This window comes from Sesamum indicum, linkage group LG6, assembly GCF_026168435.1.
Source record: "Sesamum indicum cultivar Baizhima isolate 11 linkage group LG6, ASM2616843v1, whole genome shotgun sequence".
Taxonomy (NCBI): Eukaryota; Viridiplantae; Streptophyta; class Magnoliopsida; order Lamiales; family Pedaliaceae; genus Sesamum; species Sesamum indicum.
The window spans coordinates 73,224-133,043 of record NC_142662.1 but is presented as its reverse complement, the minus strand read 5'-3'; the positions used below and the strand labels follow the sequence as shown (position 1 = coordinate 133,043).

The 59,820-nt window shown below is 38.0% G+C and overlaps 2 protein-coding genes across 51 annotated transcripts; one reads left to right on the top strand and one right to left on the bottom strand.

The window, feature by feature from the left end:
• Positions 1-22,774: 22,774 nt before the first annotated feature.
• LOC105165803 (histone-lysine N-methyltransferase ATXR7) lies at positions 22,775-39,520 on the bottom strand. Of its 50 annotated transcripts, none has more exons than XM_088880979.1 (24): positions 38,955-39,520; positions 38,744-38,860; positions 37,030-37,353; positions 36,611-36,955; positions 36,221-36,529; positions 35,479-36,072; positions 35,012-35,387; positions 34,757-34,924; positions 34,209-34,627; positions 34,013-34,135; positions 33,588-33,668; positions 33,096-33,149; positions 32,848-32,999; positions 31,549-31,591; positions 31,406-31,462; positions 30,489-30,860; positions 29,791-29,851; positions 25,598-26,024; positions 24,973-25,503; positions 24,814-24,876; positions 23,722-23,764; positions 23,584-23,640; positions 23,004-23,043; positions 22,775-22,924 (listed from the first exon to the last, which is right to left on the bottom strand). In XM_088880979.1, the coding sequence occupies exons 1-14, from the start codon at positions 39,351-39,353 to the stop codon at positions 31,570-31,572; spliced, it is 3,483 nt and encodes a 1,160-aa protein (XP_088737105.1). In that variant the 5' UTR covers positions 39,354-39,520; the 3' UTR covers positions 22,775-22,924; positions 23,004-23,043; positions 23,584-23,640; positions 23,722-23,764; positions 24,814-24,876; positions 24,973-25,503; positions 25,598-26,024; positions 29,791-29,851; positions 30,489-30,860; positions 31,406-31,462; positions 31,549-31,569. The 50 variants fall into 50 exon arrangements, with proteins under 50 accessions (XP_088737105.1, XP_088737078.1, XP_088737090.1 ...); XM_088880952.1 differs by having other exon boundaries at positions 22,775-23,043; positions 24,973-25,108; positions 25,387-25,503; XM_088880964.1 differs by having other exon boundaries at positions 22,775-23,043; positions 25,027-25,108; positions 25,387-25,503.
• A 7,093-nt stretch (positions 39,521-46,613) lies between these two features.
• On the top strand, positions 46,614-47,204 carry LOC148787618 (uncharacterized). Its single transcript, XM_088882174.1, has one exon. It carries the CDS (start codon positions 46,614-46,616, stop codon positions 47,202-47,204), a length of 591 nt encoding a protein of 196 aa, XP_088738300.1.
• The last annotated feature ends 12,616 nt before the right edge of the window (positions 47,205-59,820 follow it).

The window sequence follows — 59,820 nt, the reverse complement described above, 5'->3', positions numbered from 1 at the left end:
AGCAAGGACGACCAGAGAAGCCAGCTGATAGCAAACATTGAGCCGGAGGAAGAAATAACATTTGGGAACAAGGATAGGGCTAACAAAGTAGGATCACAGAATGACCCAATGGTGGTCAAGTTAGACATTGCAAACTTCGCTGTGCATAAGGTACTGGTTGACAACGGAAGCTCGGCGGATATCATTTTGAAAGATGTATTGGAGAAAATGGGACTGGAGAACGCCAGATTAGAACTGGTGCGGACTCCTTTGGTCGGGTTCGGGGGTAGCGAGATCGCACCCTTAGGTACCCTTGATTTGCCTGTTTCGATGGGAGATGAACCGCGAAGGAAAACCTTGATGGTCAAATTCCTAGTAGTGGATACCCCATTTGCATACAATGTGATCCTAGGAAGGCCGGCACTAAACTCCTTTCGAGCAGTAGTTTCCACTTATCATCTGAAGATGAAATTCCCGACCAATGCAGGAGTGGGAGAAGTAAGGTGGGAAGAGGCAAGAAACGGTTATAATCTGTCCCTGAAAAAGGGCGAAAATGCTAACAAGAGGAAGAGATTAGAGGTTGTTGAAGAAAGCAATGGGGTACCTGACGAACAGATTCAGAGAATATAGCCGATTGAAGGTTCGAGATTAGAGGTTGTTGAAGAAAGCAATGGGGTACCTGACGAACAGATTCAGAGAATATAGCCGATTGAAGGTCACAAAATAGTGGAATTAATACCAGGTGACTCATCCAAAACCACCTGAATTGGGTCACAGCTGGGCGAGCAGTTGGAAACCATGATGGTATCGTTGCTAAGAAAAATGCCGATGTCTTCGCATGGAGCTCGTCTGATTTTGTGGGTGTGGCGCCGGAAGTGATTGTTCACCGGCTAAATGTAAACCCTACCATGCGACCTGTGCAACAGAAAAAGAGAAATTTCACGGATTTAAACAAGGCGTGTCCAAAGGATCCATACCCACTTCCTCGAATTGACGCATTGGTGGACTCCACAGCAGGATATGAGTTATTCTCCATGATGGACGCTTATCAGGGCTACCATCAGATTTTCATGGCAGAAGAGGATCAGAGTAAGACTTCATTTGTGACTGAAAGGGGAATATATTGCTATAAGGTGATGCCCTTTGGGCTGAAGAATGCGGGGGCTACATACCAGCGGCTAGTGAATAAGATGTTTGAAGATCAGATTGGGAGAACCATGGAGGTTTATGTTGACGATATGCTGGTGAAGAGCTCAAGGTCGCAAGATCATATAGTTTACCTTGAACAAACTTTTGCGACGCTCAGGGAATTCAGAATGAAGTTGAATCCGATGAAATGCACCTTTGGAGTGACAGGGGAAAAATTTCTGGGGTACCTAGTCAGCGAACGTGGAATTGAGATGAACCCTGAGAAGATAGAGGCAATACTGAAGCTAAAGTCGCCAACCACCGTTAAAGAAGTCCAGAAACTTACTGGTAAGCTCGCATCCCTCAGTCGTTTTATTTCAAAATCCTCAGATAAAAATCTACCTCTTTAAAGTGTTGAGGAAAACCAAGAATTATGAGTGGACTGACGAGTGTGAGCGAGCATTTCAAGACCTAAAAACATACTTGCGTTCACCACCGCTGCTCACGAATCCAAAAGGAAATTAGGTGCTGTGTGTGTATCTGGCTGTTTTTGACAATGCAGTTAGTTCAGCCTTGGTCAGAGAAGAAGATGGGGTGCAGAGTCCGACATACTATGTGAGCAAGATGTTGCAAGGAGCGGAGAAAAGGTATGCACAGATTGAGAGGTTAGCACTTGCGCTTATTGTAACAGCCCGTAAACTGCGACCTTACTTCCAAGGTCATCGCATAGTCGTCCTAACCAATCATCCACTCCGTAATGTATTGGCGCGACCAGAGGCCTCGGGTAGGCTTGTGAAGTGGGCAGTAGAACTGGGAGAATTTGATATTGAATACCAAGCTCGTATGGCATTGAAAGGACAAGTGTTGGCAGATTTCATGGTCGAGCTCGTCGGCGAGCCTGAGACCGAGCCCGAGCTGGATAAATGGATGTTGCATGTGGACGGATCCTCTAATGCAGGAAATGGAGGAATTGGGATATTGATACAGGGTTCGAAAAACATGGAGATCGAGATCGCAACACGACTATCTTTTCCGGTCACTAATAATGAAGCTGAATATGAAGCTCTTATCATGGGTTTGGAGCTGTCGCTAGAAGCGGGTGCGAAAGATTTGGAAGTGTTCACAGATTCGCAACTTGTTGCTTTACAGATAGAGGGCACTTACGAGACCAAAGAAGAGAGCATGATATTATACCACACCAAAGCGAAATCCATAATGTCCAAATTTAACAAGTGCCAGGTGCATCAAATTCCACGGCATGAAAATGACAGAGCCGGTTCATTATAAAAGTTTGGGGCTACTCTGTCAGGAATTAGAGATCGCAAGATTACTGTGATGATCAAAGAAACATCCGCGATCACTGAGAGTGTTGAGGTTAATGCAGTAAATGAAAAGCCGTCATGGAAGGATGAGATCGTCCGATATTTGAAAGAAGGAAGTTTACCTGATGACCCCATTGGTGCGCGAAGACTGAAGGCAAGAGCAACTCGTTTTACGTTGGTTGACGAACAATTATACAAAAGAACCATAGAGGGACCTTTATTGAAATGTCTTGATCCGGAGAAATCTGAATACGTTATGAGGGAAATTCATGAAGGGAGTTGTGGAAATCACTCTAGGGGAAGATCGTTAGCACAAAAAGTTATCAGACAAGGATATCTTTGGCCAACCCTAGTGAAAGACACGAAAGAGTTAGTCTAGAAGTGCGAGGCCTGTCAAAAATTTGCAGTACAGATTCACGCACCTGTGACCAAGATGGAACAAGTTAAGATTGCTTGTCCCTTTGATCAATGGGGGATAGACATCTTAGGGCCTTTCCCCACCGCGCGATATCAGAAAAAATTCATTGTGGTAGCCGTGGAGTATTTCTCCAAATGGGTAGAAGCAGAGGCTGTGGCTAAGGTGACAGAGGGGAACATGATCGAGTTTATATGGAAGAACATCATATGTCGATTCAGGGTCCCTAGAATTTTAATTTCAGATAATGGCACTCAATTTCAAGGGAAAAAGATTACGAGTTGGTGTAAAGAGCTAAAAATTCAGCAGAATTTTACGGTAGTGGGACACCCGCAGTCGAATGGACAGGTCGAGTTCGCTAACAGGACCATCCTTCAGCATTTGAAGACGAGACTAAATTCCAAAAGATCATGGTTAGATGAATTACCTGGGGTTTTGTGGGCATACCGGACTACTCCTAGATCCTCAACAAGTGAAACTCCTTTTTGCCTTGTATTTGGTACTGAAGCTCTTATTCCTGCAGAGATAGGCGAAGAATCACATCGGGTGACTATGTACAATCCAGCAACCAATCACGAGGAGCGCTTGTTGGACTTGGAAGTGGTCGAGGAAAAAAGAGAGGTCGCGTACGTGAAAATGCTACATCATAAAGGCTTGATGATGAAGAGTTACAACAAAAGATTGAGGCCCAGACAATTCCAAGTTCGAGATCTTGTTCTGAAGAAGGTAGAGGTGTCGAAGCATGTGGGAAAGCTGGACCCAGACTGGGAAGGACCCTACAAAGTTACAGAGATCAAACGAAGAGGCACCTATCGCCTCCAAGATATGGAGGGTCGAGATCTACCCAGACCGTGGAATATCCAAAACTTAAAGAAATTTTACGCGTAATTTTGAACCTGAGAAAGGTCATGTATCCACGTGAATAGAGACTTTTGTACCTGAGAAAGGTCTAGTTCAAGGTCGATGAAAGGTCATGTACATTGTATCTGAAAAAGATCGCTTGCATATATAAATATCATGTTCTTTTTTGCGCAACTTATCTTGTTAAGCATTTAGTTTATTTGTTTATCTGCAAAAGATCACAAGATCTGAAAAAGATAATTGGATCTGGAAAAGATCGTAGAATCTGCAAAAGATCACAAGATCTGAAAAAGATCATTCGATCTGAAAAAGATTGTAGAATTTGCAAAAGATCACAGGATCTGAAAAGATCATTCGATTTGGGAAAGATCGTAGGACCCGAAAATGATCACTCGATCTAAAAAAAGAAATGCGACCTACGGAAGTACTTGGAAGTTGCAGTAGATCTAAAAAAGATCACATGATCATCTGAGCATTAGATCCTCATGATTTGAAAAACGTCGCACTGGTGTCTAACCCAAACATTCAAGAACACAATTCGCACATTCATTGTATAAATAGAGAAGCTATCATGCATTGAATCGTTGAAATCGATAAACATGGCAAAAATTCCAAAAAATCATTACAAAATATATGATCGATATGCATGAGCAGTCAAAATATGATTGTTTCTCTAACTCTGGGTCTATACAAAAAATTCTCTAAAGTATTTGTAGGAATGTTGGTCATTAAGGTCAGATGGTCAAGCTCATTCATCCATGACCTCCACATCATCCATTAAGCTCACAAACTCAGTTCTTTCAATCTGAGGAGGTGGCTCTACAGGGTATGGCTGGAAGTTCTCATCTACAAAGGGGTTGGCTTGAGCCTTGCACTTGTTGAAGCCCTGCACCATGTACACACTCGCCGTAATCTCGACCGCAGTATCGAAGACCGGAGTCTTCAAAAAATCCCGTGCTCCTTTCAATCGGAGGTCGCGAGATCGAGCAGCGAACTCAGGGGAGTTTAAGAACTCCTCTCGGCCCTCTATACGACCCTGAATGAGACCAGCTTCTTGGCCAGTAGAAAAACCCGACCTTTGGCCCTCTTCACGCGCCCTAGCGACCTCAACACCATGGGAATCCACGATCTCCCTCAGTCGAGCGACCTCCACCTCGAGACCTGTCTTCACCTCGCCAAGGCGCTGGCGTTCCTCTCCCCATTCCTTCTCTTTCGCACGGATGTCATTTCGAAGCTCGCGATATTTTTCCTGAGCCTCTTGGCGACGCTTGCGAACGACGGTGCATTTGAGTGACAGCGATCGCATGAAGGATCCGGCCTGCATAGATGGTACATCGGGTCAGAAGAGTAAAGAGGTTAATGTAAATACGAAGATCGAAGCAATTACCTGTGCCAGGGCGTAGGCACCAAACTGCTCCAATCGAGGGTAGGGGTAGGAGAGAAGTGCAGTCTGGTTGCGGGGCAAGTTGGTGTGCCTATAGATCTCGTAAGATTCCTGCCCGGCCTCGCTGTTCAGGATGGTGTTGTGGTCGGAGACCCTCCAGTTGGGTGCAAGTCGGGCCCTAGTCAGTTCGGCCAACTTTTGAGACTCCGTGCGATGATTGGCCAGGGCAAACAACTCCCACTCTTCGACCTCCTTTAAACATTTCAAATTTTCATCCTCAGCAGCTCGAGCAGCAGCAGCTTCCTCTTCAGATCGCCTGTGAAAGTGCGACCTCCCATGCTTGGACTTAGGAGGCGATCTGTGCTCACGCTTCCGAGGGCGGCTAGGACCAGCAGCTTCGGCCTCAACTTGCGAGCCAACCATCTCGGTGCTGGGGGAAGTACCTCGAACTGGGTGAGGAGGAAGGTCGTGAGGATGGACATCCTCGCTCCCAATGTCAATTGGGGTGTCCGGCCTTTACATCTCAGCTGTTGGAGTGGCCGAAGTATCTGGATCGGGTCGCTGAGGAGTGGTGCGACGTGGAGCCCGATCATGTGTAGGAGTGGACTGTTGAGTTTGTTCACAAGCGGCTCGCTCCTAGCGAGCTTGAGCACGCTGAGTCCAACGGCCTAACATAACTTTGGTTTCTGCAAATTTGCGACCTCAAAAAGTTAGCAGAGGAAGAAAAAAGAAAACTAGTAGAGAGGATAGTGAATCACCTAATGACCCGGTGATGGGTACAGAAACACGAGATAGGCGCGCGAGACAGAAAATCTCTTCAATCAGCAACTTTTTTGGAAAAAATGGATTAGAAGCGAGACTATTAATCAAATCCCCATCTAGACCCTCTTCTTCAGTAACTGGTTCGGGTTTCTCTACAGACCATTTGAGAGTGAAAGGCCATTTTTGACCAGGTGGAGGTAGCACGAAGATGAAGCGATCCTTCCAAGGACCAATGTTGGACTTAAGAGGCTCTAAATATCTACATTGTCTACGGACGGTGAGGTAGAAAAAGCCCCTATTGGCCGACCTAGTGGAAGTAGTAAAAGAATAGAGCAACCAGAAGTTATCAAAATTGGGGTCGAGGTCGAAAGCTCGCATTATTATGACAAAAAGTATAATGTGGCTAATGGAATTGGGGGACAACTGCATGGATTTAACCTTAATCCCCTAAGTATGCGAGCTACAGGGGGAGCTACAGGCAATCGTAGACCGGCCTCAAAATGGCCAATCGATAAAGTACAGAAACCTTTAGGAGGTGTATGCATGCGATCAAAAGAACGGGGGATCAAGACCTCGAAATCATGCGGGATGAAGTATTTTTCCTTTATTTGGGAAATAGATTGTTTCACTTTACTCACAATACCAATCCAGGGGTTGTTATCTAATGCTTGTTGGAATCTGATGTGCCTAGGGGTCCCGTCATCAGATGAGTTATTGGAGGGATTCGATCTAGACCTCGACCTAGACCTAGATCTGGACCTAGACCTGACCACTGAAGGTCCCTCTGGGTGTTCCTCATGCAAGGGGGAAGTCGCAGAAATAGAAAAGGAAATGCTCGAATTAATGGAAGACATGGTACCTTGTTAAAGATCGAGGAGGCAGGTCCCTGGGAATCTGGCAACGATCTCGAGGGCGAAGTAGTGGAGCAGGCGGATTTTGAAAAGGGGGGTATGTATAGGCCACTGTATGAAAAGACGCACCCTTCTAGGATGAGCGAATGTATGGCGCGTGGCGCTTCGAGGATCGAGCCGACCGATGGATTGCCGACGCGTGGCGTTTCATTAATGCGACGATTGGAGTTAGTGTAGCAAGACCCTTCGGTTACTGATCTTGGATGACGGTACATATGCAAGGCCTCAACCCTCGGTTATCAAATAGCATTAAACACGTGACCCTGCGAGAATTTCTTTCGACCCAAATTGGAAAAGATATACTTCTCCCTAATGTAATAAATTACATTTGGAAGAAGTGGGGGAATTATGATGAGAATGTCACAAGGAGAGGGAGATTAAAATGTGGTGTTGCAGGTTGGTCGCATATAAGATCGCAGGTCGAGGGGTATACAGAACATAAACAAGGTCGCAGAGTGAGGTCACGAGGTCGCATGTGACACACTGTAACTTGATGACGTCTCAAATCGGGCCTAGGGGACCCAGATCCGACCCGCAATACTCATCGGACAGGTGTCCACTGAAGAAGCAGCTTAGTCACTGCATGGGTGAGCATGGAGCTGACACCTGTCCCACAAGTGGGTCCCATCCTCCATTGTCTATAAATACTCCAAGTCCCCACTGAGAGAAGGTACATTGTGTCTCCACACTTATATTTTAGATCGCCGAATTTTACCTTCGATCTAAGCATCTGACTTAGGCATCGGAGTATCGTCGTTGGGACGATCCCGACTAGCCTTGTGTTTTATTTCCAGATAACAGATCCAAATCGGTGACGTGGGAGGTCAAGATCATTGATCAAGGTCAAATGTGATCGAGGCAGATCAAATTGATAACAAGAACCTCCAAAACAAGAAAGAGCAAAGCAAGACCAAAAATTGTGGAACCATAAAATCGAAAGACAGACATTGGGCTAATTTTGAAAAATTGAAACGGGGTTGAGACACTTCAATTAATTGAAACCAACCAAGAATGAATTTTGAGCCAAGATCGTCGAAGAGCCGAAATACTTCTTTGAGGTAGTGAGTTGCCAAGAACAATAAGGGTTGTGTAGGGAAATTATATACTCTTGAGTGGTGATCACAGTAAGACAAAAAGTGGTTAGTAAGCAAGTGAGGCGAAACTTGCTCGTTAAGAGAGAGGAGAATGAGATCTAGGTTGTGTAAGTTGAAAGATGAAGGGAGTAGAGACGAGATAAATGCTTGAAAACCCCAGTTTGTTGGACGATAAATACTGGGGATGTGCAAAATGGCTCCAAACCGGACAAAAGGTGGGTGTCTCCTCCATGTCCCACTTCATATCCTGCAAAAAAGCAGCAACAGCAGCTGCAGCAAAAAAACTGAAGCAGCAGCAGTCGCAGCAGAACAAAAGCTGATCAACTGTGTGGCTCTCCTTCGTGTTGTTTTTAAAGACTGAATATTCCCCTGCTGCTTGTATTTTTTGATCTTCGGTTGTGGACTCGCATCCGTGATCAACTTGAGGATTTGACAAAAGGTTGGTGTCTCCTCCATGTTCCACTTCATCTCCTTGAAACCATTTTGAGTTTATGAGTTTTCCTCCATTTCTGCTGCAGTGACAGTAGCATAAAATGCTGGAACAGCAGCAAAATGGGTGCAGGATCAGCAGGAACAGCAGCAACGGCAACAGCGAAGAAGCAGCGACAGCAGGTTTAGACCTGCAGCAGCAGCAGTAACAGATTTGCAGCAGCAGAGCAGCAGGAACAGCAGCAACAGCGCCAGTGAAACAGACAGCAGAATGGCAGTAACAACAGCAACAGCAGCAGTGAAACAAGTAGCAGCAGCAGGAACAGACTGGCAGAAGCAGCAGCAAAGAAGCAGGGACAGACTTGCAGCAGCAGCAGCAAAGAGACAGGAACAGACTTGCAGCAGCAGCGAAGGAACAGTGATCTGCAGCAACGAGGAAACGCTAGCAGAGCAGAGAACAACTGCAGCAAATGGAGCTTTGCAGCGGTAAATAACGGCAGCTGCAGCAGAGTACTGCAAGAGGGAAGGACAGCAGCAGCAAAGGGGAAATAACAGCAAGAAAATCAAGTTTGCAGCAGATAAAAACAACACAAAACTTCGAGCACAGAGGACTTCCTGGAAATTCTTTAGGATTCACTTGGTTCGGATGTAGGGAATTCCCTGTCGGTCATATTCAATGATCCCCACGAGTTGTCCTTGAAGCTCCTCTCCTCTCAAGAGTGTAGAGCTATTTGTAGCATGCGAGGTTAGTAAGATAGTCAGCTGCTTTGTTTCCCTCTCGGTAAATATACGTGATTTTGTACTCCACTCTTTTGAGCATCAAGTTAATGTGTGTGTGAGCATGTGCTTTAGGAGCCAATGAGCTTTCTCTTATTGCTGAACGAGATGGATAATGCAACTCACGCCAACCTCAATCCAGATCCATGGAATGTTTTCAGTTCGACAGAGTTGGAGGGCTTTAAACAGAGCGAAAACCTCCGCAAATGTATTATTGGTTTCTTCAAGAGCTTCATAAAATGCAAAAAAAAAACTGCTCCCTCATCTCTGGCAATTCCTCCTACTCTAGCACGTCCTGAGTCTCCTTTAGAGGCCCCATCCATGTTACTTTTAATCCACCCTGCTTCCGGTTTGCTCCACTTAACAATCTTGATTTTAGGCTTGTAACTCAGTCCAATCTCGAGTCCCATGGATTTCGCTACGTACCGGTCCCCTTTCCCATTGATGCATTTGGTCGTTTTGCTTTTGAAAATGGTGACAATGTGTTGATAGACCTTCCATTTGATGCGTCCCGAGTTGAAATTTTTATTTCGGTGCTTCACATCATTACTTTCAAGCCTACCAAACCACAAGATGAGCATGGGAACAATCATTCTGATGTGGTTTTACCCCAAAGCTGATATCCTCCAGTAGTTCAAAAAAAGCACAATATTATCAGTATTAGGAAGGTCCAGGTTAAATCTCCTAGTAAAATGCTCCCCCACACGCTTAATACCTGGGCCTTCGATAAACCTGTGTTGGAGACTTTCGACGTGATTACAACAAGAGCACTTAGAGGCCAACTGGATTCCTTTTTTCTGGAGTTTCTCATCAACTGGAAGTTTGTTGTTCATAAGTCTCCACATGAAGATAGACATTGTTGGGGTAACAAACGGACACCAAATTTCCTTAGCGAGCTGTTGTATTGTTCTCGTTTGTCTCAGTGAGTTCCACGTGGCTTTCATACTGAAGTTCCCATCTCCACTCAGCTTCCACAGAGGTGTATCACTAGTGTCGACGTCAAATGGTATCCGGCAAATTTGATGAACCAGGTCTGCTGTAAGCACTTCTCTCAGGTTTGCGACGCTCCAAAAATTATTTTCCCAGTAGTTAATGACCGGAGTTGTATTCCACTCAAAGTCCGGTATTATCTCAAAGAGGGGTTTTTCGCCAATCCAGTTATCGAACCAGAATGAGATTTGTCCTCTTCCAAGACTCCAGAAGATCTGACTGTCCACTTCTTTTCTGTGTCGACACATTAGTTTGGTGAGGCAATGTAAGAGAGCTTCGTTGAGACTGGATGACTCCCTTTATAATACTTTTCCAAAAGGAAATGAGAACAAAGTAAGCTCTGGTTCCTAAATCTCCACCACAGCTTGAATTGAAATGTTTGGACCACATCTTGGATTCTTCTAACCCCAAAACCCCCTTCTTCCGTCGAATAGCAGAGAGCTTCCCATGAAGACCAGTTCAATTTTCTCTGCTCACCAGTATTGCCCCAAAGGAACTTGTTGAAAATTCTTTAAATACATTTCATAACATACTTAGGAGGTTTCAAGACTTGTAGCAGGTAAGTCGGCATGGCAATGAGGATGTTTTTGATGAGTTGTAACCGTCCTCCATAGAACAGGAGTGCTTTTTCCCATTATGTGATCTTATTTTGGATTTTCTGAATGAGGTCATCAAAGAGGAGTCCCTTCTTGTTCCCTTTGAATAGAGGTGCTCCCAAGTATGTGATAGGGAAATATTTCAGCTTGAATCCAGTGACCTGTTGAATGCAGTGAATTCTCAGGTTGGAGGTCATTTTATCAACTGTGAAGGAGCTTTTCTCCTTGTTGATGCGCTGCCCAGAAATGAGCTTGTAGTGTCTAAGAAATTCCATAAGAGTCTGGATATTTTTGCGAGTCCCTTTCGAGAAGATAATGATATTGTCTACGAATGCCAGGTCGGAGATGTTCTTGCTACTCCTTGCAAAGAAATTCATACGGGGATGCTGTTGAAAAAGGCAATCAAGTCCTCTATATAAGCATTCTGCTACAATAACAAAGAGCGTTGGGGATAAGGGATCCCCTTGCCTAAGACCTCGCGTCGACTTGAAAAATCCCATCCCTTCACTGTTGATCAAAATACTGAACTAGCAGTTTTCGATGAGCTTCTTGATCATGTTAATCCAGTGCATTGGAAAACCCACTCTACTATGTATGTGGTAGAGAAATGTCCAATTGACACGGTTATATGCTTTTTCCATGTCAAGCTTGAAGATGGTGTTGCTAAGATTGCCATTTTTTCCCAGTGGGAGAGTTCTTGAACAAGAAGGATGTTCTCTGATATCATGTGCCCCTGGACAAAACCACTTTTGGAAGGGGAGATGATTTTCGGAAGCAGTTTGGCCATTTAATTGTTGATGATTTTGGATAGGATTTTTTCCGTGACATTACAAAGGCTAATGGGCCTGAAATCTTTCCAAGTGGATAGAGCCTCAATCTTTGGAATGAGAACGATGGTAGTCGTTGTGAACTTTTTCAGAGGAGTAGATCTGAGAGGAAATTCAAAATAGCATCGTAGAGATCTTCACCAATAATTTCCCAACAACATTAAAAAAAGTGTGCCGAGAAACTGTTAGGGCCCACCGTACTATCTGGGCACATATCAAAGACAATTGTTTCACTTCTTCAAATGTGGGGGTAGCATTCAGATGTTGCTAATCCTCCTCCGGAGAATGTTAGGGACCTAATGAAGGTCGTCAACACTCACCATGTCATCCATTGTGAAGGCCTGCTTGAAGTAGTTAACATCCGAATTTTTGATATCTTCCGTTTTAGTGAGTGTGGCTCCATTATGTTGGATTTTGTAGATCCTTGATTGTTTCCTCTTTTTCTTCGTTAGCGAATGGAAGTACTTTGTGTTTTTTTCTCCCTCCTCAAGCCACTTACAAACCACCTTCTGTTTCCAGTAGCTTTCTTCAACTAATAAAGCAAATGTTAGCTTTGTTGTTGCTTTGTTCATTGCAATGAGGTTCTCATCTGAAGGGTTTCCATTGTAGGCTTGTTCTGCTACCTTGACTCTTTGTTCAACATTCATGATATTTTGAAATATATTCCCAAAGACTTCGGTGTTCCACATTTTTAGAGCTGCTTTAATCCGGTGGAGCTTCTGTTGGAAAGCAAACATTCCTCGGCTATGGATAGGGTGCTGCCATGAAATAGTCACATATCGCTTCAAGTCAGGGTGCTTAGTCCACATGTTTTGGAAACGGAAGGGTGTCGGACCTGTTTTTATTTCTTGTTTGACCGAGAGTAAGAGCGGGCAATGATCCGAAACATGCCTAGTGAGGTGTTGGAATCGAGAAAGAGGGAATGCTTGAATCCATGTATGAAAGAATAAGAATTTATCCAGATGCTACCAAAGTCTGTTCCTAGACCAAGTAAATTTTGCTCCCTTAAATCCCACATCCTAAAGGCCACAGCATCATGTCTCCAAAGTCCTCCATCATTCTAATTTTTGGAGCAACACTTCTTTTCTTTCACAACAGTGCATAACAGTGTTGAAATCACCACCAAGGAGCCAAGGGTCTTCTCCTTGGTCGATATTTCTGAGTGTATCCCACAGTTCTCGTCTTTCTGCTCTGGTTTGTTTGGCATAGACCCAGGTGCACAATATTCCATTTGGCCAAAAGTCTGAAAAGATGCAAAGGTGCAGAAATTGCTCTTGCGAGATCAAGATATCGCAGTTAAGGTCTTCTTTCATGAAACACCAGATTCTGGAGTTGGAATTACTGATGACCTTATCAAATCCCAGTCTTCAACACAAATATTGTTCCTCCAATTTCACCTTTGGCTCAATAATCACAAGCATTTTCGGTTTATGCTTATGACAATTCCAATGGATATGTTTTTATTTATGGGCTTCTTCAATGCCCCGAATGTTCCAAAGGAGGATCTTCATATGAAACGGGGTGGGGAGTTGGTGGTACCACATGTTTTGATCTGCTTCTAGTCAGAATTCTAGTCACTTCATGCACTTTTGGTGTGTCAAAGTCGAAGCTGATGCCTGGCTAAAAATTCCTTTCACTGGATTTTGACCTTATGTGCTTTCCTCTCACCACACAATCTTCCATTGACAAAGATGGAGACGCAGGTCTGTATAAGTCCTTATCCTCACTGGAGTGGTCACTGTCAATATGCGCTAACTCCTCATTCTTTTCTTCAATGAGTTCGTTCTCAAAATCATAAAATATTCTTAGTGGTGAGAGAAGTTCGGTAGCAACTTGGTTAAAAGTACAGGTCTTCAATTGGTTTCTAGCAATTCTCTGGTCGTCGTCACCCTGTTGACAATCAGGCTGACTCTTTTCTAACATTTGCCCCACATTCTCCTCAACAATCATAGCAAAGGGGTTGGGAGAAAACGGAATAAGAGCAACACATCGGAGGGGAGCCTCCTTTGCTACCCCCTCACAATGCCCAATAGTACCATCATCTCTCCGTTCGTCAACATTAGAATTTAAATCATGCTCAGTACATAGATTTAATGCATTTCTATCATCAACAACAAGCATATTATCAATGATATCATTACCAGCAGTTAATGTCTCATCATTAGCAACAAGTAAATTAGTATCGTTGACAGCATAAGATTGGGGGTCAAAATTAGGTACCTAGATGCGTTCAGATTGCCGTTGCGCAGTATACGAACATTCACCTCTTTCAGTCCATTTACTACTCTTTTATGACTTTTCATTAAGCGCTTGTTTGGCAGGTGTGCTGCTAGTTTCTTTCCTTCTTTGGTCCTTGCCTTTCCTAGTCATTGTGGCAGTAGACTCCTTTCTCTCCTCATTTCGACGACGAGGTGGTGGTTTCGGGGCGTTTCCTTTGGAGTAGCACTCCAATTCCTGGTGGCCAACATGCTTACACAACGTGCAATATTTTGGTACTTGTTCGTATTCAACTTTCTGTACGATTGGAATATCATTGATCTGGATATCAAAATCCTGAGTGCGTGGTTTAAGCAGATCAATTTCTATGCAGACTCTAGCTTTTGAGAGCTTGGATTGGTTGAAAGTGAAATCATCAATTTGCATTGGTGTTCCAACCATACTAACAACCGCATAAAGAGCATCTTTGTGGAATAAGTGAGTTGGGAGTTCTGGGAAGCTAACCAAATGGGGACAACAGAGGACTCTTGTGCAGGTGTAAATGTAGGGGTCCATTTGAAAACCCTTATCGGATATCCTTGTATGTACCAAATTCTTCTCAACCAGAGGCGAGAAAAATCCATTTTATTCGACATGGATATGAGAACATGCTTAGCACTAATCATACTAACCATGAAAGCTCCTTGGATTCCAAGCCTAGCCACCAATTGATGGAGATTACAGTATTGCTATGCTCCATGTGAGAATTTACCAACAAGGGCAAATCAATAGGCTGCTGCAAGTGAAAGTGTTTCCGTATCAAAAAAGATGAGGGACTGTCGCCCATCATGTGTGGCCTCTTTTCCAATATCAGCCTAGTTTTGAATTGGCAAGGAAAAAATTTTGGGGGTCTGACGCATTAGAAGAATGGGGGCGGTGCAAGTATTTGACAGTGCTTCAACGAATGATTTGGGGGGGGGGGGATTCGCGTCTTCAGAACGCCTGAATACCGAGGACTTGTGGATATCCTTCTTGGGAAGATTAGGCTAGACTCCTCCCAAGCCTTTCCCTTCCCTTACTCAAGCTTCTAGTAAGTGCATATACCTTGAGCCTTCTTCTAGCACACTAAATCCTGCAAGTATCTATTTTAAATGAGTTATTCTATATCTTTTTTCCGTAATCAAAATGGAAACAAAATTTATCATATTTAGGCTGAGTAGGCCCATGTATAGTTGTTTTGAGCCTAGCTAGCAGGCATTTTCCTTCAGCACTCCAGTTCAGGTGAGCGATCCACTGAGGAGGGATCCTTCTGGGGGTTAACCCTGCCCCTCCTCGAATTGGGGGCACCTCCCCCTTAGCGGGTGCTTTAACAGCCACAGGGGCCACCACAGGTACATGCATTACAGCCATCAATTGCTCCTGCACCATCAAGGCGATCATCTGTTGTATGGTCTCTAGTAGTCCTAGAGACAATCTTCCCAAAGAGGTATCTAATGAGGTACTATTTCATGGGGGATCCACCAAGGGCTCAATGGGCTTGGAGGACCCTACTGTTGTTGGCTCCCACTGGGGGCCAAAGGCGCACCTACCACCACCTAGAGGACTTCCCATAGATAGCGCTACTTAATGCGTGCAAAAACTATGCGTATGAAATGATCCGTGGACTTGAATCATTTTGCCCAATTTTTTTCAAAAGCTTGAAGAAGGTAACTGCAAAGAAATGTTAACACTCTAACGCCCGAATCAGTACGCAACTTAGTCAAGAGAAAAATATGAAGACGAGATAACAAGCTCTAATTAGAGAGTGATTAAAATATGAATGTTTGCATATGTGTAAAAAAATATTACCCTCAGCTAGGGGAGCCAAACCTATTTTTGTAGCCGAAGCCTCCCCAACGAGTGATAGTCCTGTCCTAATTAAGAAAAAATAGGAACGTAAAATTCAAAGTTTAAAAAAGTTTAAATAAAATAATATACATATAAGATGAGAATTTGGCGTGTGGGCCATCACCTCCACAGCCTCACCTACATATGTATATATAATAAACTACTGCTATTTAACAATTGAAATAAGAAAAATACATAAACACATATTCGATAACCGAGAGGTTCGAATTTAAATTTAAATTTAATTTATTTTTAATTTTTATAATTATTTGCTTTAAGAATATTATAGTTGGATAATTAAAAATTTGTTAGATTTAATGATTACTATAATTGATTTACTCAATTTTATCTGGTCGATTAATCAAATACTTAATTATATGTACTGGTATTTAATTAAATTTTATGTTGGTGAGAAATTGAAAGAGAATTCATTGAAATGTTACAAAATTATATTTGAGAAATAATATAGTTATTAAAAAAATGTATATGAGATTACTCATAAATATTATTAAGAGTAATAGCTATAATAATATGAGGAGTTTCATTAAACAAATTCTTATGAGTTAGTTGATTATATAATATTTTATTCAAAATTTATGTTATTTACAATATATTGATTATATGTATTATAAGTTACTATACGACGCGATGATTAGAAGAGGATTGAGTTGCTTCTTCTATTAGCATAATTGTTTTCAAATTAAGATAAGTATAGCTAATTGGATATATATATATACTTTTGTTGTATAAGTGACCATTAATTGTTGGTGATTTGCTTGGATTACCTTGTTGTCCTATGAAAATATTGCTATGTGCTCCTCTGTGATTATAGAGTAAGAAAGACAAATGAATGATTATATGATGTTATATTTGACTATTGAGTGAAATTTAATGATGAAGTTATTGTTCGGGATATTGATTGTCGAATAAAATTGAATTATGAAGTTATTGATTGGGATATGGTAAATTGCGATAGGAAGATAACTTACCTAACTGGGGCATACTGCAATGGTATATGATGATATAATTAATGACGAGTTGTCTACTACCATTGATTATTCGAGATGACATGATATCATATGAGATATGTGTTGTGATATATTATTGATGATGTGACATGTTACACGAGTAGTATTTTGTGTAATATCATTCATGATGTGACATATCATACGAGTTGTATGCTGTGTGATATCGAAAAAGATGATGAGATATTGCAATTGAGATGATAATAGCTGGCAAAGACCTTCGGATGGTGCACTCCAACTTGAGTAAGCATGGCCCTAAGAAAATAAATGATGATTATGGATATATTGTATTGTAGACAGATGTATAATTGTGGTATTAGTTATTTCATGATTTTGTGGTGGTTGCATGTTGAAAATTTGGATTAGTATCATTGCATGAAATTGGTTTACTATGTATTTATGTATGTGTATATATATAAGCTAATTAGCTATACTTATTTAGTAGGCAGCTCATTCTTTCGCATGCATTTTCAGAGGCACTGACTAGTTGAATTACATCATAAGTGGATCATCGCTATTACTAGGTGGATCAGCAGTGATATCCTAAGTTGGAAGGCCTAGCTATATAACTGCATAGGTATTAGACTTTCGGTGGCTTTGTATTAAGTTTTATAATAATTAGAAACTTTACTTGTTCCTCGTTTTCTTATATTTATAAATGCTAAGGTTGAGGATCTTGATGATGTATGTCATACCATAATGTCTACATAATATATTGAGTAAAACATAATTTTTCTTAATTAGTTAAATGTGAATTTCTTATGAGATGGAATGTATTTATGGAGGGGGGGTGTTACAGTCAGACCTAGCTGGGGATGCTTCAAGGTGAAATAGGGTCCTACTGATCATATCTCGCTTTCCCAGGGGGTTGGCCACGTGTGCGTCCTCGTCATTTTTTGCCCGAGTAGTTCATCACCACTTGGCAAGCGACCTTCTGGCGAACAGGGTGGTATTGTGCCCTCTGACCCTTTGGGTTGCCAATCTCCTTAGGCTTCGCCCTTTTTGAGCGATAATTGAGGGAAGCTTCTTTGGGCCTTCTCTAGACCTCCTGTTTCATTAGGTTTCCTTAGGTTGTATTGGGCTCTTGTATGTGGGTCTCAAATTGGGCTAGCTACTTATGGTCATATTAGCAAGAAAGATCTAATGGCTATTAAAATAAATAGTGTATAATAGAGGGTGATACCCATAAAATGGGCTGACTCAAATAGGATCAAGCTATCTAAAAAGAATAAAAGTATCACAAGATTCCAAATAAATGCAAAGCCTAAAGTGCTCTCAGGAGGCCCAGTTCGGGTAAAGGCCTAAAATCCTCTCAAGAAGCCCATTACAAATAGAGCCCCCAGTGAATCCGACAAGAGGTGCACCCAAGAATTAAATTGGCCAAAAGAAGTCCACCAACACAAATCCGAGAGGTCCCCGATCTAAGAAACCTCACAAGCCTAGAAAGAAGTTTAAAGACTTGAAATCCCCTAAACGAAGTCAAAGCCCATCCAACGGAGCATCCACAGGTGGCCTAAGTGGTATACACATAGAATCTTTGGAGGCACATCTCACAGAATCAAATAAAGACCAGCAACCCCTTCGAGGACACGTGGCGCCTTAATCCAAAAGTAACCTTTAAACCTTGAAAGCTTGAAGTCCGAATGGGAGAAAACATTTGCTCGACCAGTTCCCAAAAAATTCGGGAAGGCATACTTATCTTTAGAAAATATCTTCATCTGCAGCGGACTCCAATTGCCCTTTGCGATCGAGAGTCTCCAACCACCAAAATATAACTCTCCACTGAATTCCGTGGATCCTCCAATAGCTGGGGACCCTCCTCGAATTCGTGAGAGATCAACCTTATAAAACCCGGGTAGTATACACAATTAACCAAATATTTGAGTTTATGCATCGTCTCCTCCCACAACATGTTAAATCACCATTAGCGACAGCATATTAAAATAAAACAATTGATTGTATTGATCTTTTCAACAGGATGATTATCGCAACAACAATAAGCACGCTCTTATTATAGAGGGGTGTTGTTATTGTCATCGTGCATATGTATTTTTTATGTATCACTACGCTGAGGAATAAACCCCACAAAATTCACCTAGGGCTGCGCCTGGGGCTGTATGACCCAAATCAAATGCCTATATTGTATCCTTTCAGGGTCAATTGTTTTGCCACAGTATGAAGACAAGTCAAAAGATTAAGCGATTTTTCCATTCTGTTGTTATGTTCACTAATTTACATAGTTGGACTTGGATAAAAAGAAATTAATTTGTGGTGAGTATGATATCCTTTTTTGTAGTACCACGTACCAACTACAACCACTGTACACAATCAACATAGCTACATATGCCTAGTACCGATAACGTAAATGTAAACTTGACTTTTCTGTTCCAAAAAATTATATATACAAACTTGACTTTACTACAAACACATTTAAATATGCATTTACAAATGGACATGCAGAATAACGTATAATAACATTTTAACATCCACCGATATCTGCAAATAATAAAAAATGTTATGAAATCTATGTTAAAAATGTGCTTTCATATATTTTTCCGATCAAGAAAGGTCAACTCATACACGCTGCACCCGTAGTTACACATGCATTCATATAATAGATCTAAGTATATGAATATGTACCTCTAGACATAAACTTATATTGACATACAATATCCAATATAAATGCACAAAGGCAGACCGGGTGTCAAGGGCCGCCTGCGCACTCGGCACCTTTGACGCGTATTTCGGCCACCCAACCGTTCTACATGGCCGACCAATCAACCTTCGCCGAAGATGCTAGACTTCCGCAGTTTTAGAGTTTTTGGCGTTGGTTTTTTACTTTGCTTTCTGTTGTTAGATTGCTCAGGGGACATTAGGCCTCCTGAAGTGCGTTTTTCAATCTTTTTAATGTTTACTGCTTTCAGTAGGATTTATTTTTTTAAGCCTATTATGGGGGGCGGGGGGGGGGGCAATGAGTTCAAGAAGCTTGGTTTAGTGACGTGTTAGAGTCCCCCTCAAGGCGATTCACTTGCTCTAGTATCGTTGTTCATTGTATTCGCACCTTTTAGTTTAATGCAATCCACTTTCTGAAATCCTGCGTTCAAACTATTGTCGTTGCTGTTGTTGTTTTTCGTATTGTGATTCCTTTTGGTGCGTTACATTAGTGCCGAGCGGGAGTGTGTGTGTTGCGATTGGAGGAAGTAGTCAGGCGGATTACTAGCCACACGGTGCTCCTTTCTGCCCATTGCGGAAGGCACTCGTGAGAGCTGGTATCAGAGCCTCGTGCCGAGATGGGACCCAGGCGGTTGCGGTGACCCAAACAAATCCTACTGCGAGAGCCTCAGGGCAAGACGCGGAGAGCCCGCGACATGCAGCATCGCCTAGCGAGCGAGCTGAGAAACCTAGAGGACGGACACCCCAATTGACTGAATTAGAGGAGAAGGTCTCTTTCCTGGAATCTGAGATCACGGTGCTGAATTCGGAGTTGGATGAATGTCGGCAGGTGATCCAAGAGATCGCTGGTGCCTTTGGAGGCGATGGTTTCGCTGATATGCGGCATGACATGGAACAGATGTCTATTCAGATAGGTCTGCTGCAACGTGCAGTGAGTAATGCCCCTGTTGTTGCGCATGACCCCGATGCTAGGCTTCATATTCCCGAACCAAAGGATATAGTATTATAGTATTATGATATTTCAATTTTAGGGTAAGGAAGGAAGCTTTTTCATTATAATCTGTAATGAATTCCAAGGAAGTAATTATTCCCCATGGTTAAATGAGAAATGAAAAGGAATAAACTGGACAGAATATAGTATTATGATATTTCAATTTTGGGGTAACGGAGGGAGCTTTTTTTATTATAATCTGTAATGAATTTCAAGGAAATAATTATTCCTCATGTTTAAATGAGAAATGAAAAGGAACAAACTACCCGTTAACGCCAAGCACTAGCCTTCCGAAACAAAAGGTAACTCTTTTTGAATGCTCATTATCTCGTATCAAACATGTGATTTGTATACTTGGAAGTTGCATGTGTATGTCTGGAACCTCATAGCTATATAAAACTTAACTAACACTGCTATTCCTATTTTGTCGGGTAACAAGTAATGAAAATGAAATGGCATCCCAGAGCGCATTGGAATGTACCACAGTACAACCACACCACATGACCTCTTAAGTCTCAAGGCAAGCAAGAGCACTTAGGTTTAGAGCTAGCTCGAGCACACAGTTTAACACCCATAGTGGTTGAGGTGGATGCTACAGTCGTTCTCCAACTCTTACAGTCTAGGGCATCTGGGATATGGGAGGTGCAGCATTTGATCATGCGCATTGTGCAGCTCCAGCAGGAATTAGGATCGAACGTACGACATATTTTTCGAGAGGCTAATGGAGCGGCTGATCATCTTGCGAAGGATGCCGCTTCTCGCCAGTTGACTCGAGTTATGTATCAGGAGGACATTACGGGAGTACTGCGAGGCATTATCCGACTTGATAAAATGGGCACTCCATACCTTCGCCGGTGAGCTTGAGATCGGGCATTGGGGAGAGATTGGTGAGGGCACTACGGAGTTGTACTAGTGGGCTGGGCATGTCTACAGGCCAAATTCTACTTACTTTCTAGGCTCAATAGAGTTGTGTTGTATATTTTTTAGTGTTAATCACTAATGTTGCACATAGATTAGAATTTTCTTTGACTGTAAAGGGAGTAAGTACTCCTTGTTTACCGCTTTTCAATTGTCACTCTATAATTTTTTCGAGTTAATAAACAGGTAGGGGTCCGCCAAACCCCCCGCCTAGGCACAGGCGGCTTTCCCCAAAAAAAAAAAAAAAAAAAAAAAAAAAAAAAAAAAAAGGCAAGCAAGAGCACTTGTAACCAGCTGCGACAGAAGAGTACCCCTTCACACTGGGCCAGGCCCGTCTTAACAGAGTAGCCCCTAATTAACCACCTAATCAATCCTGCGCTTTTCAAGTCTTATGGTGTACTCTGACTACGCTAACAAGATTTGTCTTCATAGAGTAGCCCCTAATTAGCCACCTAATCAGTTATGCGCTTTTCAACTCTCATGTACTCTCACAAGATTGTCTTAACGAAGCTGCCCCCTAATTAACCACCTAATCAGTTCTACGCTTCTCAAATCTCAAGACGTACTCTCGCAAGATCGTCTTAACAGAGTAGCCCCTAATTAACCACCTAATCAGTTCTGCGCTTTTCAACTCTCATGACATGCTCGGGCAAGATCCTTTCCCCTTTTCCTTAAAGGAAGTGACTATTTGTAACATTAATATTCAAAGCAACAAAAAATTTCCAGATGCTTCTGATATTCATTAGGGTCTGCCACTAAAAATTATTGGGCACTCGCTAAGTAGTAGATAAAGAAGTAGGAGACACATACCAGAAGCCTCGACATACAATCCACTAAGCATTTTACAGACTACTTGCTTCTCCTTGCGTAATATAAAATTGAAAAAGAAAAGAAAATAATTGGGACTTCCACCATCCATGTATTGTTGAAAAAAACTTGGTCATCACTCTTTAAGTTAATTCAGCAACCAATACGCTACGTACAAATTGCCAAACCCTACTATCAGCATTTGCAATGGAAATTGCGTGTACAAATTGCGAAACACTACTACCAGCATTTGCAATGGAAATTGCACTTAAAAGCTATGTAATTGTACCAATCATGTCACCGAGCAAGTGATCTATTGTAACAAATTGAGCATTTATCATCTCAGTCACTTTTGAGCACCCAAGCCCAAATCCTGGATGCAAAAATTTGAGATGCACAGGTTGCCGAACTCATGCAAATTAAATTGAACACAAATCCGTAGGACAATAAGGAGTCTCTTACAAAATAATCGTACCATTAAAGACTTAAAATCATGCTGGTATGATAAATGGAAGGCAGGAAACCGTAATTTTCACAACAGAGTGACAAGCCCAACTAGTAGATAACCCGGGATACTGGAATAGGTCAAGATCAACTTCAAGTTCCCAAGTAAGACACATATGAACAATCATCGCAATCTCAACACAAGAAGCAAATATAGCAAATAGGATTGATTCATTCTTAAGAATTCATACTACCCATTGTAAATTGTTTCAGCGAACCATACAATTTTGCAATCTTCCGTGAGAGCATGACTGTGTGCAACCACCCTGTGTGAGGATGTTCATTTATACCTACCAAATAACAAATCTTTTTTATATTATGAAATATTTGAAAATTGTCGGTATGTTTGTACATGGCATTGATTTCCAAACTATCCCTAAATTAATGAAGAAAAACAACTAACTTTCAGTTCTTAAAGAGGAGAAACTCATCTGCAACTGAGAGATATCTACAAAAATATGCACATTGGTTGGGTAAATGTCATCATCATTAACGATTGACATGAAAAGGACATCCTGCAATAATACCATGGAGTCAAGTCGCAGCATGCTGAAGCAGGTTAATAACCTGAAAGAGCATACACAGGGGATCAACAACTGGAGTCCATGCAAGATACCATTAATTTACTAGGAGATGCTACTGACAACAAATTTGCCAACTCAGGAACCCCGAGACACATGAGATAAATACATCTTTTGCTAGCGAAACGTAGTTTAACTGAACAAAGTGAAGTAGGTAAACCACAACACAGCATTTGTGCTCTGGAAGATAAATAGTTTTCTTGTTTGAAACCCCACAAAGCAACCACACAAATTCACAGTCAAGCATCACAATTTCCATCATATAACTTTCTGAGTAATGCGATCATGGCTGGAAAAGGAATCCTAGTACATCTTGCAGACAGTTTATCAACAACAAAAATGTCAATGTTTACATAATAGTTTACTGCTGTGACAAGGCATCACTGGTATTGGCATCATAAAACTATCAAAGGGGAGCAGACCAAAAGCTAAATGCTATTTTTGGTTCATTGCCTCGTCTGAAGAATTCACGTTAAAAGTGCATGAAGGCTAGCTGAGTGAAAACAGAAATGGAGAAAGGGATTACCTTGGAACGAACATGACCAAATGTCAACTCTAGAGATATTACCCAATTCATGGAGGCCTATCAAAACCAGGTAAAAAACGATGATCAACTCAAACATAAAAGTACCAAATGTGATTGAAAAGGAATACTAGAATAAACCTGTTATAAACTCCTCAACCTTCAGTTCAGTGACCTACGGCACCTAAAAGATAAGGCAATCAGCAGGCAGTTGATGAACGGAAGCCAAAAAGAATGAGAATAAAACTATTATAATACACGAAGAGCATACAAAGCAGCTGATCACATTGACTTCCGGACACAGCAACATTTAGTGTAGAGGAAGTATGTATTATGTTACCCTCAGAATGCACCAATGACTCTACTAAAGACAAAATTGAAATTGCATTATTTTCTAAAATCCAAACATGTTATAATTATGATGATTTTCACTACCCTATAAATTTATGCAGATGTGGCTTAAGGGGAAAAAAGACAGTAACACAATAGAGCAGGATCAGAAGATGAAGGTTTACATAAGAAAATACTTGAAGTCAACTAAGGATAGAGTTTAAACCAGTGTTTTAAAAGGCGGTATCGATGGCTAAGGTGTTTCATATGTCTCAGGGAAGAGCATATGCCTCGAGAAATCTGATTTTTTTTTAAAAAAAATATAAGGTATTCAATAACAAATTCTGGGCCTTCAAGAAACCTTTTCAATCACACAAATGCCCAATCAGTAAGGAGCTTTGGGGAAGTAATGGCATGGCCCTACAAAGCCAAGGGCGCAAGCGCCCTTGCATTGCCGCAAGGCATAACTACCGCTCAGCCTGTGTGTGCCCCAAAGGACAGTTCTTAAAGCACTAGCTAAAACTCTCACAACTGCAGGAGAATACTGGGAAAATATAAGCATGAAATGACATACAATTGTCGACTAAATCTTTGAGACTAAAGATGTTAAAAGTTACATTTAATAATATCCGGCGAGCATTGTATTTATTTCCTAAAACTGTAGTGGAAATTCAAGTCTCCGAATCCCATGACAATGCATGATTGCTTAACACTTTGACACAGCCCTCATAGAGCAGAACATAAACAAAAAGGTCAAGAGGGATCCACAGATCTCTTGAGCTTCTCATTCAAGAACTGGTCTCATCAACTTAAAGTTGTGCATAGAAAGTCACATATACAGCTTGAAGGAGATAACTCAAGTATAACAAATCACAGATGCAGACAAAAGCGAACCATCTTAACTTTTCTCCTTCTGTTTTACGGAAGCGTCAAAAATTACTAATAAAACATATCAGGCTGCAGATCCTGCATTATTTGAGAATGGATAAATAAATGAATCATTCGTTTGACCATTGAACTTGACAAAGGAACAAAAGGTGATAAAGGATAGGTGAATTCTACATAAACAAAAGAAATGCCATGTTCAAAACAGAAGACTTAATGCCTCCATGCAACCTCCGTCCATTCGACGCCTTCTGATATTTTTCTATTTAAGATGATCCCGAAGATGACACAGTCCGATCATCCACCAGTCTTCCTATTAAAGTGGAACATGTATCAATAGTGAAGTAACTCTTTAGAATCTTTAAGCAGCAAAAAGACAACCAACAAAAATTTCCCGGGTTCGACCGGACAGATAACTCCAAAAAAGCAAAGAAACAATTACTATAAATGTAGGGAACAGCAAATCTTCAGGAAACTATATGCATAGGGGAGCTAATTTTTTCTAACAGACTGAACGAGATGACAAAATCATTCATAATTACTTGCATAAAATAGATTTTATCCCAACTTGAAAATACTACAGTTAATCACCAATAGAAAATTACGGATATATCCACAGTAACACCATGAGTAAAGCTCAGTCAGAGAGTGTGGTCCATGCTTTCTTCCCTCCTCATCCTCAAACAGCCAGCAAGATTCATCTCCTGACTGTAATTTGGACGATATAACAAAATTACAACAAGTTGAATGTCATAGGAAACTTTTAAAATCATAAAATCATTGTCTAAGCAATCCTCCATACCAGTGGGAACTTTACATCTATATCGCTCTTCTCAAGGATTAGTTTCTGGTCATTGGAACTATGGCAATCATTTCTAGACTCTTTTACACGAGGGGCAGGCACATTTAAGTAAACAAAGCCGGTGGCAACATGGTCAGGAAATTGCTTAAAGTAGTTGAGGGGCACAGGATTGAGGAGATTCCCATTCAGGACGGGGTAAACAGGGAGCTCCTCCGGCAAAAAACCAGTGTATAAACCCTCGTACAGCTGGTGCTGAATGTAAGGACCACACATTTGACTATTTTGATTGACGTACATCCATCCGGTAACATAGGCCAGTGAACCATATCCAAGGTTCGACGACCCACCGACATCGCAAATTTGTGAATATTCAGCGTCGTTCGTATGCAACTTGTTGCTCATCGGGGGCCGATTTGACAATTATCACCTGTTAGAGCAAGTTGAAGACGTTAGGGACTTTGATTTGGGGCATACAGCCCCAGCCGCAGCCCTAGGTGAAATTTGTGTGGTTTATTCCTCAGCGTAGTGGTACATAAAAAATACATATGCACGATGACAATAACAGCGCCCCTCTATGATAAGAGCGTGCTTATTGTTGGTGCGATAATCATCCTGTTGAAAAGATCAATATAATCAGTTGTTTTATTTTAATACGCTGTCGTGAATGGTGATTTAACATGATGTGAGAGGAGACGATGCATAATTTCAAATATTTGGTTAATTGCGTATACTACCCGGGTTTTATAAAAATCTGCAAAAGACTCCAAAATGTTAAAATATAACCTAAATCCCCCTATGTTTCATAAATATCGCTAATATGCCCTTTCCATTAATTATTCTTACCTCTTAAGTTTTTTATTTAATTGACCATTATACCCTTTGATGCGAGCAAAAAGAAAAAGTGTTGCTCGAGTCCACTAGGAGTGGAAGTAGTAAATAAGTGCTGGAAATAAAAGAGGTGTAAATGGATGATGAAGAGAGTATTATTACTCGTTTTTCGTGTACAAAAGAAAGATGGATATCGAAGTAAAACTTTAAATACGAAATACAGTATTTCTTTTAGATAAAGCGGTAGTATGAAGGTGAAAGTTATAGTATGTAGGCTTAAGTTCAAAAACATATCATCCTCCCGCTAGGATACTCTCTAATTTATAGACAACCATCAATCGGTTGGAGAAGATCACGAATTCAGTGGAACATGATCTCAAAATGATTAGATAAGGTTGAATCTCTCACGAATTCGGGGGAGAGTCCCCAGCGGTTGGAGGATCCGCCGAATTCGGTGGAGGGTTATATCTTGGTGGTTGGAGACTCTCCATCCCAAAGGGCAATTGGAGTCCGCTGCAGATGAAGATATTTTCTAAAGATAAGGATGCCTTCCCAAATTCTTTGGGAAGTGGTCGAGCAGATGTTTTCTCCCAGTCGGAGTTCAAGCTTTTAGGGTTTAAAGGTTACTTTTGGATTAAGACGCCACGTGTCCCCGGGGGCTGCTGGTCTTTTTTTGAATCTGTGAGATGTGCCTCCAGAGATTCTATGTGTATACCACTTAGGCCACCTATGGATGGTCCGTGGGATGGGCTTTGACTTTGGTTGGGGAATTTCAAGTCCATAAACTTCTTTCTAGGCTTGTGAGGGTTCTTGGGTCGGGGCCCTCTCAGATTTGTGCTAGTGGACTTCTTTTGGCCAATTTAATTCTTGGGTGCACCTCTTGTCGGATTCCCTGGGGGCTCTATCTGTAATGGGCTTCCTGAGAGCATTTTAGGCCCTTACCCGAATTGGGCCTCCTGAGAGCACTTTAGGCTTTGCATTTCTTTGGACTCTTGTGATATTTTTATTCTTTTTGGGTAGCTTGATCCTATTAAAGTCAGCCCATTTCATAGGTATCACCCTCTATTATACACTATTTATTTTAATAGCCATTAAATCTTTCTTGCTAATACGACCATAAGTAGCTAGCCCAATCTGCGACCCACATACAAGAGCCCAATACAACCCAAGGAAACCTAATGAAGCAGGAGGTCTAGAGAAGGCCCAAAGAAGCTTCCCTCAATCATCGGTCAAGAAGGGCGAAGCCCAAAGAGATTGGCAACCCAAAGGGTCAGAGGGCCCAATGCCACCCTGTTCGCCAGAATGACGCTTGCCAACTGGTGATGAACTACTCGGGCAAAAAATGACGAGGACGCACACGTGGCCAACCCCTTGGGAAAACGAGATATGATCAGTAGGACCCCTATTTCACCTTGAAGCATCCCCAGCTAGGTCGGACTGTAACACCCCCTCCATAAATACATTCCATCTCATAAGAAATTCACATTTAACTAATTAAGAAAAATTATGTTTTGCTCAATATATTATGTAGACATTATGGAATGACATACATCACCAAAATCCTCAACCTTGGCATTTATAAATATAAGAAAATGACGAAACGTAAAGTTTCTAATTATTATAAAACTTAATACAAACCCACCGAAAGTCTAATACCTATGCAATTATGTAGCTAGGGCTTCCAACTTAAGATATCACTGTTGAACCACCTAGGAATAGCAATGATCCGCCTAATACTAATAATGTATACTCTATCCTTTCAGGGTCAATTGTTTTGCCACAATATGATGACAAGTCAAAAGATTAAGCAATGTTTCCATTCTGTTGTTATGTTCACTAATTTACATAGTTGGACTAGGATAAAAAGAAATTAATTTGTGGTGAGTATGATATCCTTCTTTGTAGTACCAAGTACCAACTACAACCACTGTACACAATCAACATAACTACATATGCCTAGTACGAATAACGTAAATGCAAACTTGACTTTTCTGTTCCAAAAAATTATATATACAAACTTGACTTTACTACAAACACATTACAATATCAATTTACAAATGCACATGCAGAATAACGTATAATAACATTTTAATATCCACCGATATCTGCAAATAATAAAAAATATTATGAAATCTATGTTAAAAATGTGCTTTCATATATTTTTCGAAATCAAGAAAGGTCAACTCATACACGCTACACGCTGCACCCGTAGTTACACATGCATTCATATAATAGATCTAAGTATATGAATATGTACCTCTACAGATAAACTGATATTGACATACAATATCCAATATAAATGCACAAAGGCAGACCGGGACAGAATATAGTATTATGATATTTCAATTTTGGGGTACCGGAGGGAGCTTTTTTTATTATAATCTGTAATGAATTCCAAGGAAATAATTATTCCCCATGGTTAAATGAGAAATGAAAAGGAATAAACTGGACAAGAATATAGTATTATGATATTTCAATTATGGGGTAACAGAGGGAGCTTTTTTTATTATAATCTGTAATGAATTTCAAGGAAATAATTATTCCTCATGTTTAAATAAGAAATGAAAAGGAACAAACTACCCTTTAACGCCAAGCATTTGTATTAGCCTTCGGAAACAAAGAGTAACTCTTTTTGAATGCTCATTATCTCATATCAAACATGTGATTTGTATCCTTGGAAGTTGCATGTGTGTAGGTAACCTCATAGCTATATAAAACTTAACTAAAACTTATGTTCCTTTTTTGTCGGGTAATAAGTAATGAAAATGATATGGCATCCCGGAGCACATTGGAATGTGCCACAGTACAACCACACCACGTGATCTCTAACTCTCAAGGCAAGCAAGAGCACTCGTAACCAGCTGCGACAGAAGAGTACCCTTTCACACTTGGCCAGGCCCGTCCTAACAGAGTAGCCCCCTAATTAACCACCTAATCAGTCCTGCACTTTCAAGTCTTATGGTGTACTCTGACAAGATTTGTCTGAACAGAGCAGCCCTAATTTAGCCACCTAATCAGTTCTGCGCTTTTCACTCATGTACTCTCACAAGATTGGCTTAACGGAGCTCCCCCTAATAAACCACCTAATCAGTTCTGCGCTTTTCAACTCTCATGATGTACTCTCGCAAGATCGTCTTAACAGAGTAGCCCCCTAATTAACCACATAATCAGTTCTGCGCTTTTAAACTCTCGTGACGTGCTCTGACAAGATCCATTCCCCTTTCCCTTAAAGGAAGTGACTATTTGTAACATTAATATTCAAAGCAACAAACAATTTCCAGATGCTTCTGATATTCATTAGGGTCTGCCACTAAAAATTATTAGGCACTCAATAAGTAGTAGATAAAGAAATAGGAGACACATACCAGAAGCCTCGACATACAATCCACTAAGCATTTCGCATGTCTACAGACTGCTTGCTTCTCCCTACGCAATATAAAATTGAAAAAGAAAAGGAAATAATTGGGACTTGCACCATCCATGTATTGTTGAAAAAACTTGGTCATCACTCTTTAAGTTAATTCAGCAACCAATACGCTACGTACAAATTGCGAAACCCTACTATCAGCATTTGCAACGGAAATTGCATGTACAAATTGTGAAACTCTACTATCAGCATTTGCAATGGAAATTGCACTTAAAAGCTATGTAATTGTACCAATCATGTCACCGAGCAAGTGATCTATTGTAACAAATTGAGCATTTATCATCTCAGTCACTTTTGAGCACCCAAGCTCAAATCCTGGATGTAAAAATTTGAGATGCACATGTTGCTGAACTAATGCAAATTATTTAACACAAATCCATAGGACAATAAGGACTCTCTTACAAAATAATCGTACCATTAAGACTTAAGATCACGCTTGTATGATAAATGGAAGGCAGGAAACCGTAATTTTCACACAGTGTTACAGGCCCAACTAGTAGATAACCTGGGATACTGGAATAGGCCAAGATCAACTTCAAGTTCCCATGTAAGACACATATGAAGAATCATTGCAATCTCAACACAGGAGGCAAATATAGCAAGTAGGATAGATTCATTCTTAAGAATTCATATTACCCATTGTAAATTGTTTCAGCGAACCATACAATTTTGCAATCTTCCGTGAGAGCATGACTGTGTGCAACCACCCTGTGTGAGAGGATGTTCTTTTATACCTACCAAATAACAAATCTTTTTATATTATGAAATATTTGAAAATTGTCGGTATGTTTGTACATGGCATTGATTTCCAAACTATCCCTAAATTAATGAAGAAAAACAACTAACTTTCAGTTCTTAAGAGGAGAAACTCATCTGCAACTGAGCGATATCTACAAGAATATGCTCATTGGTTGGGTAAATGTCATCATCATTAACGATTGACATGAAAAGGACATCCTGCAATAATGCAATGGAGTCAAGTCGCAGCATGCTGAAGCAGTTAATAACCTGAAAGAGCATACACAGGGGATCAACAACTGGAGTCCATGCAAGATACCATTAATTTACTATGAGATGCTATTGACAACAAATTTGCCATCTTAGGACCCCCGAGACACATGAGATAAATACATCTTTTGCTAGCGAAACGTAGTTTAACTGAACAAAGTGAAGTAGGTAAACCACAACACAGCATTTGTGCTCTGGAAGATAAATAGTTTTCTTGTTTGAAACCCCACAAAGCAACCACACAAATTCACAGTCAAGCATCACAATTTCCATCATATAACTTTCTGAGTAATGCGATCATGGCTGGAAAAGGAATCCTAGTACATCTTGCAGACAGTTTATCAACAACAAAAATGTCAATGTTTACATAATAGTTACTGCTGTGACAAGGCATCACTGGTATTGGCATCATAAAACTATCAAAGGGGAGCAGACCAAAAGCTAAATGCTAAACCCATTTTTGGTTCATTGCCTTATCTGAAGAATTCACGTTAAAAGTGCATGAAGGCTAGCTGAGTGAAAATAGAAATGGAGAAAGGGATTACCTTGGAAAGAACATGACCAAATGTCAACTCTAGATATATTACCCAGTTCATGGAGGCCTATCAAAACCAGGTAAAAAACGATGACCAACTCAAACATAAACGTATCAAATGTATTCTAATTGAAAAGGAATACTAGAATAAACCTGTTATAAACTCCTCAACCTTCAGTTCAGTGACCCGCGGCACCTAAAAGATAAGGCAATCAGCAGGCAATTGATGAACGGAAGCCAAAAAGAATATGAATACAACTATTATAATACACAAAGAGCATATAGAGCAGCTGATCACATTGACTTCCGGACACAGCAACATTTAGTGTAGAGGAAGTATGTATCATGTTACCCTCAAAATGCACCAATGACTCTATTAAAAAGAGAAATTGAAATTGCATTATTTTCTGAAATCCAAACATGTTATAATTATGATGACTTTCACTGCCCTAAAAATTTAGGCAGATAATCAAGTCTCATCAATAAAGCAGCCTAGTTAATATAGGAATAAACTTAGTAAGAAACATATCTAGTTTGTACTGACAACAACATAGGGAGAGGTAGTTAACAGGATGATGTTACTTTAATGTATTCAACCCCGAGATCAATGAGAACAGACTACTACTGACAACCTGATAAGTTCTACCTAAATAACACTTATATGTGGAGAAAATTAACTATCTGCCAAACAGTGATATAGAAATTGTATTCCTGACAAGGAAAATAATGCCTTAAATAGGCAGAGCAATTTGAAACTTTCTTGCAACTTGTTAGGCTGCTCAATCAGACATGACACAAAGCCATCCTCAAGCTTGTGCATTCATGGTAATGTCAGCATTTCATTTCTTTCCCAGAAGGTCTTAACTCTATTCTGCAGGCAATTACTTTCCACCAACTTCTTTATAAGTACCAAAATAGGTGTCCCAATAATTACAGTAGGGATGGAAACAACTCACAATAATAAAACTACTTATCACCAAATCACTTGACGTATATAGTCAAGCTACAATTTAACAGGGGAGAATAATAGACAAGGTTTAAAAGATAGTAAAAATCAAATTTAAATTATGTGTGAACAAAATTCAGAAAAGTAATACTAAAACACATAAGGAACTCCAAAATGCAGGATAAGGTCACAACCACTATCACAATGAACATTCTAAAAAGAGTAACCAAAAGAAAGATTGATTTCATTCATCAACTTGTGTGTCACACAAACAAGTCACATTACAATACTGTTAGAGCCATAGACTGAAACATTTTTCATGAAACATGCTTATAAATAATAAAGCACATAACACAACCAAAGTAAATATCAAAGGCCATTCAATTATGTGTATGTTCTTCAACCAAAATTTCCAGGGCTGAAATCAGTGCGTAATTCTCAAGTGAGGGAAAGGCTGTGACAAGGCTAAAGCACACTAACAACGTAACAACTATAAGTTGTGTTACCTTCTAGAACCGCAGTGGCAAGGTATCTTTTTCTCCTCCAATGGGAATTTGTAATTGTAAGTGAGTTCTTCACCAGCAGATATGTGCCGCTTAGCATATATGAAAATCTTTTTCTGCCCCTCAACACTAATGACCTTCGTGTAGCAGTTAGGCTGAATTTAAATCAACAAAATTGTAATCTCATTTTAGAATGACTAAGGTACCAAACCACCAATGCAACATAGCCATAACCCTTTTGCCATGGTTACCTCACAAGAATGATTTATAAATCTAGCAATCCCTCCGCGCTTTGTAGCATCAACCTGCAGATAAATCAATTAAATAGTGTTGCTTTCTGTCAACAATGATCTTATTATATAGCATAAGACAACCATCATATCATTAAATTCCCGTTGGACATCTCACAAGTCGAGCTCAGGATGACTATTAGACCAGCAAACATAGAAAGTAAACACTGTAAATATTGGCAGGGGACCAATTGACTATTGAGTAACATAAGTAGAAAGTCCGAAACAAACAACAGAAAGGATTGATGAATAACAAAGGTGAAGGGGCAGAAGTGGTTCAATATAAGTCGATGAAAAGTTCAGTAACAATATAATAATGAAGAAATTGAGCTGCAAGCAAATAGAAGGTTATTCAGTAGAATAATGCATGGTAACCAAATAAAAATAGATTCAATTTATTGTCTACAGAAGTCTTCTGTTAGGCTGAGTGAATACAAGTTTTGTTTTACTTACCACATAACCATCATCCAATCTGAAAAGATAACTACTCCCAATTCCCATCTTCTCATATTGGCGCTCACGTATATCAGATATCTGTACAAGTGAAAGTGTTGCATTAATAGGATAAAAGTACTGACCCTAGTGATGAGATCAGTACAAGATACTAATACTTAATTTAACATTCCAAACAGTAATATTTTAGTGCCACTTGGGTATCTACGCCAGGTTCCAAAAGCTCCGTTACTCCATCACAATATGGTCACTGAAGATTATCGAGTTCTCTCCTTTATGGTACAAATGCCTCTAGGCAAAAGTCATATTCTTCTAGAATGAAAAGCTAATACATACAAAATCTAAAAGGAGACAAAACAATGGACTATTCAAGCCACTCGGACAGCTCATATCAGTAAGCAATAAAAAAGAAAGAGGCTGCTCACACGAGGGCGAATAAGTTCTCCAACATATTCAATAACAAAGTCCTCTGCCTCGATTGGTTCCAGCGCAACAAGACCCCAGTCATGTATCTTGCTTCGCTGGAAACGCAAACGTTTTTTCCTTGCCTGGTCAAAGAAAAATTGCTAATTTATTTATTGCAACGAGCAGACAATGACATGAGGATCATCATTCAATTACCTTCAACTGTGTTGCTTTAAGAAGATCGGCACCCTCTGCGGCAGCAAGAAGGTTACGCAACTTAACCCTGTTTGTTCTCGCAGAAAGTCCCTTAAAACTTGATGAATGAGAACCAATACACTCAGAATTCATATATTGAGAATGCGGGCGACTACCCCGGACACGAGCCCTTTCTCCGGGACTAGCAGTCAAAGCCCATTCACGCCATTCCCAGCCATTCATAGACGACCTGGCACAACCATTTGACTGGGGACAAGGTCTTGCTATCCTCGACTTACTTCTCTTAATCTTATGTGCATCAACTTGTTTACATAGTGATTGTTTTGCAACGCCATTTGCTAGTTTCTGGACTTTCCCTGGTCGCAAAATTTGCGTATCATCAATCAGTTGCTTCCTTTTAAGTTTTGAGACCTTACTTGCTGTAAAAGAGTAGACAACAGCAAGATTAGTATATAATATCACAGTACTGGAAAATTGCTCAACAAATAAGTTTCGGACTAGCAATCAGGACAAATATGACATAAAGAGAAATAAGATATGATACCAACCTTTTGGCATTTTGGTGGTGCTACCAGTAGCTTCAAAATCCAAAGAATTCGATTCCAGACTTTTGGCACAAGTAATCCTCTCAAGATTGTGCTGGTCTTTGGTCAAAAAGGATGTATTCCGTGTATTGCTGCTTGAATCATCTTCGAAGAAATCATCTTTTAAGTATTCTTATAATCAGAACTTTTAGTATTTAGCTGTTGGACTGCAGAATTAATACAAAAAAGAAAGAAAAAGAAAAAGAAAAAACAGAATACCTTGAATAGCACGAGCAACTTTCTCTGATCTCCAACTACAATTTTGCATGGATGATCCCTTTTCCCCAAGGATGCTAACATTAGCACATGGCTTGTTACTGTCATTTTCTGGACCCTGCTTCTCTAAATGAGGAATCATATATTGAACTTGAGCAGCCTGAGGAATAGTTTTAAGGGTATAAGATCTCCTTGACCTTTTCGATGCTCGGTTCAGATGATCAGTCTCTCCCATAGTCAGGGAGAGAATAAATGAATCTGATTTTTTACCACTCAGCTTTCTCCTCCGAGAATATGTGTATTCTTCTTTCAATAAAGATACTTCAGAATATCTCTCTCCATCATCAGGTTTTTCTTTATTCATGCAACGCACAGTACCCTGATAAAGCAAAGTAAAGACATGAAGAGAAAGAATCTATCTTTCCCATCCCACTAATGAAAGTAAATCATCAGGTAACTATAAATACTACCTTATTGGGTGATTCATATCTCCTAAAAGAGCATGTCGCTGTTATAGCTTTCTCAATAGCATCATCATATAAAGATTCAAATTTTTTCATGACATAGTCATATATCCTCAACCGGCTTATCATCAATGCAACCTGGAAAGTGGTTTTCCAAGCATGCCCATCTAGTTTAAATGATTGCACTTGTCCAATTTGTGATAAAGAACAACGTTCAGTAATTTCCTCAGATTGAGGTGGGCGCAATTCATCAATAACTGCAATACTACTCGCATCATTTAAATGCATAGTCAATTTCTGGAAAGAGCGCTTGGAGAAATGTAACAGAACGTCTTCTTCCATACTTTCCTCGGATAGAGCTGGACACAGTTCATCTACTTCAATACCAGTTGGGTCATCTAAATGCATTGGCAGTTTTTGAAATGCACTCTTCGATAAAGTTGTCACAGAAACTTCATGACAGTGAATTACACTCTGATCTGACAGATTTTTTACTAATTGAGGTGGATGTTGGCGATCATCTGAGAATAGAAGTGTTGGGATTTTCTGAGAATTGTATCCACCTGTATGGTTGGGCAGATGAGAGGAGTATAGAGTTACCTGCCAAGATTGATATTTTTATACAAACACATGATAAGATAGTTGGACAAGAAACACAAGGCATCTTAACATGACAACTCTTTCTCCTAGGGAAACTGGAGGTGGACATAAAAAAAAGCTTGTATTGAAGAAAGTTCCATCCATTTACCTCTTTCTTATGACTACTTTTTGGAAAATCAACCACCTTCTTCACTTCCTCATCCACAAATCTCTTAAAGTAATCTACCAACGACAACTTTGAAGATGAATGAAGGTTATCCAGTATATATTCCAAGATGACCTCCATGTCACCATAAATAGTATCGGAGCTCAAAACATTTCCTTTGGAAGACTTTTGTCCCTCAAAAGGTGAAGAAACTGATGGTGACTGCAATTGTACATCTATTGCAGTACTCACTGGTTCAAAACCAGGAGGGCAATCCACCTCAGAGCTGGAGGAGTCTTGTTCCTCCATTAGCTGTCAAGCCATTAAATTTAAATTCAGAACCATACATACACCAAAAACTTAAACCAAAAATACGAAAATATCATTACATACATGGTATGCTGGTAGCTTTGTTCTCTGCACAGAGAACTGTTTGGATGTAATGCATTGCTCACCAACATAAGAAGGGGGAGGCCACCGTTTCATCTTTCTCCACGTGGATGTATACTCAGTTACAGGATCATAAAAGATTGCATTCCACATGACTTGCAAACAAGAATCAAAGAGCGTCCTGCTAACAGCGATATATGCAGCACAAAAGTTATCAAAGCCTCCAACTGATTTCATGCTGGGAGGAGATCTCATTGTTTCACTACTGCATCTTTCCTCAACAGTGTTACATACTTCTACTTCATCCCCAGCAGCAACATGTTCATTCCTCACTTGACATACTTCAGACTGACACATAAAGAATAGAAACATTTACAGGCGATAAGTAACATGATTAGTTTTTCTAATATGTGAGTACATACCATTCTGCGATAAGAACAACAGGATTTGGCATCGTGAATAAGTGGTTCAATGTTATGATTCTTGTTACTTTTCTTGGTGGCAAGAGAATCAGAAATTATGCAGCTAACTATCTCATCAAGTACAACTTTACGTGCTGTTTTCATGATCCCAAAGTGAAGCTGCAAACAAACTTCTTCAGAAATCTCAGATATCAAGTTAAATGCTGAGCCAGTGAGTTGGTCATTCACGTCATGCCCAAATACAGCTCCATGTCTAGCTGTTCGCCAAGTGTTTAACAGTGAATCCAAATCCAAGGGTTTGTACTTATTATCAGCATGATATATCTGCACCAAAGTACCATGACATGATCAATAAGGAATGGCTTAAGGGGAAAAAAGACAGCAACACAATAGAGCAGGATCAGAAGATGAAGCTTTACATAAGCAAAAACTTGAAGTCAACTACGGATAGAGTTTAAACCAGTGTTTTAAAAGGCGGTATCGATGGCTAAGGTGTTTCATATGTCTCAGGGAAGAGCAAATGCCCCGAGAAATCTGATTTTTTTTAAAAAAAAATATAAGTAAGGTATTGAATAACAAATTCTGGGCCTTCAAGAAACCTTTTCAATCACACATATGCCCAATCAGTAAGGAGCTTTGGGGAAGTAATGGCATGGCCCTACAAAGCCAAGGGCGCAAGCGCCCTTGTATTGCCGCAAGGCATAACTACCGCTCAGCCTGTGTGTTCCCAAAGGACAGTTCTTAAAGCACTAGCTAAAACTCTCACATCTGCAGGAGAATACTGGGAAAATATAAGCATGAAATGACATACAATTGTCGACTAAATCTTTGAGACTAAAGATGTTAAAAGTTACATTTAATAATATCTGGCGAGTATTGTATTTATTTCCTAAAACTGTAGTGGAAATTCAAGTCTCAGAATCCCATGACAATGCATGATTGCTTAACACTTTGACACAGCCCTCATAGAGCAGAACATATACAAAAAGGTCAAGAGGGATCCACAGATCTCTTGAGCTTCTCATTCAAGAACTGGTCTCATCAACTTAAAGCTGTGCATAGAAAGTCACATATACAACTTGAAGGAGATAACTCAAGTATAACAAATCACAGATGCAGACAAAAGCGAACCATCTTAACTTTTCTCCTCCTGTTTTACGGAAGCGTCAAAAATTACTAATAAAACATATCAGGCTGCAGATGCTGCATTATTTGAGAATGGATAAATAAATGAATCATTCGTTTGACCATTGAACTTGACAAAGGAACAAAAGGTGATAAAGGATAGGTGAATTCTACATAAACAAAAGAAATGCCATGTTCAAAACAGAAGACTTATTGCCTCCATGCAACCTCCGTCCATTCGACGCCTTCTGATATTTTTCTATTTAAGATGATCCCGAAGATGACACAGTCGGATCATCCACCAGTCTTCCTATTAAAGTGGAACATGTATCAATAGTGAAGTAACTCTTTAGAATCTTTTAAGCAGCAAAAAGACAACCAACAAAAATTTCCCGGGTTCGACCGGACAGATAACTCCAAAAAAGCAAAGAAACAATTACTATAAATGTAGGGAACAGCAAATCTTCAGGAAACTATATGCATAGGGGAGCTAATTTTTTCTGACAGACTGAACGAGATGACAAAATCATTCATAATTACTTGCACAAAATAGATTTTATCCCAACTTGAAAATACTACAGTTAATCACCAATAGTGAATTACGGATATATCCACAGTGACACCATGAGTAAAGCTCAGTCAGAGAGTGTGGTCCATGCTTTCTTCCCTCCTCATCCTCAAACAGCCAGCAAGATTCATCTCCTGACTGTAATTTGAACGATATAACAAAATTACAACAAGTTGAATGTCATAGGAAACTTTTAAAGTCATAAAATCATTGTCTAAGCAATCCTCCATACCAGTGGGAACTTTACATCTATATCGCTCTTCTCAGGGATTAGTTTCTGGTCATTGGAACCATGGCAATCATTTCTAGACTCTTTTACGCGAGGGGCAGGCACATTTAAGTAAACAAAGCCGGTAGCAACATGGTCAGGAAATTGCTTAAAGTAGTTGAGGGGCACAGGATTGAGGAGATTCCCGTTCAGGACGGGGTAAACAGGGAGCTCCTCCGGCAAAAAACCAGTGTATAAACCCTCGTACAGCTGGTGCTGAATGTAAGGACCACACATTTGACTATTTTGATTGACGTACATCCATCCGGTAACATAGGCCGGTGAACCATATCCAAAGTTCGACCCACCGGCATCGCAAATTTGTGAATATTCAGCGTCGTTCATATTCAACTCGTTGCTCATCGGGGGCGATTCTACAATTATCACCTGTTCGAGCAAGTTGAACTGAGATGGGTTTGGCGAAGAAATGAGAGAGGAGAAAGAATGGAGATAGAAAGAGAAAGAGAGAAAGAAAGAGGAAGAAGAAACGAGAACAAGAGAGAGAAAGAGATGCCTTTGTTTGGATTTGTTTTCTCCTATTTTTTGTGACTACATAAAACACATCAATGTTTATTTTTGTATATTTACGTCTTATTTGTGTATTTTTTATATATATAAAACAGACATAATTTGATAATAAATACTAATTTTTATCTATAAAAAATACAACATTAAACATAAAATATTTATATATATATTTATATATAAAAATATATAATTTGACAATGAACAATGATTTTTGTATCTCAAATCCCAACATGATATCTACACCACTTATTTTAAAATATTTTAAATTATCCAAAAACACAAATCCAAATATATCATCTATTTTCATCACACACTTACTTATCTTTATTTTTCTCTCTCTATTTTCAAAACACAAAACAAAACAACTAAAACGCAAATCCAAACACAATGATGGGTTTTTGGCTTTTTGTATTATTATTATTACTACTACTACTATTATTATATTTATTAGTATTACTACTACTACTACTACTATTATTATATTTATTAGTATTACTACTACTACTACTACTACTATTACCCTTGTCTTGGTCCGGTTCGGGTTTGTTTTTCGTGACCCGAACAGGGCTTTTCTTGTTTTTCGCAACAGGGACACAAATGGTTATGTCATTGCCCAACATGCAACATATTGCACGTCTTCATTGTTGTAGCTTCGGTCGCTGGCAGCTTATTTTCCCAAATTAACATTCTCTTTCTCGAATAAGCTTTCTGTGAACTCAGTGCTTTTTCCTGTCATGAAATTTAACTAAAACGATCCATTCACTTTGTTCGAGAAGATTTTAAACTGATATTTGACTTTGTTCATCTCCGTGAGACAGACCCATAATCCCCAAGCTTTTTTAGTAGAGATGCTGTCTTCAGTAATGGTTGATACCAGGGGAGCTTCGTCTGAGGTGGCTTTGATCTTGTTGAAAGTCACCATGTCTGGCCTCTGCAATTTCATGAAATAAAATGTTGGATGAGACCCCTTTCCTGCCGTTTCTGGAGCAACAAATACAAACTTTATCTCCAGAATATCGCATCTCTTTAAGTGGGGGTTATTTTTTCATGAATAAAAAACCGCCCCACTAATCCACTCCGGAAGTTTTGAGATTTTCGAAAAACTTGGTGACATAGTATGAACTAAAACAAGAGCTCCAAAATCATACCATTCTCAAACTTCTTTTGGTTTTGACCCTTCTAACATCCTTACCCTATTACATTTTTCGGATGTTTCTATAATGGTCTTGCCTGGGTTTACTCCTTTGCGGAAAATTAATTTTTCCCACATACGCTGGTAGTCCTGCCAAGCAGAAGAAGATATTAACTCGTTAGTATTAACCTTAGAGGTGCCTGTCATCGGCCTAAGGCTAATCTCTCCCTCTTTAACCACAAAGGTGCTGGGTTGACTTAAATCATCAGGTGTTTCCACTTCCTGTGACTCAATTGTTGCCGTTTTCACCAGAGTCTGGTGATAGCCTTGTGCAATCGGTACTTGAATCCGACACTGCAGGTCTAGAGGCATGTACTCTAGAGGCATGTTTTGGGTCATGCTCCCTTAACTCGTGAGTCATCCCAGAAGGTGACGCTTTCCGAATTGGTTCTCATAGGTTGTTCCGTAGCGAGGTGGATGCTAATAAGGTCTCCTTATTGCAACCTCGACAGTGTCTAGATCAGCTTTTTGGATTTGTCCGGCAACATGGACATTAACCGCTAGCTCTCCGAACTTTCTGTCAAGCTCCTCGAGGTTTTCCCCAAGGTGCTTGAGTCTCAACATGATGGAGTTTGCTTCATATGCCTCCATCTCTTGTCAGGAAATCTGCAAGAACGTTTTCATGAGATTTTATAACGACAACATTATAACAATAATATTGGCATTCAGCTTGCCATCTATTTTTTATTCTAATTTATTCTTTAAGAAAGCTTTGACATTAGTATTATCAACTTTTAAAATAAATTCTTTTAGCAAGTAAAAATAAAGGCTATTTTTTAAAAGCCTTCCAAATCGCAAAGAATTCTTTCTTATTGATGTTCCAAACTTTGGCTTGTTGTTCTAAGAACAACCCTCCTGTATATCTACAAGGTTCTTCCCTTGTAGTTTTCTTGTTCATGAGCGCTGCTGCCCATCTTTAATCATTGGCATCTGTATATACTACCAATTCATCCTCGTCCTATAGTATAGCAAGCTTTGGCAGGCTAACTTGTTTCAGCTCACGAACCCTTTTTGTGTAGATTTCTTCCTATTTCTACTTTGAACTCTTCGTTTCTTTCAAAAGTGATTGGAAATCCTTTCTATATCTTGCAAGATCCTTAATGAAGATACCTGCAAAATTAACAACTTCCAAGAAGTTCTGCAAATGCTTCTTGTCTTTGAGCACGTCTGGAAAATTGCGGATTTTCTCCACAATATGCTCCTGTAACATCCTTGTTTCTTTAATAAGAATTCCTAGAAATTCAATTTTATTGACAGCTATAGTGGTTTCTTTTCAGAAAGTACTAAACCTTCTTTATGACATGTATTCGAAAATATTTCAAAATATTTAATATGTTCTTTCATATTTTTGGATGCAATTAATATGTCGTTAATAGAGACAAACATGAACTCAAAATAATCTTTAAAAAGATTATCCATTTTTCTTTGAAATATTTGGGGTGCTAAACCCATTGGAAGCACATTTCAGATATATTGTCCCTGTGGTGTGGAGAATGAAGTAATTTTTGTTTATTCACTCTCCATCTTAATCTGATAAAACCTAGATTGCAATCAAATTTTGAAAACACTTTTGCCCCTTTAATATAATCAATTAAGTGTTCTCTACTAGCAATGTAATAACCATCAAACTCTAATATCTTATTAATGCCTTGATAGTTAATTACCAACCTGGGTTTACCTCTCTTAATCTCACCATGGTGCCTTACCAGAAAACCAGGGCTGCTGTAGGTAGAGATTCAAGGTTCGATGAGTCCAAGACTGATATGCTCTTTGATAATCATCTACATATCTTTCTTGTCTTCCATGTTCATCTAGATAGAATTGTATCGAACGTACTCGTACTTGCACTCTTCCTTGAGCTTTAGAGTAGCTTCGATCTTGTTCTTATCCCACCATACCAGAGGATTTTTACTGAAGATCATCTAGATAAGCTTCTTGACATTCTCAAGAGAAAGCATGCATTCCTCGTTAATATCTAGTGATTTCATTTCCATTAGTGTTTTTTTAAGGTTCACAATCTCCTCATCGAATTCCTTATAGAAGCTATCGCTGTCTATGAGTCCCTATTGCCTGAAAGACAAAAGGACCTTACCAAATTTTCTCTTATCCTGTATTTTTGGATGGTTAATCTGGCATCAAAATCACCACGTTTGTTGCGAAAATTTATTGACATTATCATGTTAACTGCCTTTTCTCTTCGCAACACTTGTATCTCACTACCACAGTTAGTAGTAAAGATTAACAGATTCCTCTGGTTATCTTGCATATATCTTGCAAATATTTGAATGAAATTGTTACCTAACAAGATATCAACACATGTACCATGAAAGTAAATAGGAGGTGTTTTTACCCTAAACCAGGGCGATCTAAATGCTCCTTAGATCATGATCTTAACTTCTCGTATTCCTTTACTGAGTATTAGGATTTTTTGTGAAAAATCTCTTCCTGCAATAACGGGTAATAGGGAAAACTCCAGGTTTTGTCGTGCAAATTCCTGATCCTGAAACAATATAAGCTGCAAAATACTCTGTCTTATATTGATTATACAACATACCTATATATATGTATATAGAAAATGGACTCGTCATTCAATCCTTCTGGTAACATCATCAAGATTGAATTCCATTCCCTTATCTTTTCTTCCCCATAGTTTATGATCTTCGAGGAAACTTAACCCCAAAATCACACTCTCGTTTTCTCGTCCTGCAACACCTGTGACTAAACTTTCATGACCTGCTATTTCTAACATACCTTCATAATTCCCAACAATAGGTTGCTGCAAATTATATAAGTCATCACAAGGGAAAAAAAAATTCTTTCTTAGTGATGTCAAATATAATTTGTATTTCTTCCATCCTTCAGAGCATCTAAGTTTTACGTTATCTACCCTAATCTCTTGAGGAGTTAAAGCTTTTAATAACTCTTTCTCGTTTCCATTGTAGCCTGTAATCCTATCTTTCGAAAAGGACATCCTGCTACTGAACTCAATTCTAGAGCTAAGTGTTCTATCTAAAACTGGGTGATCTTTTATGATGATATCAACACCACCTATTATAGGTATCTTAATAGGATTTGGTGTCATTACCTTGGCGAATTCCTTGAAAATTCTAGGAATTTCAATATACTCCTTCCTAAGAAACAAATCTAAATGATGCGTATTGGAAAGGGCATAAGCTATTTTATAAGTTATAAAATATGGTCTGTTACCTTCTTTCATTAGATCTTTTCTCTTAAAATCTTGTTGAAGGGTTAAAACTCTACTGAAATCTTGGTTTGCTAGGTTGTATGCAATTCTAGGATTAATGTCAAATATCAATTTTCCTGCATACAGATTTCCTATCATTGTTTCAAGACAACGATCACTTAAATTATTGATTCTTCTATCCATTATCGATAAATCTATTTTTGAATCAATTCTTTCCTTAAAAGTTGCTTTATTACTACTTCAATAGTTCCTCTGTGGATCTATTTCATAATAACATCTACTTCTTCTCTAAGCTTACTTAATTCTTCAAGAATTTGTTCTTTAGGAATTAAGTGCATCTCCATCACATTACCAATAAGTTCCATAGGTATAGCAAACTCACCTGAACTTACTTTGTAGATTATGTGATGCTTCCTTTGGTTCAGTCCTATCTGGTTCAGGACTTTCCCAATTCCTCCAATCCTAAATCCATCGTATGGGCTGAAGTTGGAATTTTGTTGCATGATTATTTTTATGATTTTATTTGACACCATCATTATGTAAAAGAACCTTGATAGGTATTCGAAAGTTTGAAGCCTATCTCCCTCGTTGTAATTATTCTGACTTGGTTGAAGATCCATCCGAATCAGTCTGTATTGTACGCTTTCGTTTGAAGGAAGATCTTCGAATTGGTAGATGGGTACCAAATTACCATAATAAACTGCATCTAGAATATAATCCGTGGCTTCAAATTTTCGCAATTCACCACGTTTCTGCGGGCAGTCGGGGGATATATGTCCTTTTGCTCTGCAGGTCCAGCAATTGCTGTCTTTGAAACTTTCATTGGCTCGGGTTTGTGATCGTCTGAAAGTTCTTCTTGTAGGGGTTCTTCCGGTGGATCTTGCATTTGTTCGTCTAGATCCTTGGGATGAAGCCCTTGTTGGTCCTATTCTTTGTCTAGATTTATATGTATGTTCTGGCTTTGGACTTGGACCACCATGATCTCCATCGGGAAAAGGTTTTTGGAAGTCCTGGGGTAGGAGTTACTACTTTGCTTCCTTCTTTTCCTTGGCTCGCTTGATTCTCCTATAACAGTTGGAAAATTATTGTTATCACAACAGAGAGGAGTTCGTTTGATTTTACCTCTTAGTCTTTTCATATTCTTTTAGATGGATGCTCGATAACACCAATCCTTCAGTTTATCTTTAAGGAAAGATATTTTTTGTGCCACTGAATCTAGCTGTCCTTCAGGTACTTTGTATGACTGAATCAATATTTTCCTCCATGGACTGCATATTTTTGCGAAGAACATTGGAGCTGTTACCTATGTTGCTACTCCACTTTGGAAGAAATACTTGAGGAACCAATAGATATATTCATCTACTGCGCAAATACTTCTTAATCAAGGCTGAAGAGAGCTTGTGCATATTCTCTAGCCTTTTCTACTCTACTTCCTTCGAAGTATCCATCTCCGATGAAGTGTATCTTGATAAGCATTCCTAGCCGGTCTGCTATCGCGCCTTTTGAATCTCCGGCAAGGATATTGGCTTTGGTATCTTTTGGGGTATTATCCCATCCGATCTTATCAAGCTCAACTCCACAAGCTTTATGAAGTTTTCCTTGTCGAGCTCTAAAGTAGTTGCTGCTATCTTGATGGCTACAACCCATTGGTCTATCAATTTCAGAAATCGATAATATCCAGGTTCAATATAGCACCATATGGATGTAAGGGCTGGAGCATGGTCCTTGCCCAAGGTGTATTTTCAGGCACTCTTTTTGGATTTCTTTCTGGATTTTTCTTTAGCCTTGTTCCCCCAAACATTGGAGTGGCATTAGTGTGGAAATCCGCACTTTCTCTCATCGGTTGATCCAGTGGAGGATCATTAGAACATGTACTTTCCTCCGGCAGTGTTAGTGCTGGAGTAATTTCATTGGTTTGAATAATCACTAAATCCACAATCCCGAGTTGGGAAAAAGATTTTGCCAATTCTTATAGATCTGATAGATCCGCTCTTGTTACCTCCATTATTTTATAGATATGATAGATGCGATAATCAGATCTTCTCTAGACTTTGGCTTTGGAATCTTTGTGGCCTTCCCCTTCTGGTATATAAAAGATACTGTTCCAAGTGCGTCCCTGATTCGCTCTTGTTTGGATTTTGATGTCTCAAGGTTCTTCCTTTGATTTCTCTTCAGATCTGTAATTTCTACCCTCAGATCCGCAAGGCCCTTGTGTAGATTGGGAAGGATCTTAAGGACCTCGTCCACCTGTTGGCTCAAAGATTGTGACGCCCCAAATATTATAATACATAATTGTAGGATTAATTGATAAATTTTTGTAAAATTTAGTTAATTAGCCACTAAATTATGGGTCATAATTGGAATATAATAAAACTTGAACGGATTAAATTGGAGTTCGTTATAATATTTTGGGACAATTTCTATTAATTAAGAAAATTAGGAAGGACGTAAATGGCAAGGTCGACCTCATTCATACTCATAATTTAAACCGACGACCCAGAGAGCCTTATCATTAAGTTCTCTCAATTTCTCCTTATGTTTATCAGTAATGAAAAATACTCTTATATATATATATATACATATAGCCATGCTATCTCTGTTATACTTGGATAATTCAGCAGCAGCAACTTAGCCTTGCATTAGGCTAACAAAGGGGGATTCTCCACTCCTTCAACGGCTTGCCGAAATCCGCAACAGGATGATCACCGAATTTGGGTCTTCAGAGGCAGCGATTGAGCAGATGACGAGATGGTCCACCCTAAAGGGACTCCAGACGTCGAAAGCCTATGAGTACTTCAGGCCAAAACTTGCAAGGCAGCCTTGGAAAGCAGCTATTTGGAAGGCTTTCATCCCGCCGAAGTACTCGTTCATCATGTGGCTTGGTCTGCGCAACAGATTGGCTACACGGGACAGACTCGAGTTCCTCCATGAGGAGGACTTATGTTCACTTTGCATCAACACCAAAGAATCGGCTAAACACCTTTTCTTTGAGTGCCCGTTTAGCACCTACGTTTGGTCACATATCCGAGTATGGCTTGGGATCAACCGACGTATGTCCACCTTGCACAGTGCGGTGAAATGGCTCAAGAAGGAGAAAACCGGATCCTCCGTTCATAACAAAGCACGACACCTCGCTTTGTCATGCACAGTCTACACCCTTTGGCGGCATCGTAACGAATTCATTTTTGAGGGTGTAGTACCCAATCCCGAGGGCCTTATTATTTCCGTGAAGATCACTGTCTATAGGGTCCTCTTGTCACTTTTCCCGCACGGTTTAATTGCTCTTTAAACTTTAGTGTGGGTCCATTGTATTTCTCCGGGTATGCCCGGAGTACCTTGTAAATATTACGGATGAATGAAAACTTACAATTCACCCAAAAAAGAATGGAAATAACGAATGCAAAAATTTAAAGAAGAAAACTTACAGGTGGCTTCTTCTTATGCCAAATGGAAAGTTTTTATAACTAAGGGAAAAGAAAGAAATTACAAGTGGAAATGCCTCAGCTTCAGCACATGAAGGCTTCCGAGGGCTTACAGAAAAAGGGGGGAGAAGGTTCTATTTATAACCAGTGGGTTCGGACTTGAAATCAATTCTTCACGTCCGCATGGCCTCCATCTGCCAAGTGTCCTCTCATTTTTGCCAAGTGTCCTCTCATTTTCGACACGTGTCATTCGGTCAATTTTTGTTGACTTGCCATGCTGTCAGTTCATTTCTTCATGAGTCTGGAGAAGCTACTTCCTTCCGACTCTGATCCCGACTGCTTGTGATCTTCTTTATCTTCAGATGATTCTGAAATGTCCATTTTTTATTTTTCTTTAAGTGTCTCCCGGATTCCTTTAAAAAGATTGTCAAGGAATTCTTCCTGAGAAGATTCTTCAAATGGATTTTGAGCTTCCCCAGCGAGACAAGAAAATTTATTTTCCCCATTTTTGCTTGAGGTCTCCATGGGAGAAGCAATTCCCGAAAGATTCCTTTTCAAATCATTTTCCATTTGTTTGAGATATTCCTCAATCATCTGATTTTTAGTGCTTACCCCCTTCTTATTCAGAATTCTCTGGGAGATATGCTCAAAAGGATTGGGTGCTTGATTTTCTTCCTTTTCTGCAAGAACTTTATATTCCTGCAATTTTTCCTCCATCTCATTGATGATCTCTTGACCATAGTATTTCTTGGTCTCGGGATCAATTTGCATTAGCTTGTTCCAGAATTTCGAACAAAACCTCCTTTTTATGCAAGGGATTTTCTGTAGGGTAATTCCTACCTCTGGCAGCCATTTCCAGATCCATGGGATAGAGAATTCAGTGAAAAAAATAGAGTGAAGCCATTCCTTCTATCCATTTCCTTGATTTTTCTGCTTGTATTATTTTCGGCGAATAATTTAGCCATTCTGTATAATATTCATGGAAGATTTCAGGAAGAATAGTAATTGATGGGCCGAAGCTTATCCACCATTGGTATACCCAATTTGGTATCTCTTGTTGAAAAACTAGTGGACAAATTTTGAAAAACCATGTATGTTTCCTTTTATAATTTTCATAGAGGAAAGCCTTATTGAACGCCTCAACATAATCCCAGTAGTTAAATTTTATTGTATTTTTTAACTCTGAGTGAAAGTATTCTTTTTCCCCTAAGGGGTTAATTCCCCATTCAACAGCAGTGATGAATTTTTTAATTACTGCTTTGGAATAATTGAACTCCTTCCCATTGCTAGAAAATGTGTGATTAATTTCAACACTTTGGGTAGCCTTAAGGATATATTCGTAATGTGCCTTAGGCTTATAGGACCCTGCTGGAAAAGATGCTACATTAAGATACCTCTTCATTAGATACCATGGGTCATTTTCCCACCTCAAGTCATCATTTTCAAGGAGTATAATTATCTCGTCGTGTTCGCTAAATTTGTAATTAACCAATTCATCTTCATCTTCCTGCAACATTTTTGCATAAGAGGCTGATGATTCATCAGTCGTTAATTTCTTATGTTCCTTTTTAAATTCAAGGAACTGTTTGAAGAGTTCATTCTCTTCTTCAGGGATGTTATTAAATTTTCCTATTCCTGAAATATTTTCTCTTACTAAGGCTCTATTTCCCATGCCTGACAATATCACCGGCTCGGAACCTACCTCCTCTCTGATTAGAGGAGGAATTTCTTCCTCTTCCCCTTTGGGGGAGCATTCCTGAAAAAACAAAGATGATTCATTAGCCCGCATAAAGACCAGCAATTTGCTGATGGTATAGCAAATTTGCTATCCAAAGTTGTTTCATACGATTTTCTGCAGTGACATTTGCATCTGGAAATTGTGTGAGAATATCAGAAATTACTTCCTTGACTTTATTAATTTGTTTTCTGATTATTTTTTGAATTCTTTTTAATCTTGTCTTATATTCAATTGGTTCGTCCCACAATTTCCAATGGTAAATAGGCCAATGAACTCCATCCATAAAATATCTTTCTCCTATGATCATTTCTTCAATCCAACCATTTGGAATTGTTGAGGAAATATTCATTCCTCTAAATATTTCATTATCAAATTCATCCAGATTTATTTCCATCAATATATTCTCTTGAAAGGAAATCAGGGAGACTATTTGTCTCTCCTTTAATATATTCAATGGAGAAATTAAATGGGGCAAGATGTGCTTGCCATCTAGCAAACATTTGTTTAGAAACATCATGTTTAAAATCTTTATTAAACATAAATTTAGCAGCAGAACAATCTGTCCTAATAGTGAATTCTTGATTAAGTAAATCATCTTGAAATTTTAAAACACATTTAACAATTGCAAGAACTTCTTTAGCAACCGTAGCATAATTTCTTTGGGCTGCTTTCCATTTCCCTGAATGGAATCTAACTAGGAATTCTTGTTTATTTTCATCAATTTGTTTTAGTATTCCTCCAAATCCAATATCAGAGGCATCTGTTTCAATAATTTTCTTCCAATTTGGATTAGCAAGAGTTAAACATGGTAATGATTTTACCTTTTGTTTAATTAACCTAACTGCTCTTGTATGTTCATTAGTCCATTCTGATGGATTCTTCTTAAGCCTATCATACAATATTGCTGTATCTTGGGCAAGGTTCTTATAGTAGGGGGCTATATAATTTAGACTGCCTAGAAATCTTTGTAGTTGAGTTTTGTCAGTAATTTTATCAGGGAATTTATCAGCGAATTCAATACTTTTATTGATGGGTATAATCTCTCCCTTTTCAATATGATGGCCAAGAAATCTGACTTTTGTTTGAAAAATGCTCATTTTTTATTTTGATAAAACCAAACCATTTTGGATAACTAAGGTTTTAAACATTTCTAAATGCTTAAAATGGTCCTCAATACTATTTGAGAACACTAAGATATCATCAATATAAACAATGATAAAATTAGAGAATTGATTAAAAATATCATTCATAATATTTTGGAATTTTGAAGGAGCATTTTTTAGTCCAAATGGCATAACATTCCATTCATAATGTCCAAATGGGACTGTGAATGCTGTTTTGTATCTATCTGATTCATTTATTTGAATTTGCCAATATCCTGATTTCAAGTCAAATTTTGAGAAAATTATTGCCCTATGTAACCTGTCTAACAAGTCCTTTTTATTAGGAATCGGATACCTTATCCATTTTAAGACTTTATTAAGAGGTTTGTAGTTTATTACGAGTCTAGGTTTTCCTCTTTCTTTTTCTGCATGTTTGTTAACATAAAATGCAGTACATGACCATGGTGACTTTGAAGATCTAATTAGTTTTTTCTCAATTAAAGAATTAATTTCATTTTTACATAATTTTAAGTATTCACTATTCATTTGGCATGGTCTTGCCTTAGTGGGGATGTTCGCTTCTGAAAATTCATTTTCATAAGGAAGGTTAACAATATATTTTTTTCTATGCCAAAAAGCATTGGGATGTTCATCACATATTTCTAGTTCAAATTTATTTTGGATCATTTTAATCTTCCCTTGTAATTTAGGATTTTTAAGTAATTCATTTATCTGTATTGAATTTATTTCCTCCTTAATAAAGCATATTTGGTTAGTTTTAGATATTATTAAATCTTTTATTTCATTTATAACCCTGTCTATTGGTTGGGTGATGAATTCAAATTTTATTATTTCATTATCATAGGTTCCTATTATGCCCTTTTCATTAATATTTTTTATCGGAAAAATCTTTTTAAGGAAGGGTGTTCCAAGGATAATTTCATTAGTTAAATCTTTTATTAGCAAGAAGCTTGTTGGAATACATTTTTTATTATTACATATGTAAGCTTTTGGAATTTTAAAGCTTATATTTAGTTTTTGGCCATTGGCAGATGATAAAGAGTGGGTCGTTTTTTCAAAATACCTAGTAGGTATAAGGCCTTGTTTAATACAGTTAATATCTGCTCCACTGTCAACAAGAGCCGTAAATGTTTTCCTAAAATTGTTATTTATTAAGAGATCAATTTTGACATTTCATTTTTGACTAGTGACTATTTCTAAAGTGGATAAAAATTATTCCTCGTATTTTTCTTCTCCTATTTCCCTATTATTATTTTCTTCTTCTATTTCTTTATTCTTACTAATTTCAATCCTTTCAAGTCTGTTTGTAAGAGACTGGTTGTATTTTTTAATATTCTTTATCTCTTCTTTTAACTTTTCGACTTCAATTTTGAGATCCTCTATAGTAGAGGGGTTATCTTTAATGGAATGTTTTTCATTAAGTAATTTCTTGACCTCAGCTATTGTATATGGTTCAAAGGGTTTATTAATAGTCCTATCATGAAATGGGATAGGCTCAGATGTGGAGGCATTATTACTATCAATCTTGCTTAGGATAATGTCCCTAACTTCAGGATCCTTTATTTCCCTAAGTAATTCAATAATATGATTATCTGTGAGAACATTTATTTTTCCCATTTCTTTAAATTTTGCCATTAATTCATAAAATTCTTGATGTGAATTATCTTCTTGCCTACATGAGCAAGATGGCTCTTTTTCTTCAGATTCAGAAGTGGTTGATGAATATTCAAAATTCTCTTCGATATTTTTAAGTTCATTTTGCTCTTCCGATTCTTCTGATTCAGAGGATTCTTCTTTTTCTGAAAATATTACATTGAGTATTTCTTGTTTTTCTTCTTCTTGTAAATTAAGATTATTTATTTTCTTTTTCAGCCTTCTAGCTTTTTTGTTTCTGCATCTATTAGCAAGATGATCTGTTTCTCCACAAATATAGCATCTTCTTATTTTCTTTGTGGTATTATTCTTAGCCTTCCATTCATTCTTTCTAGCTAAGTCTTTTTCTTTATTTATTTCTTTTCTAAATTTTCTCTTTTTGTACCTTTTTTCCTTAAACCTCGAAGTTCTATTCCTAGAGATTTTTGATTTATCGGATAGTTTCATTTCCATCCCAAATTGGGCACAAAACTGTCCTAATTGGCTTTTCTCTGTCAAATTTTGCCTTTTAATTTGTTTGTTTAATCTAATTTCGTTGCATAAATTTAATTCTTCCTGAATGCAGGTTCCAATAAACTTCCCATACGTATATTGATTATAGTTTATGTGCAGGTCTCCTTTTCTTAGGACATTTCTAACCCTTTCTGCAAAAAGATGGGGGAGGCCGTCTATAAATTTAGACTTCCAATGAGAATCATTTGACTCTGGGAGTTCCATTACTCTACTGAGGAATACATCTTTGTACCATCTAAATGAAGTTAATGTTTTACATTTTAAATTCTGTAAAAGTGTTCGAATATTTTCACTATTATCTGACCATCTACCTGTAAAATGCTCAACTATGTTTATGGCTAATATATAAACTGCTTTCTCTTCTGAGATATTATTTTCAATTTTTACTGTATTTAATATTTCATCTTTATCAGTTTGGCTGAGATAATTATCCCACCATGCCTTTAATTGGCCAGTAAATCCAGCTATGATCATTTTAGCAATAGCTTTATCGGAATTATTATTTCCTTTACAAATAGTACTGTACATCATCATTCTATGTATAGTATTGTAAATTTGTCTTTCTGTAAATCCATCAATGTTCCATTCATAAATTTGTTTCCCATTATAACTATTTTGGTCAATTATCTCTTGTTCTTCATAAAGGACATCTTGGGGTGTTGGCCTAGGACAATAAAATTTGGTTTGCATTGGCTTCCTGGCGAATTTTTCTATTTTGTTAATTTCCTCCATAAATTCGTCTTCATAATCCTGAGGATCTCCTTCATTATTTAGAGTATTTAATTTTAGAGTTTTAAATTTCTGATCTAATAGCTTTTCTAGGTCTCCTATAGGTTTTAAATTAAAACCTACAATATCTGGGGGTGGTTGTATTGAGGGTCTTGCGATAATTTCTCCTCTTGTCTCTTCAACTATTGTTTTAGTTGAGTTAATTTCCTTTTGCCAATTCTTTTGCCACTCCATAATCTTATCTATCTTATTATTTAATTCCATAATTTGTTCTCCTATAACATTTAAGTATAAGTTGGCATAATTTTGCTTCTTTAGTAACTCATTTATTTTTGTTATTGTAACTATTAAGGTGTTATCTTCAATTAATCTGGAAAATGCTTTAAAATTAATCTCAGTTTCATTAGAATTCATTTTGAAAGGTTGTTGAGGGGGAAAGACATTATTAAGGATTTTCCCATTTTCTAGGAAATATTTTCTCTCTAACACATTTAAATATTGTTTTGAATATTTGGTTATAAACCATGGAACAAAGGTAACTTTCTTATTCCATACAGATAGTTCCTTATAGAATTAGTTTGAAATCTCATTTTGTTTGTCAGGAGGGAAATTTTTAAAAAACCATTTTCTAAAGGGTTCCCACCTTTTTTTAGAAAATTCTTTCAGTATTACTTCTAATGGGGACCTCCTTCTCAATTACCCAATGTTCTGGAAACTCTACTTCGCTCCATTTTATTTGTCTCCTAGTATTAATTCTTGAATTCTGTAAATTTGTTTCAAAGAATACTGTTTGTTCAAGAGTTTTATTATCTTGTGTCTTACAATTAGGATTGAGTGTATGGAGAAGCTTATAGTAAATTCTATAACATATACATATTAATTCTGATCCAGGTGTATAATTATATCCATGGGTCTTAACATTTAACGTTAGTGCATCAAGTATATTAACATCCGACATAGATAACTGTAGATTTGGGTAAACATTAAAAAATACTGGCCCATGGGCTAGACTAGATTGGATTATTCCTATTAGAGATTTCTTCCAGTCTAAATTTCTGGCATCTCTTAGGGCAGCTAAAAAGCTTTCTGGTAAACCTTCTAATGTTAGAGGCTTAAAGGCTATTTGAACAAGACCAATATGTAAAAATTTATATTCTTCTTGGTAATGCCTTATATCCATAGAATCCAAAAGTTTTATTACTTTTTCCTCATTATCAAGAGTGATAGATTCTTCAGTAGTTTTTACTACCTGTTTAGTTTTCCAGAAATCAAATCTTCCGAAATTGTAAATTAATCTAGGATTTACTTTAGGAATTGACCATTTATTTAGTTGATCTAAATTCCTTGATTAAGTAAATCATCTTGAAATTTTAAAACACATTTAACAATTGCAAGAACTTCTTTAGCAACCGTAGCATAATTTCTTTGGGCTGCTTTCCATTTCCCTGAATGGAATCTAACTAGGAATTCTTGTTTATTTTCATCAATTTGTTTTAGTATTCCTCCAAATCCAATATCAGAGGCATCTGTTTCAATAATTTTCTTCCAATTTGGATTAGCAAGAGTTAAACATGGTAATGATTTTACCTTTTGTTTAATTAACCTAACTGCTCTTGTATGTTCATTAGTCCATTCTGATGGATTCTTCTTAAGCCTATCATACAATATTGCTGTATCTTGGGCAAGGTTCTTATAGTAGGGGGCTATATAATTTAGACTGTCTAGAAATCTTGGTAGTTGAGTTTTGTCAGTAATTTTATCAGGGAATTTATCAGCGAATTCAATACTTCTATTGATGGGTATAATCTCTCCCTTTTCAATATGATGGCCAAGAAATCTGACTTTTGTTTGAAAAATGCTCATTTTTGATTTTGATAAAACCAAACCTTTTTGGATAACTAAGGTTTTAAACATTTCTAAATGCTTAAAATGGTCCTCAATACTATTTGAGAACACTAAGATATCATCAATATAAACAATGATAAAATTAGAGAATTGATTAAAAATATCATTCATAATATTTTGGAATTCTGAAGGAGCATTTTTTAGTCCAAATGGCATAACATTCCATTCATAATGTCCAAATGGGACTGTGAATGCTGTTTTGTATCTATCTGATTCATTTATTTGAATTTGCCAATATCCTGATTTCAAGTCAAATTTTGAGAAAATTATTGCCCTATGTAACCTGTCTAACAAGTCCTTTTTATTAGGAATCGGATACCTTATCCATTTTAAGACTTTATTAAGAGGTTTGTAGTTTATTACGAGTCTAGGTTTTCCTCTTTCTTTTTCTGCATGTTTGTTAACATAAAATGCAGTACATGACCATGGTGACTTTGAAGATCTAATTAGTTTTTTCTCAATTAAAGAATTAATTTCATTTTTACATAATTCTAAGTATTCACTATTCATTTGGCATGGTCTTGCCTTAGTGGGGATGTTCGCTTCTGAAAATTCATTTTCATAAGGAAGGTTAACAATATATTTTTTTCTATGCCAAAAAGCATTGGGATGTTCATCACATATTTCTAGTTCAAATTTATTTTGGATCATTTTAATCTTCCCTTGTAATTTAGGATTTTTAAGTAATTCATTTATCTGTATTGAATTTATTTCCTCCTTAATAAAGCATATTTGGTTAGTTTTAGATATTATTAAATCTTTTATTTCATTTATAACCCTGTCTATTGGTTGGGTGATGAATTCAAATTTTATTATTTCATTATCATAGGTTCCTATTATGCCCTTTTCATTAATATTTTTTATCGGAAAAATCTTTTTAAGGCAGGGTGTTCCAAGGATAATTTCATTAGTTAAATCTTTTATTAGCAAGAAGCTTGTTGGAATACATTTTTTATTATTACATATGTAAGCTTTTGGAATTTTAAAGCTTATATTTAGTTTTTGGCCATTGGCAGATGATAAAGAGTGGGTCGTTTTTTCAAAATACCTAGTAGGTATAAGGCCTTCTTTAATACAGTTAATATCTGCTCCACTGTCAACAAGAGCCGTAAATGTTTTCCTAAAATTGTTATTTATTAAGAGATCAATTTTGACATTTCATTTTTTACTAGTGACTATTTCTAAAGTGGATAAAAATTCTTCCTCGTATTTTTCTTCTCATATTTCCCTATTATTATTTTCTTCTTCTATTTCTTTATTCTTACTAATTTCAATCCTTTCAAGTCTGTTTGTAAGAGACTGGTTGTATTTTTTAATATTCTTTATCTCTTCACTAAAAGTTAAAAGAAGAGACTTGAAAGGATTGAAAGGATACAACCAGTCTCTTACAAACAGACTTGAAAGGATTGAAATTAGTAAGAATAAAGAAATAGAAGAAGGAAATAATAATAGGGAAATAGGAGAAGAAAAATACGAGGAAGAATTTTTATCCACTTTAGAAATAGTCACTAGTCAAAAATGGAATGTCAAAATTGATCTCTTAATAAATAACAATTTTAGGAAAACATTTACGGCTCTTGTTGACAGTGGAGCAGATATTAACTGTATTAAAGAAGGCCTTATACCTACTAGGTATTTTGAAAAAACGACCCACTCTTTATCATCTGCCAATGGCCAAAAACTAAATATAAGCTTTAAAATTCCAAAAGCTTACATATGTAATAATAAAAAATGTATTCCAACAAGCTTCTTGCTAATAAAAGATTTAACTAATGAAATTATCCTTGGAACACCCTTCCTTAAAAAGATTTTTCCGATAAAAAATATTAATGAAAAGGGCATAATAGGAACCTATGATAATGAAATAATAAAATTTGAGTTCATCACCCAACCAATAGACAGGGTTATAAATGAAATAAAAGATTTAATAATATCTAAAACTAACCAAATATGCTTTATTAAGGAGGAAATAAATTCAATACAGATAAATGAATTACTTAAAAATCCTAAATTACAAGGGAAGATTAAAATGATCCAAAATAAATTTGAACTAGAAATATGTGATGAACATCCCAATGCTTTTTGGCATAGAAAAAAATATATTGTTAACCTTCCTTATGAAAATGAATTTTCAGAAGCGAACATCCCCACTAAGGCAAGACCATGCCAAATGAATAGTGAATACTTAGAATTATGTAAAAATGAAATTAATTCTTTAATTGAGAGAAAACTAATTAGATCTTCAAAGTCACCATGGTCATGTACTGCATTTTATGTTAACAAACATGCAGAAAAAGAAAGAGAAAAACCTAGACTCGTAATAAACTATAAACCTCTTAATAAAGTCTTAAAATGGATAAGGTATCCGATTCCTAATAAAAAGGACTTGTTAGACAGGTTACATAGGGCAATAATTTTCTCAAAATTTGACTTGAAATCAGGATATTGGCAAATTCAAATAAATGAATCAGATAGATACAAAACAGCATTCACAGTCCCATTTGGACATTATGAATGTAATGTTATGCCATTTGGACTAAAAAATGCTCCTTCAGAATTCCAAAATATTATGAATGATATTTTTACTCAATTCTCTAATTTTATCATTATTTATATTGATGATATCTTAGTGTTCTCAAATAGTATTGAGGACCATTTTAAGCATTTAGAAATGTTTAAAACCTTAGTTATCCAAAATGGTTTGGTTTTATCAAAATAAAAAATGAGCATTTTTCAAACAAAAGTCAGATTTCTTGGCCATCATATTGAAAAGGGAGAGATTATACCCATCAATAAAAGTATTGAATTCGCTGATAAATTCCCTGATAAAATTACTGACAAAACTCAACTACAAAGATTTCTAGGCAGTCTAAATTATATAGCCCCCTACTATAAGAACCTTGCCCAAGATACAACAATATTGTATGATAGGCTTAAGAAGAATCCATCAGAATGGACTAATGAACATACAAGAGCAGTTAGGTTAATTAAACAAAAGGTAAAATCATTACCATGTTTAACTCTTGCTAATCCAAATTGGAAGAAAATTATTGAAACAGATGCCTCTGATATTGGATTTGGAGGAATACTAAAACAAATTGATGAAAATAAACAAGAATTCCTAGTTAGATTCCATTCAGGGAAATGGAAAGCAGCCCAAAGAAATTATGCTACGGTTGCTAAAGAAGTTCTTGCAATTGTTAAATGTGTTTTAAAATTTCAAGATGATTTACTTAATCAAGAATTCACTATTAGGACATACTGTTCTGCTGCTAAATTTATGTTTAATAAAGATTTTAAACATGATGTTTCTAAACAAATGTTTGCTAGATGGCAAGCACATCTTGCCCCATTTAATTTCTCCACTGAATATATTAAAGGAGAGACAAATAGTCTCCCTGATTTTCTTTCAAGAGAATATATTGATGGAAATAAATCTGGATGAATTTGATAATGAAATATTTAGAGGAATGAATATTTCCTCAACAATTCCAAATGGTTGGATTGAAGAAATGATCATAGGAGAAAGATATTTTATGGATGGAGTTCATTGGCCTATTTACCATTGGAAATTTTGGGACGAACCAATTGAATATAAGACAAGATTAAAAAGAATTCAAAAAATAATCAGAAAACGAATTAATAAAGTCAAGGAAGTAATTTCTGATATTCTCACACAATTTCCAGATGCAAATATCACTGCAGAAAATCGTATGAAACAACTTTGGATAGCAAATTTGCTATACCATCAGCAAATTGCTGGTCTTTATGCGGGCTAATGAATCATCTTTGTTTTTCAGGAATGCTCCCCTAAAGGGGAAGAGGAAGAAATTCCTCCTCTAATCAGAGAGGAGGTAGGTTCCGAGCCGGTGATATTGTCAGGCATGGGAATAGAGCCTTAGTAAGAGAAAATATTTCAGGAATAGGAAAATTTAATAACATCCCTGAAGAAGAGAATGAACTCTTCAAACAGTTCCTTGAATTTAAAAAGGAACATAAGAAATTAACGACTGATGAATCATCAGCCTCTTATGCAAAAATGTTGCAGGAAGATGAAGATGAATTGGTTAATTACAAATTTAGCGAACACGACGAGATAATTATACTCTTTGAAAATGATGACTTGAGGTGGGAAAATGACCCATGGTATCTAATGAAGAGGTATCTTAATGTAGCATCTTTTCCAGCAGGGTCCTATAAGCCTAGGGCACATTACGAATATATCCTTAAGGCTACCCAAAGTGTTGAAATTAATCACACATTTTCTAGCAATGGGAAGGAGTTTAATTATTCCAAAGCAGTAATTAAAAAATTCATCACTGCTGTTGAATGGGGAATTAACCCCTTAGGGAAAAAAGAATACTTTCACTCAGAGTTAAAAAATACAATAAAATTTAACTACTGGGATTATGTTGAGGCGTTCAATAAGGCTTTCCTCTATGAAAATTATAAAAGGAAACATACATGGTTTTTCAAAATTTGTCCACTAGTTTTTCAACAAGAGATACCAAATTGGGTATACCAATGGTGGATAAGCTTTGGCCCATCAATTACTATTCTTCCTGAAATCTTCCAGGAATATTATACAGAATGGCTAAATTATTCGCCGAAAATAATACAAGCAGAAAAATCAAGGAAATGGATAGAAGGAATGACTTCACTCTATTTTTTTCACTGAATTCTCTATCCCATGGATCTGGAAATGGCTGCCAGAGGTAGGAATTACACTACAGAAGATCCCTTGCATAAAAAGGAGGTTTTGTTCGAAATTCTGGAACAAGCTAATGCAAATTGATCCCGAGACCAAGAAATACTATGGTC

Excerpts from the sequence above, each read along its gene's own strand:
- LOC105165803 (XM_088880953.1), bottom strand. The coding sequence starts at position 39,353 with ATGAGCAACGAGTTGAATATGAACGACGCTGAATATTCACAAATTTGC. Across the intron at positions 34,925-35,011 it reads AGTTGCTCGTGCTATTCAAG|AATACTTAAAAGATGATTTC; the intron begins GTATTCTGTTTT and ends TCTGATTATAAG. Across the intron at positions 34,136-34,208 it reads TTAAAGCAACACAGTTGAAG|GCAAGGAAAAAACGTTTGCG; the intron begins GTAATTGAATGA and ends TTCTTTGACCAG.
- LOC148787618 (XM_088882174.1), top strand. The coding sequence starts at position 46,614 with ATGATCACCGAATTTGGGTCTTCAGAGGCAGCGATTGAGCAGATGACG.